Source organism: Sciurus carolinensis, chromosome 7 (genome assembly GCF_902686445.1).
Source record: "Sciurus carolinensis chromosome 7, mSciCar1.2, whole genome shotgun sequence".
NCBI classification, from domain to species: Eukaryota; Metazoa; Chordata; class Mammalia; order Rodentia; family Sciuridae; genus Sciurus; species Sciurus carolinensis.
In genome coordinates this window covers 130,273,625-130,334,572 of record NC_062219.1, presented here as the reverse complement: position 1 = coordinate 130,334,572, position 60,948 = coordinate 130,273,625, and the positions used below count along the sequence as shown (strand labels likewise).

Below are 60,948 nucleotides of genomic sequence, written 5' to 3'. Positions count from 1 at the left end.
AACTCATTGAAAAATAGAAAGAAAAAAAGAAAGGGAAGAAAGAAGAAAGGAAAGGTGAGAGGGAGGGAGGAGATCCATCAACATGGAGTGATAATGTCAAAGCAGCCCTGCTCATAGCAGATGGAGAGGACAGATGTGGGTGAATCTGGCTGCTAGGATGACTGCAGACAGGGTTATGCAGAAGCTCTAAGGCCTCCATGGCCACATCTGAGTGAAGACACCTTCCCTCCCTGCAGCCCCTCGCTATACCCATCTCCACTGGGGATTCCTACTCCATAAGCCACTCCCATCTCTACAGCACACGACACCACACCACCTGGTGAATGCTCTTCTCCTGAGCCCACTTGATAAGCATCCACACACCAGACCTGGTTCAGGCCTCCCTGAGAGGTGCCTGTGTTCACTGAGTGGGAACTCAGACCTGTCCTGGGGTCACTGCTTGGTGGTATCTCCTGGTTCTTGCCTGCCTGCAGTCCATATTGATTCATGCTGGAGGAATCTTCCTGGAGGCCTTTGTCTGATTAACCTTTGACAGCTGAGGTTCTTTGCAGTTTTGAAGCCAGAATTAAGGACAGGTAGTTAGTGTAGAAATAGGGGATCTGGTCAAATCGAGGAAATGAAGCCATGAAGCCATCTGTCTTTGGAAGTTGGAGACTGCCCCTGGAAGAATGGAATGTCAAGGATCTCGGAGCTCACCCATTACCAAATTTACCTGCCTTTATCAAGGACTGCAAGAAAGGAGCTGCTAATTAATGCCCCCTGGGCCTTTGCCTGGCTGAATCACCTTGGCCCTCCCCCTGCCATGCTTCTCACTTTATGCAAAACCAATCCTAGTCACTGTAGGCAGAAAGGAGAGATAAGGGGGGAGAGAACTGGAGAACAAAAGAGACTTTAACCTATAAAAGATGTAGGGTGTGCTCACTTCTGGGGATTCTAGAACATCAGCCATGGCTCCCTTCTCCCTCCCGGAAGAAGTCTGTATTATTACTTTTAAATAAAACCTGCTTAATATGCTGGCTTTGGCGTGCTTCTCTAGTGCTCAGATTTCAACATTAGAGGGAGCAGAACTTGTCACCGGTAAATGGCGGTATCAGTTTGATTTGATGTTGAGGTCAGGAAAGTTTCCTGAAAATTCATAAGCAGCGAAATCACAGAATCAGTTTGGGTTTTAAAGACAATTCTAAGTGCTGGCATGGTGAGCCAGCCAGGAGTCTGAATTGGGAGGATCACAGGTTCTAGGTCAGCCTCAGCAACTTAGTGTGGCCCTAAGTGACTTGGTGAGTCCCTATCATAAAATGACCTAGGGAAGTTGCTCGCCATCAAGCAACCCTGGGTTCAATCCCTGGTATGAAAAAAAAATAAATAAAAGACAATTCTGAGATAAAAAGGCACATGAATCAAAGATGAAAATTGGATACAGGACATGAATCAGGAGTAGTTTTACTAATCAAAATGATAGGTATATGGTGAATGAAAAAAGTGGTATTACAGGAGAAACAAATACTGTTAAGTATGACAGGTTTTGAGTTGACTCAAAAAATTTTGAGTGCATGCTGAATTTCGCAGAGAAAGAGAGTTAAGGATGAGTCTTTGAAATTGACAGATGGGAATATGGTAGATTAAGTAGAAAACACAGGGAAGCATTCAGGTTGGAGATTTTCAGTTTAATTCAACACAAGCTGGGATTTAAAATATATGAGATATTTAAGGGTTTGAACAAGCAGTTTAGTTTTGCTGATGTGGAAATCAGAAAAAGAAAAGTCTACTTTGCAACTTCAGACATTTGTTTCTTCTTCAACAAATGCCACGTAAGGGTAAAGAATGTCCTGCAGAGAGCACCACAGGGAAATGAACAGCATTCTTTGGACAAGCCCTGGTCCATGCATGTACTGTGACTGTCTTCCGTGCAGCAGAAATGTGCTTGACCTGAATGTATTCACAGGTTCCTATCAGTGCTCCTGATGCTTTACTCAGGAAGGATTTCAAAGAACTGAAGTTTTTCTGTCCATAAAATTACAAAAGGTTTTGAACATGATCAAGACAGCAGTGATCCTCTTTCTAACTGGATTTGGCATTGTGGGAAATATTTCTGTTTTTGTGAATTGTATGTTCATTTACATAGCAGACTCACAGAAGAAATCAGTGTACCTTATTCTCATTCATTTGGCTCTTACAAACATTCTAATGCTTTTTGCCAAAGGAATACCAAGGACAATAGCCAGCTTTGGTTTGAAAAACTTCCAAGATGATGTAGGCTGTAAAACTGTTATTTACCTGCAGAGAGTGGCCAGGGTCCTGTCCATTTGCACCACCAGTCTCCTCACAGTGGTCCAGGCCATCACCATCAGTCCCAGAGCCTCCAGGTGGGGGAGGCTGCAGCCCAGGTCTGCCTGGCACATCCTTCCCTTGTTGCTCTTCTTCTGGATTCTCCATGCCTTGATAAGCATGAACTTACCATTTTACATCAAACATGTCAGCAGCATGAACACATCAGAAACTAGCAAAAGTGAGAACTACTGTTATTTTCTGCCTGAAATCTGGGTAATCAGATGGATTTTCCTCTCTCTCATGGTCCTTTGAGATGCTGCTTTCCAGGGTGTCATGGCTACATGGGTTCCTCCTACACAAGCACCACCAGCATGTCCTCTACCTGCAGACCTCCAAGCTCCTCTACAAAACTCCCCGAGATGAAGGCTGCTCAAAGTGTTCTCCTTCTGACGCTCTGTTTTCTCTTCTTCTATTGGACAGACTGTTTTATGTCTTTATATTCTACTGTTTCCTTAGAGAATAATTCCATAATAGTAACTGTTCAAGATTTTCTCTCCCTTGGCCTTGTGATCCTCAGTTCATTTGTGCTGAATCACAGACATGGATGTCTACTTGAATGCTGCTCAGTAAGACTCTCCAGTAAGAAAACTGGAAGATTGTCAGTTTTGTTTAGCTTTGTATTTAAAAAATCAAGCAAGACTAACTTTAAAAGTAAGCAAATATTCTCGGACAAGTCTGGTGAGTGGTAGTCCTTACCTGAGGCAGAGGTTACAGGAAGCCAGGCAAAATTACTGAAGCATCGCCTGTGACTCAGGAATTCCATTTCTAGGACCTAATACTTCAATACACACGCTCATTTAAGAACTAAAGTATGAAAAATATCACAAATTATTTTTAAAGTACAACCTAAGTATCCAGCTAATGGTCCCATCTTATTAACTGTCTAAAAATATCATAAATATCTATCCTTACGACAAAATGTTATGGTACTTGTGAAAAGTGGTTAAATTCAAAATGTTTTGATATGAAATAATAGTTGAAAGATGTTTAATGAAAAGAAAATTAATGTGAAATAATTCATAATGGAATATAATAATAAAATTTGTATAACATGTCCATCATCATTCTGTAAAAATAAGAAGAAACTGGAAGAGGTGTTACTAGCTTTGACAAAAATTGGTTTTGACAGAAACTAGGTAAATGGAGGCATAGTATGTACAAAAGTTGCTTAAATCTTTCTACATTTTCTGATTTTCTAAACATGTGAATGCATCTTTTTCAACTGTATAAATAAAGTAAGAAAATAATTTATGACTTGTTTCTGTTTATCTTAGTGCTCTGGCACTGACCACAATGCTATCATACATCCCATTACTAGAGCTGCAAAGTAATCTGGTTCTGCATTAATTTCTGTGGAGTACTATATCCCCACTGGTGCAAAATACAAAACCCTCAAATGATCAGTGGTTCTAGGAGACTAAATGATTGGTGGTTTCGAGTGGTGTGAAGTGCTGATTGATGCACTGATTGGATAGGTACTCAATAAAAGAAGCTTCCGTAATAAATGAGTCAGCAGCTACAAGCTCGCCTGCTCTTACCTGGCTCCTGGTGTCTGTGTGGTTATTGACACTGCGCCCTTCACTCCCCATTACATGAGCCCCCGTGGCAAACAATAAATTTCAATAAAGATCTTAGTTTTCATGTTTTCTAACTTGGAACCAAATTACATATTTGGGTAAAATGTATAGTTCTGGCAATAAGATATCTGTTTCAGATCTGGAGGTTAATGGAAGAATCATGATTATCTGGTCTAGTGATTCAAGTCAGATCTCTATGCATCAGATATTTGCCTTGGTCCTTGGGCTCAGCAAGTAAGGCTCTGGTAGGGCTCATGCATGCTGCAGCTCTGCACACACCATGATCAACGGGCTAGGCCACAGGTCCCTGAGGATGAGACCATTCTAGTCACTGCTCATGACTGTGAACACATCCCCCTGGGTTTGGATTTGTCAGAGCTGTGGTACAAGCCACATCCTCTGTACCTCTGGATTTGCCTAAGCAGGTTTATACCATGAAGCATCTCCAGTATTCCAGTCTCCCTGAGTCTTTGGACACCTCCCTTTATATTAAGGAGATGCTCATAATTCAACTTCATTTAGAAGAGGTCACATAGATTCCACTTCCCAGTCTACAATCAACCCAGAAAACTCTTGAGCCATTCTGAACACTCAAGCCAAAATACTGAATTCACTATCTCTTCTTACTTCTTACCGCATCAATCCATTTGGCCTTATCCAACTTCACATTCCTTTTATCTTGATCCTGTATTCTCAAGGTCCTTTTACATACATACCCCTGTCCATCTTGAGTCACAAACAAGCTGGTAACTGTTTCTGAAATAGACAAAATGTTTTTTAGAGAGTTGTCTTTGCTGTAAAACCTGTCTTGCTGTAATATCTATTCTAGGACTTTTTTTTTTTTTTTTTTTTTTTTTTTTAACTCCATAGAGCATCCTGAACTATGCTAGGCATGATGGCCATATTGACTCATGTGTTTCATAAACGCCTGTGGAATCCTGACTCCTTCATGTGTGGACCTATCCAAAACCAAATTATCATGCTGACTCTACTCATACCTCTAAATCTCTGAGGTCACACAAAGTACTGTGGACCATACAGCATGCTCCGTGTCATCACAGAATGGGTGACATTCAGATGACAAGAATTCTAATGCATACATGCTCTGGTTCCTAGGGACGGGGTGAAGTGAAGTAGGGAGTAAAAACCTTGTAGACGACAAGAGATTTAGAGACATTTTAAAAAGAACACCTGTTGGACATTACTGAGGTCTTATTGTTTTTAAAGCACTTAATTTTCTTCAATAAAATAGAGAATTATTGACAACCATCCTATTTTCATTTGGACTCTTCCCCTCACTTCTTCATAGACCTCCTTCCTGCCTGATGGTAAGTGCTCACAAGATTCTCATGGACCAGCAGGTGAGGGAGGAGTAAGGGAAGGGACTCAGAGTGTGCTGCCAGAAGCACCAGGTCCAGCTCAGAGAGAAGCTGGGGGATCTGCTCAGCTCTCCCAGGATGAAGGCTGTGGCTTACCTAACCACCTGGCCACTGCTTCTCTGGGGTCCTCAGTTCCAGATGAAGAAACCTTTTCCACAGCGAGGCACTGACCTTGCATTTAAAGTCCCAGCCCAGTGTGGTGTTGGGGCCTCATGCAGACCTGAACGTGAGGTGCCATTTCTTGAGGATGCATGTTTTCACGGAGGAGGGAACCATAGGCACCACGGGGTTTGAGGGCAGCTGACAATGTCTCTCTTACCTCCATGTTCAGAGGAACCAGCGGAGATCTGTTAAACATCGGTGGTGCAAAGCAAGCAGCTGGATGGGAACAGAACTCTTTACTCCAACACCAGTACAGAGGGCAGGAGAGGCCTAGACGCCTAGTGCCTCCAGCATTATTTGGATCCACGCAGCAAACCCTGTCCAAAGTGCAGGTGAGAGCTGATTTAAATCTACTCTCCCTGGCACCAAGAACTGCATTTTCTTCTCGTACATTCCAGAAAATCATTACTTTTTACTTCTATTTATTCTTGCAAAAGCATTCCATTTTTTAGTAATAAAAGGGCTCTCTATAAGTAGTTATTTTATAACCAAAAGAGTGAACTGAATGAGGGAAACAATTATCAAATCCGGTGAAACTGAATCTACGGATTCGAAATGTGACTTAAATGTACCACTTCACGGCTTGTGAAGACCTTGGGTTCGACCCGAAATTTTGGTAAGTTTCTTAACTCTTTATGTAGAAAACGCTGATAAGCTGACCAAACATTAACTTCCTGAAGCCCTTGCAATGTCCGGGGCTTCTCTCTTACCGGCGGGATTCGGTTCCTTCTGGGAAACCTGTTTCCAAACGCAACCCCTGTTGGAGCCCGTAGTCCAGGAGACCTCAGTAAGAAGCCGACTGTGAGACGCGCAGACGTGAGGCCTCCTCCGGAGCCTGGGCTCCCAAGGCCAGCAGCCTCAGCGCTGGGCGCACCAGCCTGGCCATGTGCACCGCAGGCGGCCGAGCCCTTCCGCCCGGCCCGCCGCAGGAGAGCGTCCTGGGAACCCAGCTCAGCGGAGGGCCTGGCGTCACGCCCACCCACGGGTGGCCTGCTGGTCAGGCCACGTGGCTCCCACCTGGGGCTCGGAGGTCCCAGGTTCAAATCCCACGCGGGCCGTGCGCTCTTCCTAAGGAATCCTGGGAGGATCCCCCTCACTGTGGGGGCCCTAAGGGAGCTCTGGCCGGGAGCAGCGCCGCACAGAGCCCGGCCGGCCCCGAACGGGCGGCGGGCGGCGGGGCCCGGGGCGGGCTTGGAGCGCTGACGTGCGCCTGCGTGCCTCTGTGGGCTCGAGCTGCGTGACGTGCGCCTGCGTGCCTCCGTGGGCTAGAGCTGCGTGACGTGCGCCTGCGTGCCTCCGTGGGCTCGTGCTGCGTGACGTGCGCCTGCGTGCCTTTGTGGGCTCGTGCTCTGGGGCGTGCGCGTGCCTGTGCGCCTCGTGCGCCCTCCCGTGCGCGCTCCCGTGAGCGCGCTCCGTGGAACCGGACCACCCGGCGAGCTGTTCCGCGAGTCTGAGCCCCGCCCCTGGGCGCCGCCCACCCTCTCGGCGCCCGCGCGGTGGTCCGGGCGCGGCCGTGGCCCTCTCCTCTGCTTCCTCTGCCGCGCGGGCGGACGTAACTTACCTGTCCGCAAACGGTGACCTGTGTGCCCTCGGCGCTGCGCGGGGCAGGGATGTCCAGGGAGGGCGCCGAGCTCCGCGGACTTGCTGGCAGGTCACTGGACGTCTGTCACTCACCGGGGTCTTCCGGAGGAAGGCCGCGGTGTCGTCCAGTCTCTGCCACTTCCAGGGCTGTGTGCTCTCCACCGAACCGCACCGAGCCCTGGGGACTAGCAGGAACCCGGCGCCTTCTCCGCCCGCACCCTGACCCCGGGGCCCTGCTGGTGAGGAGCCTCTGCTCCAGACACCGAGCGCCTGCGCTCGGGAATTGGTGGGAAGGCGCCGGTGAAGGAACGCTGGTCCCGAAGGAGGACCCACAGGAGGAGGAGGGCAGGCCCGCGGTCTGCTCCTGCCGGCCGCAGTGAGGCTTTTCCAGGGGACAACCTGCTGTTGTCCTTTGGCCTGTCCCTGCTGCCTGGCCCAGGCTCGCTGCCTGCCCTGCTGTTCTGAGTGGTGTTTCCCCCTTTGCTTGTTCTGTCCCGTCTCCAGGGATGAGTGTGAAGGGGCAGGTCCTTTGTTCAGAGGGCAGGTGGACGGTTTGACTCTTCATAACGTACACGTTTTAATTTAATTCCATGATTTGGAATAAATGGCTTCACTCATTAAATTTGAAATTCCAAAAGAACTTTTTCCAACTTCTGCCCTTTAAGAACGTTCTCAGAAAGTGAGTTTTATTATGCCATGGAGGCAGGAGAGTGAGTGCACCTCCTTCAAGGATTTTTACTATTCCACAAGTTACTATTTTGTACCAGGGATTGAACCCAGGGGAATTTAACCACCAATCCACATCCCAAGCCCTTTTAATATATATATATTTTAATTGTGTGTGTTAGGGTCCTACTAAGTTGTTTAGGGCCTCCCTAAATTGCTGAGGCTGGCTTTAAACTTTCCGTCTTCCTACCTCAGCCTCCTGAACGGTTGGGATTACAGCCAGTGCCCTGCACGAGTTAAAATATTTTGTTATCTGAGTGTCTGATAGATCATTCTAAATGAAGCCCTGAGTCAGTAAACTAGATTCATAGAATCAGTTTCCATTTATTTTTAGGGTTTAATTTATAATTAAGTCCCAGCAATCAAAGATCACTGTACAAACGAAGTAAATGTGAGTGACAGAGATAAAAGTGAACTAGAAAATAGGGAATATATTAGGTAGAGGGAAGACACTCTCAGGAAAGTTATGAGATGCATTTTTAGAAAAAGAGAGATTGCTGTAAAAAAGGTAAGTTAGTAAAGAAGTTAGTTGAAATTGTAAGAGTAGAAATGAGCAATGTGGTAGAATAACTGAAATAAAATGTGGAGGACATCTTCCAGAACGTGGAATAACAGTGTAAGGGGAGACTTCATCCACTGCACTCCTTGGCATTTACCAAAACAAGCTGAAAAACAGTCTGCACAAAAACTTGTGCAGAAGTGTTTGCAGCACCTTTATTCACAATTGCTGAAGCTCATAAGCAACCAAGATGTACCTCAGCAGATGAGTGAATAACAGACTGTGGTACCATGGAATGTCATTCACCCACAAAGCACAAGAAGACGTGGAGGAAACTTACAGGCATGCTGCTGAACGGAAGAAGCCAATCCAAAGGCCGCTACAGTACAGGCGTTATAACGTTTGTGAAAACCTGGAGAAGGTACAACAGAGAGTGAATGTAAACTATGAGTTTTACTTAATGTGGATGTACCAATAGTGTTTTGCCACCTGTAACATGTATTGCTATAAAAAGAGAAGTAAATAATAAAGGAAGAATTCTTTCTCTATCCTGAAACAAATTTCAAAGTCCTGAAAGAAAATATCCCCCAGCACACAAGTATTTAAAGTCACGTCTCCAGTAAACTCTCCTGAAATGACAATGTGCTCCGCCAAAATGAAAAAGCACATGAGGAAATCTTGGGAAACCAGTGTCCACAGCAGCAGCAGTGGCCACCAGGGGAGCCGTCAGCGGATGGCAGGAGGACATCATGAGTGCTGCATAGTGAGTGTAGAAGTCTCCATCTCAGGAAAGGCTTTACGGTTACCTGTGGGTGATAATTTTAAAAACAATTACTGTGTTCAGAACAATACAGGTGAATGATACTTACCCATAATTATGTAAATGGTGAATTACAATTCAGCCAAGTTATGATACAACTCGGAAGAAAAATTAATAGGAAGAGTGTCTCATGTGCAGGTGTTTAAGGTGAGAAGAGGCTTTTTTAAAGTTTTTATAACATTGGAAATACTAAGTTTAAAAACATAAGTATCAATAAAAGTGTATATATAAGTTAAAATATGATTTTGCCTTTGTAGCAAAGACCAGGAAGAACTGTAGCTTCAAGGAGGAGGTGTGAGCATCACGGGGACTCTGGCTGTGTGGTGTGCGCCCCCTCTCTCTTCCTGGGCCAGCCTCCATCGCTGTCAACTCCTGCATTCCCTGGATGTTGCCTTTTCCCACAGGCAGATCCAGCAGGAAGAGAGAAGGACGTTTCATTCCTGGTGTATACTTCCTTATGCCTTTATTTAGAATTTGGTCAGAGCCCACCCTTGCTGTCAAGGAAGGTTGTACCTTGTCATCTACATGGGTGGCTAAGGCCTCAAGTTTTTATCTCTTGGAAGAAGAAAATAACTGACTGTCCCTGCTGTGGCACAGCATCAGGAGAGGTGCTCCTGGAAATGGAGCAGCACAAACAAAATCCAAGTGCCTGAGAATCCTGCCTCTGCCAAGGGGGACGCGATGAGGGAAGAGGGCCACGGGTTGCTTGCACGTGTTTTTGAAGCAATTGAGTTTTTAAGAAGTGTAATTAATTAACTGATCAAAAATTCATTTAAAAAGTAATCTTTAATCCTATAACCAGGGTGTGGATGGGTTCAGCCAGGCTAATGGGAGAGTGGGAGAGCCCTCTGGGAGGGAACCCGACCTATTGGAAAGGAGGGAGAGGAGGTCCTGCAGGACACAAAGCTGACCAGGCTGGGCCGGAAAACGGGGGGAGTGGGTGGACGCAGGTCAGGCTGACCGAGACCTCGCCCACTGCAGATGAGGGCTCTCCAAGGAGGAGGATCGTTCTCTTTGACTAGTTCCCAAAACTGGAGAAGGGAGGCTAGAAGGACGCGGGCCATGGTACTGACAAGGGGGCTGGACCCGCTGCCTCCCGCGCCTTGCTCACCTGGTGAGAGCCGCCCAGCTGCGGGGCTCCTGGCGACCAGTTTGCACTAAGGATGCTCCTCCATCCGCTGATGCCTCCAGCTCGCCCAGCTCACGGCGCCTGCTGTTCCTGCCAGACTTGGAAGGTGAGGTCCTTGCACCTGCTCTTCACCCGAAACTGACCTTGTGTATCCTTCCCGGGCGCCTAGAAGTCCCTCTGGTTGCTCAGAATTACCTCTGCTCATGCTGTGTTTCACTCGTCAAGACAGTCCACCAGCAGCTGGAACACTCGTTCCTCTCCTTTCCTTCCATATTCATGTCCTCCCTAGGGTTTCTTTGGTTGGTTGGTTGATTGATTTTTGCACCACAATGCTTGGAAAATGGCAAGGAAGCAGGCCACTTCTCCAGGACCCGTCCTGTGAGGCCCACAGGTTATGGGGAGAAACCAGTTTCTGCTTTCTATGCTCATCCTGCTGTTCCCAAATGGAGTACAACTTTTCATTTCTGGTTGTACATGATGTAGAGTCACACCATTCGTGTAATCGTGATGAAGGAGGCATAGACTTTGACGGTATTTTCAACCATGATGCAGGTTGTCTCTCCAGTCTGTTTTTCATTTTCTGTACAGGAGTATTTTAGTTTGATGAATGCTTTTGTCTAGTTTGGTTCTGTTTCCTCATTTTGATGTCTTGAACAAAAGTTATTTCCCTTTCTAATGCCCTAGGTTTTCCACTAGATTTTCATAGTTTCAGGTCTTACACTTAAGTCTGTAATCCCTTTTGAAAAGATTTTTGGCTGGAGAGATACAAGAATGTAACTTCTCAGCACTATTATTGAAAAGGCTTTCTTTCCTCAAATGCCTGTTCTTAGCACCTTTGTTGAAAATCAGGTGGTTGTGGATGTATGGGTGACTTCTAGGCTGTCCACTGTGTCCCACTAGTGAATGTGTTTTCTGCCAATACCATGATGTTTTTATTAACAATTTCGCAGTGTGTTGCACAGTGTGTTGCATCCTATAATTGTGTGATAGCTTCTGCTTTTTTATTTTTGCTCCAGATTGATTTGGCTGCATTTTTCGTCTATTGAGGAATCTCCATGCAGTTTTTCATAATGGCTATAGTAACTCGTATTCCCACTGACAGAGTACAAAAGATATCCAAAGTCACTTTTTCGTATCCACAGATCATTATTCCCGTTCCCCCCACAACACTTATTATCTCTTTTCTCCTGAATAACAGTCTAACAGGTGTGAGGTGGTGCCTCCCTGTGGTTGTGATTTGCATTACTCATGCTGGGTGCCTGCTCACATGCATGTTGAGCATTTGTTTATCTTCTTTGGAAAAACATTTTTTTTTTTTTCAGGCCCTTTTTCCATTTTTAACCAGGTTTTTTGTACAAGTTCCTTAAGTATTTTGAACATTAAACCTTTACCAGTGATAGGGTTTGCAAATATTTTTCTTATTCCATGGGCAGTCTTCTCACTGTGATAAGTGATTTCATTCTGTGAAAAAGTCAGTGAGTTTGATGGAATCCCACTTGTAATTTTTTTTTACAGTTCCTCAACTTTTGGCGTCACATTAAAAAAACTCACTAGCAGGTCCAAAGTCAAGTGCTTTCCATGTATTTTGATTGGGTGTTTTGTGATTTCAGTTTCTGCCTACATTTTTATTCTACTTTAAAATGAGTTTTTGTGTAGTGTAAATAAAAATTCAAGTTCATATTTTACAATTTTATTCACATGCTTCTCTCTTTTTACTTATTTTCTGCTGACACAAGATGAATTTAAATATTCTCAACTCAATTCTGACTTTCGGGAGGAAGACAGAATAACACTTACTTAGGGAAAATAAGCTCCAGGCATGCCGTGGCTAATTTTGCCAACAATTACAAAATATCCCTTTATTCATTGACTACTTTGTCATCTGTTCTTCATGACTCCACTCCTACACTCCATTCCTGAGTTCACTTCCAGGATTTGCACTCCTTCCTGTTGAATCCATAGCCTATTGGGGCAAGACCCACTTTGTCTTGTTCTCTATGCTAGATGTTAGGAGGAGGCTATCAGAGGAGAACCGTGGAACTCAGATAGATAGCACAGTTCACATCTTCCAGCAAGTCACAGACACATGAAGAAGATGAGTTCATAAACATATTAGAGTATGACATAATAGAGTCACGAAGTTACTTAAAGTCTGCATGGAAAGGTACCAGCAAACCAGAAACAAATGTGCATTCACTGCCATTTTCTTGAGAAGTAAAACACCCAGATATATCAAGGGCCCCAAGAGAGACAGGGAGGAAACATCCTTCCCAACAGAGGGCAGGCCCTCTGTGTTAGCTCTAATATTTTGCACAATGAATATGTGCAATAAGGAAGATATTTCTTTCTCTGGTTGAGAACCAGCACATTTTGTAGATCTCTAGAGACAGGGTTACTGACCAGATCAGGCAACTAAAGACTCTAACAGCTGCTGTTTTGAAATAAGCCAGGATTTGGTTTCAACATTAATTTTTCACTCATTTGTTAAAAAATGCATTCAAGTGGTTAGCAAATCAGAAAACACAGAAAGAAAAAAGAAATTCTCCATACTATGCTTCCATTAACTTATCTTCTCTCAAAAGAGGTAACTAATCTTCAGTTTCATTTGTTTTCTTACAATATTTATATATAGATAACTTTCAACTATATATTATATCTAAATGCTATTACTCTTCATAACTTTAGAAATTAATTAAAGTAAAGTTGTTAAATATAAATACACCTTAGATATCATTACATCCCACCATTTGAACTCATTTTTTTCATAAGTTCTGTAAAATCTGTTGAATGGATGAATATTTATGAATATAGTTAAACAACAAGCAAAATGGACCCTTCATTAGATATTGAGGTTTTTAAAAAAATAGCACTGCAATCTAAGATAGTCATCATGTTGTTTTTCCTACCTGAACACCTTCAAGATCAGGTCCCGAATTGCACTTCTTGGGTCAAGAGATGAATACACAAGAAATCTTGATATAATTTTCTAAATTATACTTCTGTAAAAGTGGTGGCATGAAAGAACCTCTTACACCCATGAGAACATCAGATGCTTCCTGAAGAGTGGCAGGAAGGAGAATGGGAAGGTGGCTGTGTCCCTCTAGCTCCCGATGACCTCTGTCGGCTCAGAACTGTCACCCACTCTGGTGTGAGACTGCACCTCTGTGTGACTCACCTACTCTTACTGAGTCTTGCATCACATGCAGTAACACGAAACCAACAGTGTTTTCAAACTTCCTGAAAGGATCACTGAAATGGATAATTTCTCCATGTCTTTCCCTGTCAGTGAGCATGACAGCATGCAGCTAGATGTCCATCTCTGTGAATCAGCACAAAGGGGCTAAGGATTGCATAGCCAAGGGTCAGAAACTCTTGAACATCTAATGCTATGGAGTCATTCTCTAGGGAGACAGTTGAATACACGGTCATAAAACAATCTGTCCAATAGAAGAAGAGAAAACAGAGCATCAGAAGGAGAACACTTTGAGCAGCCTTCATCTCAGGGGGAGTTCTGTAGAGCAGCTTGGAGGTCTGCAGGTAGAGGACATGCTGGTGGTGCTTGTGCAGGAGGAACATCATATAGCCACTGGACCAGCCCATGACACCCTGGAATGTAGCATCTCGAAGGACCATGAGAGCAAGAAAAATCCACCTGATTATAAAGTTTTTTGGTACAAAATAACAGTAAGTGTACCTGTTACTAACTTCTGATGTGTTCAGGCTGCTGATATGTTTGATATAAAATGGTAAGTTCATGCTTATGATGGCATTGAGAATCCAGAAGAAGAGCAACAAGGGAAGGGTGTTCTGTGCAGACCTGGGCTGCAGCCTCCTCCACCTGGAGGCTCTGGGACTGATGGTGACGGCCTGGACCACCGTGAGGAGACTGGTGGTGCTGATGGACAGGCCACGGGTCACCCTCTCCAGGTAAACCAGAATCTTACAGCTTACATCACCTAGGAGGTTTTGCAAACCAGAGCTGGCTATTGTCCTTGGTGTTCCTTTGGTAAAAAGCATTAGGATATTTGTAAAAGCCAAATGGATGAGAATAAGGGGTATAGATTTCTTCTCAATACGTCTGAAAAAGCAAATATAGTTCATAAGAACAAAGATGTTCCCAGCACTGCCAAGTCCTGTTAGAAACATGAAGGTCGTTCCCTTGAGCAGGTTCAGAACCATCTGAGGCAGAGAAGCTTGGATGCAGCAGATACCTTTGTGAAGAGAGCCTCAGCCATGGTTAGGTGCATCTGCTAAAAGATTTGCATATCAGCAATTTCTAAAGTGCAAGGACAGTCAGGATATGTGTAATAGTTCAGATTTCTGTCCAAGTTACTCTTCCTTTCTCTGTGGCACTCTTTATTTGTCATTCTATGTAGCATCCAACACCATCTTGAGAACTAGTATTCACATCAAGCTTTCCACCCCAAATTTCTTCAAAGTCTCATAAAATAAATACCCATCTACCTGTTCAAATCATTAATATCCCACCTATGTGAAACCTCAGCATAGTTCATGAAACCCACAGTCCCCCAGGCAGAATCTCTTTGTCTTTTTTGTTTCACTCCATCATATTCAATTCAAGAAACTCACTCATGCTGTCCTGTCTACCCCTCCTCCCCCACACTAATGAAAGCCCACCTTCAACACATTTAACATCTTGTAAATTTAGTGTGTTTAAATTTCCCCAGTGTCTGTCATTTCATTGCATATTCCTTTCTATCCCTCGTGTTGGTTAGCATGACAATGTCTCAGTTTGCTCTTCAAGTATTGTGTCTTTGATGATAACATTCATATTTCTGTACTTCTTAACCCAAAAATTATTCCGTGACTTTACTGCTTACAAATGTTCAGTTTTTTTTTCTTTTTCACAGTACTCAACATGAAACTGAATTGCATAATTTCTCCAGGTTGGATCCAATAGTTAAATCTGAATCAGCCAAAGACAACTAAGAGCAAGTCTCTTCCCTGAGAAAACCAGATAAACAACAGACGCACTCAGGAAGGTTGCCCCAGAGGAGCCATGGAATGCTCTTTAGAGATCTTCAGCAGGGGTCTGAGTCCCCACAGATGACCAAAAGGGCCTCTAAGGGAAGGCTGGGGCAGTCTGACCTATAGTGGTGTTTACCAAAGGGTTAGGGTGTGAGGAATGACCGTCCATTGCATGCTGTCAGGAGATGATGGCCCTGTGTGAGTCAGGAATCCCAGTAAAACCTCTTGTAGGAAAGTAGGTTGGGAGACACTGGGCCTGAAAGACATCACTGGAGTAGGATCCAAAGGGTCAAGAGGGTTTTTCACAGCTGCTGCAGAACCCTGGGAAGCCCTAGCTGTGTGTCTTCCTGATGTGGTCAACAATGGGCTGCTTTGTCTTCATCTATCCCAGTCCACCTCATGGAAGCCTGGACAGGATGTGACCTTTTCCAATCTCAGTCTCCCCTAAGAACTATGGTTGATTTATCCAGAACAGTAGAAACCAGGATGTTAGAAGTAAACCCAGGATTTGTATATGTTCTATATGCTTCAAGTGTAATTCTGCAAGCCTGCTCCTCCTCCCCTGCAAATCATCACAGGGTTGCTTTTCACTTCTCTATGCTGAAGGTCTCTGGCAGCATGAAGTGCAGGAATGCAGGTTGAATGCAGGATTGGTACCAGGCAACCCCTGAGTTCAGGAATATCAGTTCCTGCCTTTCCACCTGTGTTTCCTCCCCTGATGATGGGGAGGCTGAAGACTGAGCCAGTGCAGGAGAGATGGCTCTCGCAGTCCTAAATGTCACAGGCCCGATGCCTCAGGCTGCAGGCATTAGTGACAGGCACAGCCATTGTGGTAACTCTGTGGTACAAATGGATTGATTGCTTATTCTGAGATGGGCTGTGATAAAAGTGACTGGGCTCAACTTGCCTCAGTGCCCTGAGCACTTACCAAACCTGTTCTTCTGTCTTTCACGTCTTTCTAGTGATTCTCATTTTCCCAGCAGTCCTTCACCTTCCCAGACTTCTACAACCTGAAGCAGAGGCACTGCTGAGACTCTTGATCCCTCCTCTCTCATCCAGACAGAATGAAGAATGACAGAGGAGGAGGAACATTATCCCACATTGCTTTAGTAACAGTGTGGTAAACTTTTATCAAAGACAGGCTTTGTGGTCAGGCAGATGTGCAGCGCCCCATCTGCACCTGACACCCAGCAGCTGAAGCAGGTAAGCCCCTCCACCCGGGTCCAGTTTCTCAAGTAAGATGTGAGATTAGTGCTTCCTGCTGCAAAATACCAACTAAATTTAAAGTGTGTTAGCTCTAATAATAATACCAGACTGAAAAACACCTAGTAATGATTGATTCTCAAGAGAGAAACTGTGTTTTTAAATAAAAATTATTCTTAGTAGGTCCGTCAAATAATGAAGTTGTCTTACGTGTATGGTGTAATATCATGCGTGAGGACAGAGAGTGGAAGAATGGATGCAGAAGGAACTCCTTCAAAATAAACACACTGCACTCAGGGCCCTAGCAATATGATGCAAGACAAAGGCTGCCCTCGTAACACAGAAACAAAACTTAGGTGCCGAGACCTTACGAAAGCTAAGGATGCTGGCAGTCACAATGCAGGACAACGTGAAGGCTGAGGAAAGCAGCTTTCCCTGGAGGCCAGGCAGTCCTTCTGTCTCTGGAACTTCAGAGCCCACCATGGAGCTCTCTGATGAATCTTGATCCTGAACACAGGGTCATAGGTGCTTGTAGAGAAAGATGGAGTCTTGTTTAAGAGTGCTTTCAAAAAGTGAAATCAGGGCAAGGAGTAAACCACTTGCATGAGAAACTTAGTGGTCTGGCAGTGCCCCTGTTCAAGGACTGATAAGCTCTCTGCCTGAGAATAAAACAAAAAAAACTTAAAGACAGCTGGTTTCTGCTCTCAAGGCCTGGCTCCTGGCCAAATCCAGGTCTGGAGACCAAGCGTACCGATGGCACTGAGCCCAGTGGCTCCAGACAATAACTTTATATGTTTACTCCAGTGTATTTAAGAGAGATGAGAAGAACTCAAAGGTGACAAGACTGCTTTCTTTGGTTATGTAGGCTGCGAAATGCTCATGATGTCTCTCCAGTGCTGAGTTGGTGTGCTACCTGGGATGGTTTTCCTTTTATATATTCTTTATATGTCTTAATAAATACTATCTTTTCCTGTACGGCTTGTGGTGGTACATTCAGTGGATTGGCCCATATAAATTATAAGTCTGTGCACAGCAACGGGAATATACGTTCCCAGACAGTGCTCCAGCACTTCTGCAGGGACATCGACCATCAAAGGCCCTTCCTCTTCCTGGCCAGGTGCATACCTTTGGATACCAGAAGACGATGAAGATCCTGAGGCTCAGACCCTCTCAGCAACTACTTTGTTTTCATGGAGAAAGAGTAAGATCTGTGCTTCTTAGGAAATGTCACCTGGCACCTGTGAGAAACTAGAACCCTCGGCCCACTCACCTTGTGCTGTGGACAAGCTCTGCACTGGTCCTCTAACAAGGGGCAGCTCCCAGGTCACGTGTGTGCATTCTGGGTTTGCAGTGCTCTTGGTTACCATGAACTCATACCGAGAGCTCAGTCTTTGTCCCTGATGCTGATCCAGTAACTAGGACAAGACTTTAAGAAGAAGGAAAAAGAAGCTTCATCGCTTTTCTGGTAATGGCAAAAGACCATCGACCCATGATTCCCACCACAGAGGCTGCCATTCTGACTGGCTGGGAATGAGGACTTTAGACTGGAATATAAGGACCATTCCCCAGATGTTTTCAGGTTGTCATTAGATGTCATTAAGGTTGAACTTTATTCTTGAGAGAATTGTTCTCCTTCCTTGGGTCAGGAGCTTCTTTGTTCAGGTGGGCAGTAAATGGATAGGTAACTTTCCTTAGACAGGAAGGATGTTCATCTTCTTTTCCCCACAATAAGGGAGGGGAAGAGGGGGAAAGGGAAAATAAAAACAACCATGTCAGTTTTAAAATAAGCTGCCAATGGTGGAGCAGCAAGGTCAGCATTCTAAACATAAAGTGGACCCTGTTACATGACAGGACCCCTGTTAAAACCACCACCAGGAGAGCAGTTGTCAGAGTTGACACCTGTCAGGGGAAGCAAGCCTCTGCAGGACCTCAGTCCCTGAAGGTCGACTTTTGTCTCCCTCCACAATTACTGCATTTGTTTGGCTCAGAGTTATCTCAGCCTTAATTATGTTCTAATTATTTTAACAGAAGTCTGTGCAGTGAGAAAGTGAACAATGAATCACGTTTATGTCCCAAGGGTTTCCATATTACTGGCCCTCTTCCCCTTCTCCCAGTGCTCCATGCTGGGAACCAGAATGGGGACAGCTTCTGAGGAAGAGTGAGGCACTTCCCCCCCTTTTCCAGTCCTTTCTTACACTCAGGAATAGAGTCAATGATGACCAGCACTGGGGACTCCACTTTCTGAGCAAGTCCCAACCATGGATTCGGACAGGGCAGAGTCACCTTGATCTATGCACACACGCAGCAGCTCAAGTTCTTTTTTAAATGCAGCTACTTTATTTCTTGTATATTAAACAGCAAATTGGACACAATTAAATAGGTTCATCTCCTTTTAAAAATTCAATCTTCCATAGAAAGATTTGAGGACAAACACATAACACATCTATACCCAGGAAGGTCCTAGTTTTCATTCTGTTGCTAGGGAGGACCCTCTAGTCCCTGGGGCACAGCAGTGTATATAAATGGGGCACTGGGCCGGGACAAGAGGGGTGGGCAGCAGGGCTGGCCTGGGCAGGCTCCTGTCCCTGGGCTTCCTTTAGCATCCTGTGTGACTGTGTCCTCATTACCTGGAGCTGCCTCTGGCACACAGTGGAAGTTTAATCCTTCTGCTTCGTGTAGGACACCTGACTGTCCCTGATTTGAATGAAGAAGCCAGATCACAGGGTTAATCACACACCATGCTTGTAAGGCTAAGTACAAAGTGAAATATAAATGATAAACATCCCTATCGGGGATAGGTTAGCACTTCCCTGTCACTTTTTTTGTTTAAAAACTTGAAAATTGTGTTTTCGTGAGGTTGAGATACACATAAATCTTTGGGCAAGCTGTGCTGGTGTCTTACTGGTTTTAGGACCCAGACTATGTTCTGACAGTCCTGGGGGCCTTCTGTAGAAGTGCAGTCATCAAGGAAGATAGTGCCTGGTCTTCCAGATTCTGCAGAAGGACGGAGCCTGACTACCCTGCGGATGTGCTCCAAGTCGCAAATCCTCTCCTGTTTAAAGAGGAGAGAAGATTACACTTCTTGAATAAAGACGGTTAACTAAACACCAGGAAACAAGATGAGCCGTGAATGGCAATCGCGCTCTCCAGTACTCTTAACTGAGGAAGGACTATCCGTTTTTTCCGAATCCGTGGGTGAAGTCTTGTACCTCCAGCTGTGCAGGTGGCCGCCCTGGGTCGCAGCCTCTAGTGCGTTCCCTGTGTGCACATTCTGTTGGAACGCTCTTTCAATTATAAAATCATTTACTTCCCCTTTTTGTAGCAGTTTGGAGGGTTGGCTGGAGATTTGGTTTCTGATTATCTTTCCTCAGGACACACACAACAGAAAGCCAATAATTGAACACAGAGACTCTGGCACAAAAGCATAGGCCCAATCCACACCTGGTGGCCTCCCCTGCGGCAGATCCACGTGACCCTTCTGGGTCAGTCCCTCTTGGTCTGTCTCACTGTCAAGGAAAAGTGCGTCTCTGGATCTCAGGAGGCTTCTGTTTCTCATAGAACTGAAAACTGCCCTAAACAGAGGCAAGCACGCTAAACGACGACTGGGGGAGCCAGGAACTAGGGTTCTCCCCTGAGCGGTTCCCCCGTCGCAGCCGAGCCGCAGCACCGAGTGGACGTGCAGAACCGCCTGCGCAGGCCCCGCGCTCTTCGCCCGACTCCCGACCTGCACGCCCAAGGCAGCCGCGGCCTGGGATCTGGTGCGCAGCACCAGGTGCACCTGGCGGGGCACAGGTGCCTCTGCGCAGGCGTCCAGCGCAGCAGGTGCCTTGGTGCGCTGACCCGCCGCCGGATTCCCGGCAGACTCGCTGGGCCGTTGCCCATCTGTGCGAGACTGGCTGGCCCTCCGTTTAGCAAGTCGCTCTGGCGCCTGCCTCAACTGATCTGGCGGAAGCGGCAGTAACAGCATACAGGGACGAGGTGGCCGAGTGGTTAAGGCGATGGACTGCTAATCCATTGTGCTCTGCACGCGTGGGTTCGAATCCCGCCCTCGTCGGTAGACCCCCCTCCTCCTAGCGCGCAGTGGGGGTGGTTCCATGACTCACGGTAGCTGGAGAGAAGCCAGGCCGGTGTCATTTTAGAAATCCCAAGACAAAATCAGCAGACACCAAGGCAGAAATCCAAACAGATTCTCGAGACAAGTCGACCTTGAAGAAATGTGTGGCCATCACAAGAGATGGCCCGCGTAAACGTTTACCCTTGCCATGGTAGACCCTCCGTTCTGCATCTGCCTTGGTGACAACTGCGCAGCGATAAAGGGTCGCCTGACTGAGGGTCTGTCCTAAACGCTTCCTTTTAAACTTGTTCGTTTTCGTTTTAACAGCTGCATTACAGCCCAAGGAGCAGACATGCTGTAGTCCAGTTTGACAGTCTCCACGTTTTTAAGCACCTCGTCTCTGTGGAGAATCAGTGGTTTAAGGGGTCGTTGCAGGAGTCGATCAAAGGCCCCGCATATCTCTGGCTGTGGTTAGAAGTAGCTGGGCGTCTGTCATTCCTCTTGCAGTGCATCTGTCTGGACAGAAGGGACCCAGCTCCCCCAGACACTTGCCAGAGTGGAACAGTGATGATTTATACACTTCATAGGTAGATAGTGAAAGAGACTCAAGATACTTAAAGGTATCTCCAGCCTGCCTCATGGGTAGAATGTCTGGAACCTTCCCAAATGCCATTCTCTGTGCTTTCATTTGCTATAAGCTATCAGATATATTTCTTGTTAGTTTTCAAACAATTTTCAAAATAATTTGATCATAGAAACTTTTAAAATACACCGAAATTTATATTAGTATAAAACATCCATGTAATTATTTCAGAACTTCCATTTTATAACTTTGGAAATTCCCGTTTTACAAAATAACATTATTTAATACTTCAAACTTTTTCTCAAGACATTATCCTGCATGCATAAAGCCCATGGCATTATGTCAACTTAAATGATCACAAAGTGGGCACCTGTGCTGCCATAGCCCAGGTTGTGAATGGTGCCTGGCCAGGCTAAGAAGGGCTGCTGTCCGGTCACTGTCCCTCCCCCTGCCAGCAACCACTAATGGATCTAGCTTCCATTACTCTGCACATTCTTATTATTTTAGTACCAATTTTTTATTCTTAACAACTAATCCTTTCTTATACCTAAGGTTTACATAAATAAAATCACATATATTTTCTACTTTTCGTTAATATTCCATAAGTTTCATTATTTCACATAGATGTGGTTTCTCTAGTTTTATTTCTGCATGGAATGCAGTAGAGTGAAATATACAACTTAGTGAGGGCTTTCTTCATTGTCTACTCCGTAGAGCAAGCCACCCTAAAGCGTAACTGCTTAACACATTCATCCTCTGCCCACTTCTGAGGTCAGGAGTCCAGGAGCAGAGCGGCTTAGCCCCATCCTCTGCTCAGGGTCCCTCACGATACTGCAGCAAGCCAGGGCTGGGGCTCCAGCCACCCGAGGTCGCAGTAGGCCCTGGGTGTGGCCTGCCGCTTGGGGCGCTCTCCGCTTCTGTGCTGCGCACAGGAGGGCTCTCAGCGGATCGGCTAGTTTCACCACAGCAAGCCTGCCAGAGGAGCCAGGGTGAGGCACCACACGTTACGAACTCCATAACCTCATTTTGGAAGTGCTTTCCCAAAGCATTCAAAGATCGCTTTTCAAAGCAGGTAGATGGGGCCTTTGCTCAGTGATGTGAATCTTCTCTTCCTTTCCATCTCCTATGAGCTTTGCAGCTTTCCCTTCCCTCGGGGCTGCACTATTCCAGGGAATGTGCAGAGACTAGGTGGATGGGGGCTGGCTAAGCATCCATTCATCTCCCACTCCCCTAAGCACGTTCCACACAGCAAGATCATAGAGTAAGCTGACTCTCAGTCCAAAGACCCAGACCTGATTCCTGTTAGCATCTTTCACTACTGAACTTTGGTCTAAGCACAGAGGTCCTGTCCTGCTGCACAAGAGGCACAAAGCCCTTTTCAAAGGAATGGAAGACCATGGGAAACTTGGTCTTTTGGGGTAACATAGCCTTCTATGCTGCCCTTTCCCAGCATCCATGACTGAGCTCAGGAAAGCATCCACCTACCCTGTCCAGGGATGGCTTTAAACAGCCCTGTTCCAAGTCAGGTGTGGTGGGGCTCACCTGTAATCTCAGCAACTCACAAGGCTCAGGCAGGAGAGTCCCAGGATCAAGGCCAGCCTCAGCAATTTAGCAAGACCCTGCCTCAAAATAAGATTTTTAAAGGAGGCTGGGAGTATCAGTGGTAGAACACTTGTGGGTTCAGACTCCAGTACACACACACACACACACACACACACACATACACAAACACACACACAAAGGGCTGTGCTCTGGGGGTGGGGACACCGCATCCCTCCCAGGTTCCCTGCCTGCTTGGTGACAGAGTCTGACAAAAGGCTCTTCTTCTACCTGCAGTGACTTTGGTTCTCCCAGAGGAGGAAGATCCAGGCAAACCTGGCACAATTACTCATGGAATCAACTTGAAAAATTGATTACAATCTCTTTTTTGTTGCTGTTGTTGGTACTGGTGATTGAACCCAGGGCTCTTCACCACTGAGCCAATCCCCTGAACACAGGGCTGCTCCACCACTGAGCCAATCCCCTGAACACAGGGTGCTCCACCACTAAGTCACACCCCCTGAACACAGGGCGCTTCACCACTGAGCCACATAACCTGAACTCAGGGCTCTTAACCACTGTTCCACATCCTCTGAACATGGGGTGCTCCACAACTGAGCCACATCACCTGAACATGGTTCTCCACCACTGAGCCACATCCCATGAACATAGGGTACTCTACCACTGAGCCACATCCTCTGAACAAAGGGTGCTCTAGCCCTGAGCCACATCCCGTGAACACAGGACTTCTCCACCCCTGAGCCATATCCACTGAACACAGGGTGCTCCACCACTGAGTCACATCCCCTGATCACAGGGTGCTCCACCAATGAGTGACACCCCCTGAAGACAGTCTGCTCCACCACTGAGATACACCCCTTGAACAGAAATTTCTCCATCACTGAGCCACATCCACTGAACACATGGCTGCTCCACCAATGATCCATATCTCCTGATCCTAGGTTTCTCCACCACTTGGCCACATCCCCTGATCACTGGGCTGCTCCACCACTGAACCACATTCCTGGAACCAGCATGTTCTCTACCTGCAGACCTCCAAGCTCCTCTACGCAACTCTCCCTGAGATGAAAGTGCTGAAAGTGTTCTCCTTCTGATGCTCTGATTCCTCTTCTTCTGTTGGACAGGTTGTTTCATGGTTTTATATATAACTTTCTCCTGAGAGAAGCATTTCATAGAAGTAAGTGCTCTAGAATTTGTGGACCTTGGCTATGCAATCCTGAGCCCAGGGATGGACACCTGGATGAATATTAAAGTGCTCACTAAGAGGGAAAGGCATTGAGAATGTGACTGTTTCACTGCTCTTTACAGTAGGTTTGAAATCATTCCTAGTTTTGTGTTGCTGTATGTGATGAAAAAATCAGTTAAGGGTGACTGAGTCACCTAGAGGCACATTTCCTTACCACAAAGCTGGTGACAGAAATGACAGATCTCATAGGAAAGCTGGTTAAGGGTGCTTCTTCTATCTCTTATGTGCCTGTATATATTTGACAGTCTTACTGTCTTGTAAACCTCAAACTCTTTTGATATGTTTTGATATGTAAAGTGTATTTATTCATGATTAATAGGAAATATTTTTAGAGTCATTGTACTTAAAAATAGAATGCAATAATATACATTATTGAATGTCATCTACATTATGAAATCTACAAGAATAAAAAAACAACATGAAGTTGTCTCATTTGATGGATAGATGGAGATATAATGAAAATAATTAGTTTAATTTCTGTCCTTTCTTATTTCTAACTCACAATTCAAAATCATTTTTCTCCCATAAATGAGAACATGGTGTTGATCACAATTCATGACTTCTTTCAGGGGCACACTAGTTAGAGTCTTTACCCTGCTGGGCATTGTCCCCCTTCTGCACAACTGCACATTATATTCCTATTTATAAACAAATGAACTTGATTTTCATTTTTATTTAATAGAACCAAAACATATATTCATGTAGAATGTGCAGATATGGCAGTAAGGTATTTGACTAAACTATTTAAAAATACTATTGATGCTGTTGATGTATTGATCATATTCCCTCCAAGACATCAGAGTTGAGGCAGAAGCCCTTCCCTCCATTATCATGTTGTTCTCTGTGTCTTTCTCATCACATTCTTCAGATTTGGATGTTTGAATTCTCTAGTAAGACATGGTGAAGGCCTTTCCTTAGTGGCTTGTTTTTACTACATTAACACAGATTTAAAGTAATTTATTAATGTTATCATATCATTCTCCAAAATTAAAGTTTATCTGCCTCATATAATGGTGGCATTCTTGAAGATAAAGGGTGTACTATTGTCTTAGTTCCACATTCTCCTGTGTAGTTGTCTCCTAAAATCTAACATAGAGAGCAGACAAAGTGAGCCATCCCCCAACAGGTCATCACCTAAGGACTCAAGGGCAAGGAGCAAAAATCCCCAGAAGTGCCCTTAGGAATGAATGTCATGTAAAAGTGGAATCATGAGGATTAAGTGACTGAGCATTAACAACACAAAAGTGTCTATCTGAATGAGAAGGTGGCTAATGAGTGTACAATTTGTCAAGGTTTGCGTGGATTTTATTTTTTCTACTTAAGTGTGATTCTATTTCATTGTAAAATGTGGGAATTGAATTGAGAAAATAAAAGTACATCTGAAATCATGACTAGAAAATAATTGAATGGAATAGTGCACATGATTAACATTGTTGCACACATGGAGTGGGAGAGAGGAGAGGAATGGGAAGCACTGGCCTTGGGAACACTCTGTCATGCCTGTAGCTCAGCGAGTTTATTTGGTTTCTCAAATATCTGTAGATTTTTTAAAGTATAAAATATCAACAGTGAGATAAGTCTTCATCAGTTGTTCCTTAGAAAACTTATACAATGTTTATAGTAGAGATGACTGAATATTCTCTTAATTTTTGTGAACTAAACCTCCATATAGAGAAACCCAAAAAAACTTATTGTATGGAATTGACACAGCAGTGTTTACACACAGACTACAGTTGCTAAAAATTGAAACAAAGAAATATTTTGAAAGCAATCAGAACAATACGTCTAGTAAAAGTCATCAAGGATACCTAATTGATAGTGGACTTCATACAAGAGATCTTCTGTCCCACACAGATTCATCGATCATAAACCTAGTGAGTCCCTCCTCTTATAGGTGGATGCAGGAACATGTTGGGTCTCCAGCAATCATTGTCAGTTCATGCCTAGTGTTAGTTAATGGCTGAAATGTCTGGTGGTTCCCTTGTTCCCATGATCAGTCATTACTAAGTCTACCAGGTCTGGTTGTAGAAGAAGCAGGAGGAAGAGGTCAGTGTGCTCTGGCAGGACAGCAAGGTTCCTCATGAGGAGCTCCATTCCCACCACACAGGGAGCTCTGTGTCTGCAGCCTGGCTCCAGGATGGGATTAATGGAGGAGCCATGGAACTGGTTCTTGAGGTTCAAGTTATATTTCCTCACAAGATTTGGGGTTTCAACCTTCTACAGATCCAGAAAGAACTGGGCACAACTCCTATATGTTTCATTGCTACAGAGACGGCAATCAATTGATCAATGCCAAAGATCTCTGAGTCTCACAGTTCTGATTGTTTTCCATTGTGGTAAACATGACCACTGTCTCTCAGTGAACCAGTGCCACCATATGGCACATGTGACCTTGGGATCTGATGTTCCCTTTTTGTTTAAGGATTTTATTTCATTACTGGTACTTCCCAATTTCATGTTGAACTCATGGCAATGAACCAACAAAATTTATCTTGGATGCTGAACTATCCTCATGAATTTCTTCAGCAAATGCTTTTGGTAAAATTGATACCCACAGGCAAAATATAATATTGGATTCTGATATAAACTGTACTCAAAGTTGAGCAAATATTTAAACATACAACTAAAATTTTAGGATGCAATATAGGGAAATACTCCTTGACTTTGGTCTCCTCAGAGAGTTATTGGATATGACATCCAAGGCAGAAAAATCAGAAAAAATTATCAAGAGTGACTTTATTAAACTAAATTCACTCAGCACACAAAGGAGACACTCAAATCAATGAAAAGCCATTATGGGATGAGACCTACATTTGAAAACTCTATGCAAATTATGTGAGTCACTCATATAGGAATATAGGCAAAAATCCCAAGACTAATAAGGTTATAAATGGGCAAGGGTCTTAAAAAATGTTTTCCCAAAGAAGAAATGAAAATGTCCACAAAGTATATGACCTGGCTCAGAATCACTGATCATCAGGAAACTGCAAATCAAATTCAGAAGACAGAACCTCATTCTGTTTGATGGTTTCCTTGCTAGGAGAGAAGAAAGAAAAAGTGTTAGCAAGGACCTGGAGAAAAAATTTCAATTTGGAAAAGTGACTATGGATATATATGTATACAGTTGTTGAGATTAAAGTTCCTTGTCCATTATGAGAATTGTATGGATATTCCTCAAAGAATTAAAAGCACAGTGCAATCCATCTTAGGCAAAAGAATGAAGAGGCACTACACTACTTTAGAACTCAGTATATACCACAAAACTCTAGTAGGAATCTATTTTGCATGGTATGGGCAAAAAACAGAGCTTGCACTCACTCATGGAAAAGAACAGGGAGCCTAGAATTTGCTCATGCATCTTCAGCTAAGTGGTTTTCAACAAAGGTGCCTTGAAGATTCATTAAAGAAAGAATGTTATACTCAATGAAGTGGTCCTGGGAAAACTGCACATCCACATGGAGAAGAATGTAACTAGACTCTTGTCTCCTTCAAGCCCCCAAATCTGTCAAAATTTAATAAAGACTTAAATGTAAGCCCTGAATAAAACAAAGTTTTAGAAGAAAACCAGGGGAAAGACTTAGGACATTATAATAGGCAAGAATTTCTGGACAAGTCACCAAAATGACAGAAAACACCAGAAATAGAGACAAAGGGGATTCTATTGAACTAAAAATATTTCTTCACAGGAAAAGAAAAGAATGAACAAGAGTGAAGACACTACCTACCTAGTAGTGGAGCATATTTTGAAAGTGTGTCTCATATTCAAGTAATATAAAAGAAACTTAAACACTCAACAGCAGGAACTGTTGGCATAGTTTAGTGGGAGGCTGTTTCTTAGTACAGGCAATGACATAGGATGGATCCCGAGAAATGCAAACAAACATTAACAACTAAAATCAGTAAATTTATGATTACACAAATGGTATGCCTTGACTCCATGTACAAATAGAGAAACAACATGTATCCCATTTGTATACAATAAAAAAAACCTAAAACCAGTAACAAAACACACAAAAATCTTAATAAATAACAACAAAGCCCTGTTATTTAAAAAAGGCAGTAGAACTGCGGATACATTTCCCAGAAGAAAACTTACAAAGTTCAATGTGCTTCATTACCAAGGCAATGTAAACCCAAACCTCAATGCCACTGGAATGTCCACTGTCAAAAAAGCAGTAACAAGTTCTGGTGGAGATGTGTCAGAAACCCTCCCATACTTTAGGTGGGAATGTAAATAAGTACATATGTCATGAAAACTCTGGGAGAATCCAAAAGCATTAACAATATGACTACCACATGATCCAGTGATCTCACCTTGGGTTTAAATCTAAAAGGTGTGAAATCAGCATGTCCAGGAGACACCTGCAATCCTATGTTTCACTGCAGCAAATCTAGCCCAGATATACAGCCATTGTAAGCAAGCATCGAATGAAGTACGGATAAATCATCCATCCAAAAAGTTAAGGAAACCCTGTCATTGGTGGCACCTCAACTAAACAGGAGGTGTTATGTAAATGTACTAAGTCAGGCACAAAGAGACAAGCAGCACCAGATCTCACTCACTTTATATATGTATAAATATGTGTGTGCGTGTGCCCTTATGAAAGTTATTAATTACATATGTGTACAGAAACACCTCATTGTATCCTTTAAATATGTGCAAATTAGTGAGAAGTATACAAATACCTCTTTGAAAGAAAGATGTCAAAAAATAATCAATGTAACTCATATCATTAGTTATGTCACCTATTACATTATGAGATGCTGGTATTACTTCTTTATTTGAAATGCACTAAATGTCTATGAACAGACCTCCTGAATATGCCCAATGTCATCTGAAATGGATTAAAGTTGAAGGTGAACAAGGTCACCTTGGTCTTGTCCACTGAGTCACATGTGATTCCACAGAAAGAACTCACCAGCCGTGATCACATAACTAACTCACAGGAGGAAGGACAGAAAATCAGCACCTTAATGTGAGAAACCATTTTAAGATCCCAAGGTGTGTAACAGTTGCCATGCAAATACACTCAACCTGATGACTGTCCAGAACACTGTGCCCTGCTTGATCAGCATCTGAAACTGTGAAAAGAGAAGGTTCCTTCAAACCCACATATACTTAGCAAAACTTATGATTGTTGGACACCATTAATGTTCTCACCACCAGGTGCTCTGTATGTGTGACATGGGGCTACTGGACCTGGTGATTGTCCTTCTGAGTTTTGGTCTTGCTTTGGGATGGTCCATTCTTTCTATGCCCCTTTTTTTTTGTTTGGAAAGAGAATGTTCACTTGGAATGTGTATAGGATGCATATAAAGTGCTTTTGATTTTTACAGGAACTCAAAGGCAAGAGTTCACCTTCAGTGCCACAGGAGATGTTGGAATCTGAGCAATGCTGTAATGGTTAAGACATGGAGCCCTTGAAGATGGACTGAGTGTTGGTGTGAGATTGGCCTGAGATTGGGGGTCAGGGATGGAAAGCTCTGGTGTGTGATCAGAGCTCATGTCAGGCAATGCAGGAGGGTTCAGAGGTGTGGCTGTGAAGACATGATTGGATCAGGATTGGACCATGAGGCTCTGACCTCCTCAGTGCATTAGTCCACTTGATAGATGACAAATCTGAATGTCCTGCTGGCTGGTAACTACAGGCATGTTGTGTTTGGCACCTAGAAGTAGGGTCCTGGGGGAGTGACCATGGGACTGTATCTGACCTTGGTTCCTCCTTGTCTTTATCTCCTTCCCTGCTGCCATGAGCTGAGGACATTTTCTCTGCCTCCCTGGTGTTTCTGCCTAGGAGTCAACAGACCATGGGGTACAACTCTGAAACCATGTGCTAAAATGAAACTTCCTCCCCTTGGTGCACATGCAATGCAGCATCTAGGGAGCCTGAAGCAGGAGGACTATCAGCTCATGGAAGCCCGGCAATTCAGTGAGACTCAGACTGAAGAAAAAGAAAAACAGGACTGGGGATGTGGCTCATTGGCAGAGCAAATGTGGCTTTAATTCTCACTAATGCAATAATAAATGAATAAAGAATAAATAATTGAATAGAAATAAAATAAGTGGAACATGAAGAAAAACACAAATCTTGCCCTGCATGGTGAAGCAGGCTTATAAACCCATTGGCTCAGGAGGCTGAGACAGGAAGATTGCAACTTCAAAGCCAGCCTCAGCGACCACAAGGTGCTAAGCAACTCGGCAAGACCCCATCTCTAAATAAAACACAAAATAGCCCTGGGGATGTGGCTCAGTGGTCGGGTGCCCCTGAGTTCAGTTCCTGGTACTCACCACAACTTCCCACAAAAAAATCGGTGTTCTATATTTACAAAGGTAATGGTATTAAATTTTGTGGTTAATTTTCATCACAGCAAGTTGGAAAGAATACCTGAGCCCTCCCTGAGAGAGACAAAGAGAATAGAGCATACATACACAATTACTCTGTAGGGAGAACTGACCAGGTATGCACTATCTGGTTACTTATAGTGGACAGAAGTCATCCTTACCTCTGTCCACATGAAAAGCTCAGTGTCCAAGGGTTGCTTCCCAGGCCTGCCCAGCTGCTCTCTCTTCATGTGTTGTTGATCACCTGTGCTGGCTCCAAAACTTGGCAATTGTGAATTGTGCTGCTACAAATATTGATATACTTGTATCACTGGATTATGATAATTTTAGTTTTATTGAATAAATACCAATGACTGTATAGCTTGATTATATGGTGTTTCCATTTTTAAATTTTTTGGCAATGTTCACACTACTTACCAGCTTGGTTGGAAAGATTTCTTGCCCCACCAAAAAATGCATGAATTTCCACACTTTTGTCACATCTTTGATAGAATCTACTATAATTTGTATTATTGAAGAATGTTATTCTGATGGGAGGGAGAAGAAATCTCAAAGTAATTTTATTTGCATTTCCATGTTGACAGGTTGGTATTTTGAGAGGGAGAACCTGGTTGTATCTAGCAGTTGGGTCCTACTTGTTTATTACACATGTAATGAAGAAACCACTAATAGCAATGTCCTTGAACTGCCAATGTGTATAAGTGGAGAAAAGTGACTTCTTTCTTGCCCAGGTGCTGGTTGGGGTTTGCTCTGAAGTAGAGACATCAGTGCTGGTCATTAGGCACCACATCCCTGTGTGTGGAGAAGACCTTGAATGTGAGGGGAGGTGACACTGTGTATCTCAGAAGCTGGACCCATTCTGGTTCAGTTCTGGACCTCTGGGAAGGGGAAGGGAAGGCCAAGACATGGGAAGTCAGATACAGAAACATGGCTGGTTGTTCACTTTCTCACTACACAAATATCTATTAAAATATTTAAGCCCCAATTAAGCCTGGAGTAACTTTTGAGCCCAACAAATGCAGTAATTGTGGAGGGAGAGGGAAACTCATCCTTCAGGGACTGAGATTCTACAGGCCTTTCCTTCTCCCTGACAGGTGTCAACTGTGACAACTGAATTCCTGGTGGTGGTTCCTGGTAGGCAGGAGCTCCACAAACCCAGAGGGTACAAATAGGACCTGAGAAGCTGCCCATTGTCAGGAGAACCAATGCAGAGTTTGTCTACAGCCACCAAGGTAAGTGTGCCTGAGGGTTCTGATTGACTCTGGGTGCCAGGTGACATTTCCTCAGCAGCACAGAGCTTACTCTCTGTGACTGGGCAAGGGCATTGCTGAGAGGGTCTGGGCCTTAGGACCTTCCCTCTTCTTCTGGTATCTACATGTATGTACCTGGGCCAGGAAAATGAAAGGGTCATTGCCAACAGAAGTCCGTCAGCTAAGCCAGAGATTTGACCCTCTGTGCACGGTTGGGATTCATCAGAAAGCTCTGTGGTGAAACCCAAGAACAGGAAGTTAGAAGCTTTGTCAGCTATTAGAAGAGTTTAGTGAATCCAGCCCCCACGGTGTCCTGTGATGACTCTGAGCATTCTTAGCTCACATGAGATTGCAGCACCTAGTGTTTGGTGTATTATTGGGTTTCCAAGATGCAATATTATCTTGCATTGTTTCTACATCCCTAATGCAGTGTATTTAACAACAAGGCTTTCTTTCTGCATCCATTTATTAAATGTTTGTCCTGACACATAACATTACAACACACATGTGAGTCAAGTTCATTGTTTAAAAGTCTGTTTTCAAGAGTGACTACTAAAACAACTAACATTTAAAATCATAGTTTCTCTTATTGAATTATGTTTCATTAGTTTTTTTGTTATTAAAATTTCAGAACAATTTCATAAAGTTTCATTCAGTACAATGCAGTAAAGACCACCAATCTCGTATTAATATTGGGACATTTGCGCAGGATATATGCATGTACCTATCAGCTGTTGTCTGTCATTCTAAGCTGGAGAATGATACATCTTTCTCAATGCAAAGTTTTCCTTTTAGAATCATTCGCTTATAATTGTAAAATCAATCTGGGATTTTTCCAGTCTCTCTTCTGACATTCTTCATTTCATTCTGTCAGACTGAAAAAGAAGTGAGTTATATGTCTCAGAAGTTCTTCCCAAATTTTATTTGAGGAGTGTAGTTTGGGAAGGCAAGAATGGGCTGAATATTTGAGAAAAACTAGAAATACATGAGAAATATGAAAATATTGGCTAAATCCCCACAGAAATGATGTCCCTGATTTCAGTCATTTTTATCCTTGTCTTAGCAATTGAAACCACTTAGCATAAATATAATAGCTTGTATCATAAGGCATTGAACAGCAGATATTTTGAATTTTTTGGTGTTTTCTTTATGGCATTGGTGCAGCCTTTCTTCTTCCCATTTGTTAGTGGAGAAAACAGAGTTGGAAAGGCAATCAAGGACTCCATGGTGTCAAACCTGGATACAACCAACCTGTATTCCTGCCCTTAATGCTACCAGGGACCTTCAGCAAAGGAATCCAATGAAGTCCCTTAATGAATAGCAGGAACTTGAGGGAAGGATGGTGGAATTATATTCCATATACATAGAATACTTGCAAATCATAGAATGTTTTTCCAATATCCAGGCTTCTTTTGTTCTGGAGAAACAGGCCACAATTGACAGAAGTTTTAGTCGATATTTGAGATTGAAAATCTAAGAGGAATAGGTAGCAACCTGTCCAGGATTATATAGAAATGAGTTGTGAAGTTTAAACATCACAGCAGTTCAGTTGTTGAGTAAATGGGAAAAAAAGACAACTGGAGCAGCTGCAGAGTTGACTGAAGTCATTGTTTCCAAAAGGCTCTGTGAGGACTGCAAAATGCTCTTACGACCCTAATGAGTGCCTTGTTTATGCTAAATGCCTCACAACCTATTTTTCTACAAGGAGGTTTTACTGGCAAATTCTAATTCATACACTGCCTTCCTCTGAGTATAGCCCACAGCCAGAGGTCATTCCTCCTGCCCTGCCCCTTTGAAAACACCACCCCCTGCAGAACTGACCCAGGCTTCCTTAGAAAGCCTGAGGTCATCAGTGAGAACTCAGCCCTCTGCTGAAGACACTGGCGGAGCAGCATTCAATGGCTCTCTGGCACCCTCCCTGCCTACGTGCTCTCTATATCTGATTTTCTCACAGTAAAGATTGGTTTCTTCCTGTCTTTGACTGATTTGGCTTTTCCTGATGGGTTCCATCTGTAAAAATTTAGTTCAATGTCACATTGAGGACTACAGGGACTCTCTGAGTATTAGTAAGCAGTGAAACCAGAGTCACATGGGTGAGTAGGAGAACACAGAAGGGAACCTCTCATCATCAAAGATGGAAAACTGAGCAAAATGTATACCTAGAATTCTGGTGCTGACCCAAATAAGAGCTAAAAGGTAATATTGAAAAAACAAGAGGCAATATGTAAATTGAAACATGACCGAATTTACGTTTGTTAAGGCATTGAAGTCACTGGATTCTACAAATGCTTGTGTACAGTGTATTGGGAAGATGAAAGACCAAGCATGATCCTGGACTTTCGCATTCTAATAACAAGAACATAGAATGAAACAACAAAGACAGGGAGATATCTTATTGAGGGAGTGGGGGTATAATGTATCTGTGCTGAGGTTGAACATGGAAGGGGTATTGGGATTTTGACCAAGAAGCTGGGTATTGATTTCATGGAACTTAGAACAATTCAGGGTTGATAATTTAGACTTTTGAACAATAGCCCTTAGTATAACATTTAAAATATGTAGAATGATCTCCAAACTGTTATAGAAACAGCAATATTCCTTTGGACAAAATCTGTACCATTACATATGTCCAGATTGTTCTTACACTCTAGAAATTGGTATTTTGAAATATTTCTTTGCAGATATATATCATCATTACCATTGCTTTCATCAAAAGGTGTGTGCTATATCCAATTTTTTCTGCTTATGAATAAAAAATGGTTTTGCATCTCTTAGAGGGATCAATCTTTGTATTTTTAACAGAACTTGGTGGTCTGGGGAACATCTTTGTTCTTGTGAACTATATGCACTTGTTTAGAAGCACTATGAAATCTGTACACCTTATCCTCATCCATTTGGCTTTTACCAATATCATAACACTTCTTACAAAAGTAATGCCAAGGACAATATCCAGTTTTGGGTTGAGAAGTCTGATAGATGATATAGCCTGTAAGACTGTAGTTTACCTCAATAGGGTGGCCCGAGGCCTGTCCATCAGCACCACCAGTCTTCTCATGTTGGTCCAGGCCGTCACCATCAGTCCCAGAGCCTCCAGGTGGGGGACGCTGCACCTCAGATCTGCTTGGCACATTCTTACCTTCTGGCTCTTCTTCTGGATACTCAACTCCTTGATAAGCATGAACTTACCATTTTACATAAAAAATATCAAAAGCATGAACACATCACATGTTATTAGCAGTTACAACTATTGTTATTTCCAATCACAAAATCGGATAATTCGCTGAATTTTTATTGTTCTCATGGTCCTTTGAAATGCTGTGTTTCAGGGTGTCATGGGTTGGGCCAGTGTCCACATGGTCTTCCTCCTCCACAAGCACCACCAGCATGTCCTCTACCTGCAGACTTCCAAGTTCCTCTACAAAACTCCCCCTGAGATGAAGGCTTCTCAAAGTGTTCTTTTTCTGATGCTCTGTTTTCTATTCTTCTATTGGACAGATTGTTTTATGACTCTATATGTAACTTTCTCCTTAGAGAAGCATTTCATAAAGGTAAGTGCTCTAGAATTTGTGGACCTTGGCTATGCAATCCTGAGCCCATTTGTGCTGATTCGCAGGGATGGACACATGACTGAATGTTGGCCTGCTCACTAAGAGAGAAAGATATTAAAGACTCTTATCTCATTGATCTTTTCAGCAAGTTTAAAACAATTCCTAGTTTCATGTTGCTGTATGTGATGGAAAAATCTAGTAAGGGTAGATGAATCACATAAAATTTTTTCCATACTACAAGCTGGGGACAATGCTATGACATATGTCAGACAAAGCTGATTGAATGTTCTTCCTTTCTCTTTTCTTGGCCCTGTATATATTTACAGATATTACTTCACTTTTAAACCTGAAACTCTGTTGATATGTATCTATATGTATGGTATATTTAATTATGATTAATAGAAAATATTTTTAGAATCATTTAAAAATAGAATGTAATAATATACAAAATTGGATTTCATCTACATTATTAAATATGCAAGGAGAAAGACAATAAAATTGAAATTGTGTTACCTTAAAAAGATGAATGGAGTCACAATGAAAATAGTTTTCTTTTGTGTTTTCTGTTTTGCTAATTCACAATGTGAAAGCATAGTCCTCCAATAAATGGGAAGTTTGGGTTGATCACAATTTATGACTTGTTTCAAGAGAGTCCTAGTTAGAGTCTTTACCCTTTTTGATAGTGTATCCCTGTCTTTAGAAATACACATATTCTGATTCATAATGAAGTGAACTTAGTTTTTCCTGTTTCTTAAATGGAATGAGAATGTATACTAATGTAGAATCCACCAATATGGTAATAAGGTATTTGATTAAACAAAATGGAAATATTATTGGTGCTGTTTATGTATTGATTATATTCTCTCCAATACATTGGAGTTGAGGTAGAGGCCCTTCCCCCCATAGCGAACTTGTCCTCTATATTTTTCTTTCTTTCTTTTTTTTGTGGGGGGTGGTGGTAGGGATTGAACCCAGGGCCTTGTGCAGGCTAGGCAACCACTCTACCAACTGAGCTATGTCCCCAGCCCCTCTATATCTTTCTTATGATCCTGTTGTTTGTTTATACCATATTAACACAGATTTAATGTAACTTATTAATGTTATTACATCATACTCAAAAATTAGGAGTTTATCTGCTTCATGTAATGGTGGCATCCTTGAAGATAAAGGGTATAATATTGTCTTAGTTCCACAGTTCCTTGTAAAGCTACCTCCCAAAATGTAGCATAGAGAACAGATGAAGTGAATCATCCCTGAACTGGTCATCACCTATGGACTCAAGGTCAAGGAGTGCAAATCCTGGACGTGCCACTGGGAATGAACAGCATATAAAAATGGAATCATGAGGATTAGATGACTGAGAATTAACATCACCCAAGTGTCTAGATGAGTGAGAAAGTGACTCGTGACTCTTGGAAACAATTTGTCAAGGTTTTTCTGGATTTTATTTTCCCTACATAAGTATGACTCTTCTTCACTCTAAAATGTGGAAATTGAGAAAATAAAAGTACATCAGAAATTATTATTAGAAAATAATTGAAAAGAATGATGCACATGATTAACATTTTTGCACACATGTGGAGTGGGAGAGAAGAGAGTAATGGGAAAACACTGGCCTTTGGAACACACTGCCATGACTGTAGCACATTGAGTTTCTTTGATTTCTCAAATAACTGTAGGTTTTTGAAACCATTAAAATATAAACAGTGAGAAGAATGCATCAGTTGTTGCTTAGAAAGCTTACACAATGTTTATAGTAGAGATGGCAGAAGAGTTCCCAACATTTTGTGAGATAAACTTCCACATAGAGAAACCCGAAAGACCTTGTATTATGGAATTGACACAGCAGTGTTTACACACAGACCTGTAGCTGTTAAAAATTAAAAGAAACATTTTGAAAGCAACCAGAAGAATACATCAAGTAAATGTCATCAGTGATTTCTAATTGATAGGGGATTTCATACAAGAGAACTTAGGTCCAAAAACCTTCATTTATCATAAACCTAGTGTGTCCGTCCTCTTATTGGTGGATGCAGGAACAATTTGGGTCTTCAGCAATCAGCATCAGTTTTTGCCCATTGTCAGTTAATCACTAAAATGTCAGGTGGTTCCCTTGTTCCCATGACCAGTCATCCTACTAATGCTCAAAACACTAGAAAAAATAGGGATAGTGGGAACATTCCTTAACATTGTAAAGGCCATCTATGCTAAGCCCATGGCTAATATCATTCTAAATGGTGAAAAACTGAAAGCATTCCCCCTAAAAACTGGAATAAGGCAGGAATGCCCTCTTTCACCACTTCTTTTCAATATCATCCTTGAAACTCTAGCCAGAGCAATTACACAGATCAAAGAAATTAAAGGGATACGAATAGGAAAAGAAGAACTCAAACTATCCCTATTTGCTGATGATATGATTATATACTTAGAGAAACCAGGAAATTCCACCAGAAAACTTTTAGATCTCGTAAGTGAATTCAGTAAAGTAGCGGGATATAAGATCAATGCACTTAAATCTAAGGAATTTTTATACATAAGTGATGAATCTTCAGAAAGAGAAATTAGGAAAACTACCCCATTCACAATAGCATCAAAAAAAATAAAATACTTGGGAATCAATCTCACAAAAGAGGTGAAAGAACTCTACAATGAGAACTATAGAACACTAAAGAAAGAAATTAAAGAAAACTTCAGAAGATGGAAAGATCGCCCATGTACTTGGATAGGAAGAATTAATATTGTCAAAATGGCCATACTACCAAAAGTGCTATATAGATTCAATGCAATTCCAATTAAAATCCCAATGATGTACCTTACAGAAATAGAGCAAGAAATTATGAAATTCATCTGGAAGAAAAAAAAACGCACAATAGCTAAAGCAATCCTTGGCAGAAAGAGTGAAGCAAGGGGTATCGCAATACCAGATCTTCAACTCTTACAAAGCAATAGTAACATAGTAAAGCGGCATGGTATTGGTACCAAAATAGAAAGGTGGATCAATGGTACAGAGTAGAGGACACGGACACAAACCCAAATAAATACAATTTTCTCATACTAGACAAAGGGGCCAAAAATATGCAATGGAGAAAAAATAGCCTCTTCAATAAATGGTTCTGGGAGAATTGGAAATCCATATGCAACAGAATGAAACTAAACCCATATCTCTCATCATGCACGAAACTAAACTCAAAATGGATTAAGGACCTCGGAATCAGAGCAGAGACCTTGCATCTTATAGAAGAAAAAGTAGGTCCAGAGCTTCATCATGTCGGCTTAGGACCAGACTTCCTCACCAGGACTCCCATAGCACAAGAAATAAAAGCAAGAATCGATAACTGGGATAGATTGAAACTAAAAAGCTTTCTCTCAGCAAAGGAAACTATCAGCAATGCGAAGAAAGAGCCTACAGAGTGGGAGAAAATCTTTGCCAATCATACTTCAGATAGAACCCTAATCTCCAGAATCTATAAACAACTCAAAAAACTCTGCACCAAGCATGCAAATAATCCAATCGACAAATGGGCTAAGGAAATGAATAGACACTTCACAGAAGAAGATCTACAAGCAATCAACAAACATATGGAAAAATGTTCAACATCTCTAGTAATAAGAGAAATGCAAATCAAAACCACCTTAAGATTCCATCTCACCCCTATTAGAATGGCGATTATCAAGAATACAAGGAACAACAGGTGTTGGCGAGGATGTGGGGAGAAAGGTACACTCATACATTGCTGGTGGGGCTGCAAATAAGTGCAGCCACTCTGGAAAGCAGTGTAGAGACTCCTTATAAAACTTGGAATGGAACCACCATTTGACCCAGCTATCCCACTCCTTGGCCTATACCCAAAGGACTTAAAATCTGCATATTACAGAGATAGAGCCACATCAATGTTCATAGCTGCTCAGTTCACAATAGCCAGATTGTGGAACCAACCTAGATGCCCTTCAATTGATGAATGGATAAAGAAACTGTGGTATATATATACAATGGAATATTACTCAGCCATAAAGAATGATAAAATTATGGCATTTGCAGGCAAATGGATGAAATTGGAGAATATCATGCTAAGTGAGATAAGCCAATCTCAAAAAACCAAATGACGAATGATATCGCTAATAAGTGGAATGATGATACATAATGGAGGTGGGAGGGGTTACTGTTAGGGTTAGAGTTAAGGTTAGGTAGGGGGGCAAGAATGGAGGAAGGAAGGACTCTATAGAGGAAAAAGAGGGGTGGGAGGGGTTGGGGGGAAGGGAAAAAATAACAGAATGAATCAAACAGCATTACCCTATGTAAATTTATGATTATACAAATGGTATGCCTTTACGCCATGTACACACAGAGAAACAACATGTATCCCATTTGTTTACAATAACAAAAAAAAGAACCAGAATACTTTGTGTATCTTTAAAATTAGGAAAGATCAAAAGCACTGGTCAATGTAAACTCAGTAAGAAGCTATGTATTTAAAGAATCCCAAGATTGGTTTCAACAGTACTGTTTTCATTTATTCAAAAATGCATTATAAATATTAGAAAATGAGAATATATTGAAGGAAAGAATAAATTTTTGATTCACCTCCATTAGGTTTCTTTTTTCCCAATGACACAACTACACTTTAGGTTTCTTTAGTGATATGCAACTGTTCATACTTAGACAAAATCAAATTAAACATTTTGGATTTCCTTCTAAAGCACTGTTGGTGTGCATGCTTTTTAATTATAATGCACCTTACATCCTGGTACATATAAACCCAGTTTGAACCCACCCATTTTTTAACAAGTTCAATGATATTCAACTTGAAGGATGAAAATATATAATTTTCCTTAACAATGATGGCCAACTTATTGAATATTTGTTTGTTTATAAAATAGAACTGCAGTCTAAAATATTTTTCATTCTGTATATCTTTGTGAGCAAGTATATCTGTAAGATCAGGCCCTAGAACTGAATTTCTTGGGTCAAGAGGTGAACACATAAGTAATTTTGATATAATTTCCAAATCTTTCTTCTGCATTTATTAGCAGCTGTGTTGTGAAAGAGTCATCTCACATGCATGAGAACATCAGTCACTTTCTGAAAGTGGACAGGAAGGAAATGGGAATGGTTCTGGGTCCTCCCAGCTCCCAAACGCCTCTGTGATCTCAGAACTGTCAGCAGCTTGAGGTGTGAGAATGCACCTCTGTGTGACTCATCTACTCTTACTGGATTTTGCATCACATCCAGCATCACAAAACTAACAGGAGTTCAAATATGTTGAAATAATCAATGAAAGGGATAATTTCTCAATGTCTTTCTTTCTTACTGAACATGACAACATTCAACCAGATGTCCATCTCTGTGAATGAGCACAAATGGGTTAAAATCACAAAATCAAGAGTCTGACATTCTTGAGCACTTAAAGATATGGAATCCTTCAATAGGGACAAAAATGAGTGTAAAGAAATAAAACAATCTCCCCAATAGAAGAAGAGAAAACAGCATCAGAAGGAGAACACTTTGAGCAGCCTTCACCTGAGGGGGAGTTGTGTAGAGGAGCTTGGAGGTCTGCAGGTAGAGGACATGCTGGTGGTGCTTGTGTAGGAGGAACCCATGTAGCCACTGTCCCCACCCATGACACCCTGGAAAGCAGCATCTCTAACGACCATGAGAGAAAGAAAAATCCATCTGATTATCCAGTTTTCTGGTTGAAAATAATAATAGTAGTCCTTTTAATAAGTTCTTATGTGTTCATGTTGTTGCTATTTTTGATGTAAAATGGTAAGTTCATGCTCATCAAGGAATTGAGAATCCAGAAGAAGAGCAACAAGGGAAGGATGTTCCATGCAGACCTGGGCTGCAGCCTCCACCTGGAGGCTCTGGTACTGATGGTGATGGCCTGGACCACCGTGAGGAGACCTGAGGTGCTGATGGACAGGCCCCTGGCCACCCTCTCCAGGTAAACCACAACCTTACAGCCTACATCACCTAGAAGTCTTTGTAAACCATTCTGTCTATTTTCCCTGGTGTTCCTTTGGGAAAAAGCATTAGATATTTGTAAAAACCTAGTGGATGAGAATAAGGTGCATAGATTTTTCTTAATATCTCTAAATAAGTAAATATAGTTCCCAAGAACCAAGATGTTCTCAGCAATGTGAAGTCCTGTTAGGAACATGAAGGTTGTACCCTTGACCAGCTTCAGAACCATTTCTTACCTCATATGTAGAAACAGTTGGATGCAGTACATATTACTTAGGCATAAAAATCAGAAATTATTATCTTTATCTTCAGAAAGAATTTCATACCACCCATTTTCTAGAGGGAAAGGATCAGTATACACATAATGGTGATCATTTTATCTAAAGAACTGTATTATTCCTTTTTCTGTCAGTTGTTTTAATCAGCTTTTGCTCTGCTGTAACCAGAGGTCTGACAAGAAGAGTTTTAGATGAGGACAGGTGTATTTGGGGGCTCGTGGTGTCAGGCTGTCAGTCTGCAGATGACCAACTCCACCCTCAGTTCCAAGGGGTGACAGAAGACCATGGCAGATGAGTGTGGTGCAGGAAAGTAGCTGAGGACATCACACAGGAAGCAAGAGAGAGAGAGAGAGAGAGAGAGAGAGAGAGAGAGAGAGAGAGAGAGAGAGAGAGAGAGAGAGCTCCCCTTGACAAGGACAAGGCAGCCCCCACCTCCATGGTCAGCCACAGCCCCTGCCTGCAGTCACCACCCAGCAACTTCTGATCAGGGATTCAGGTACTGACTGGCTGGAGGCTTCCACAGCCCAGCCACTTCAGCTCTGATCTTTCTTGCCTCACCACACATGTGAGCTATGGTGGGACATCTCACATCTATACCATAACTGCACCCTTTATGTGTTTTTTAAATAATAAACATTTTTGAAAAAATGCCATCTTAAGGACTAGTGTTCAAAGTTCTAACTTTTGAACACAGCTTTTGTTCAAGGTCCACACAAGCACAACCAATCTGCTTTCAAATCCTGACACCACACCTGTGATCCACCTCAGCATGGTTACCTGCAACCCCCAGCTGCCCAAACTTGGATTTTTGCCCTGTTTCCTTTTCATTTTGTCTGTTCTCATTGTCCAGGTCCAAAGTCCTGGGCTTGTGCTCATTCTTCCAGCTCACAGCACAGCCACATGCACACTCCTAGGAATTCCACTTGATCAGGGTCTTTAATGTCTGCAACCGTTGCCCCATTCAGAGTGCCTACTCTTCTGCTCTGTTCTCCTTTCTGTTGCATATTTTGGTGAGGATGAGGCTCTCCAGATGTGCCTCTTGCATATCCTTGATGCCTGAACCTGAATGTTTCTGAACTCTAAGTCCCAATTGACTTTGTGGTGTTCCTGCTACAAGTCTGCAGTGGTCTTTGTGGTACTCAGTATCAGGTCAATAGGCCCAGCTTGTCCAGATAGAACACTGATGTTAGCTATGCATCAGACAAAGACATCCAGCATCAAGTGTCTTGTCTTAAAAAATCAGATCAGCAGCAGGTACAGCCAGGCAGGTGCCCCAGAGGAGCCAGTGTGACCCCAAGGAAGGTCTTTGTGAATCTGAGTTCCCATCGAGTGACCTCAAGAGCTACTGGGGGAACTAGAATCAGTTCTAGATGTGTGGACACTTATCAAACTTGATTAGGAGAGAGGGAATAACTAGGATTGAGACATGTGGTAGGTGAGGCTTCCTCTAATAATCACGCTTAGCACAGAAGTTTGGGGGAACACTGTGTTGAACAGAACACACTCACACAGGGTCACAGTAGTGCTTTACCACTGCTGCAGGACCTCGGGGGAAACTGACTTCTGTCAGATTTTATTCTGCTCTGCCTCTGTGGTTCCCTGCAACCTGGTTCAAAAGGGGCTCCTTTGGTTTTATCAATCCATGTTGATTCCAATGGTGGATAGAATGTGCTCCTTCCACAGATGTTCTCAGTCCCATTTCTCACCTAGGGATTTCTTTCAAACTGTGGTCAACTTCTCCAGAGAAAATGAAACAAAGATGTTTGCTTCAACACATGAAAATTGCCTATGTTGTTTATATTAGCAAAACCTATTTGCAAGTCTTCCCCCCTCTTCTTCCTACAAAATGTTAGAGGGTTGCTTTAGATCCCTTATCATAAAGGTCTCTGTAAACATAAAGTGCACAAAATCCCAATGACATACCTCATAGAAAGGAAAAGCAATTATGAAATTCACTTGAAAGAATAAGAGACTCAGAATAGTCAAAGCAAAACTTAGCAAGAAGAGTGAAGCAGGAGGCATTACAGAACCAGAACTTAAATTATACTATAGAACCAGAGTAACAAAAGCAACATGGTATTGGCACCAAAATAGACAGGTAGATCAATGGTACATAATAGACGACACAGAGACAAACCCTACTAAATATAGTTATCACATTCTAGAGGAAGGTGCCAAAAGCATTCACTGGATAAAATATAGCCCCTTCAACAAATGGTGTGGGGAAACTGGAAATCTATATGCAGCAAAATGACTTGAAATCCCTATTTCTCACCCTGAACAAAATTCAAATTAAAATGGATCAACAACCTAGGAATTAGACCAGAGATCCTGCATCTAACAGAAGAAAAGGTAGACCCAAATCTTCATCATGTCAACTTCATGACTTTCTTAACCTGACACCCCAAGGGCAAGAAATAAAAGCAAGAATCAATAAATGGCATGAATTTAAACTAAACAGCTTTTTTCTCAGTTAAGGAATTAATCAATATTATAAAGAGAGAGTCTAAAGAGTGGGAGAAAAGTTTTACAACAACCACTTTGCATAGGACAGTAATCTCCAGAATTTATAAATAACACAACTGACACCAAAAAACAAATAACCCAATTAATAAGTGTGTAAGAATCTGAGTAGACACTTCACAGAAGATACATAATCAATCAACATACAGATTAAAAAAATGTTCACATTTCTAATAATTAGAGAAATTCAAAGTAAAAATATCCTAAGATTTCATTTCACTGCAATTAGAATGGCAATTTTCAAGAATACAAGCAATAAGAAGTGTTGGCAAGGATGTGGGGAAAAAGGCACACTCATACATTTCTGGTCAGACTACAAATTGGTGCAGTCATTCTTGAAAGCAATATGAAGATTCCTCAGAAAACTTGGATTAAAACCACCATTTGACCCAGCTATCCCACTCCTTGGTTTATACCCAAAGGACTATAAATCAACATACTACAGAGATGCAGCCACCTCAATGTTTATAGCAGCTCAATTCACCATAGCTAGATTGTAGAACCAACCTAGATGTCCTTCAATAGATGAATGGATAAACCATGGTATATATGTGCAATGGAATTTTATTCAGTCATAAAGAAGAAGAAAATTATGGCATTTGCAGATAAATTGATGGAGTTGGAGAATGCCATGCTAAATGAAATAAGTCAATCCCAAAATCCAAAGGCTGAATGTTTTCTCTGACAAGTGGATGATGATACATAATGGGACCAGGGGCGGGGGTAAGGGAAGAATGGAGAAATGATGGATCGTGTAGTGGGAAATGAGGGGTGGGGAAGGGGTAGGGGAAGGAAAGATGGTGGAATGAGACAGACATCATTACCCTACATGTATGATTACACCAATGGTGTGATTCTACATCATATACAACCAGAGAAATGAAAAGTTGTACCCCATTTGTGTACAATGAATCAAAACAGTTTGCTGTCATGTCTAACTAAATAGAACAAGGAATTTAAAAATTGCAAGAAAAAATAAATAAGGAAGTTAGGAGTTGAATGTTGCCATTCATATGTGGAAACAGGAGGAAAATTAGGAGGAATAGGTTGGGTGGATCCCACAAAAGTAGAAAATGTGTCCTTGAGCCAAGTAGTGGGTGGTGAGATGGATGAGACAAGGAGAAACTTTGGCATGAACTTGGGGTAATTATGCTATGTGCTTGTGTGAATGTACCAGAGTGGATTTCATGTTTGTGTGTACTTATAAGCCATGAATTAATAGAACATTTAATAAAGAGAAGGAAGGTGGGAAAAGGAGAGGAAAGGAAACAGGGGGAAGAAGAAAAGGATGGAAAGAGGAAACAGTGGGTCTGCAGGGAGCACAAGACACTCCATGCATGTGTGATCATGTCAGATGAGCCCCCTGGTAGTGGAAATAAAATGTACTAATAAAATTGTTTAAAAACCCGAACATCCTCTGCTAATCAGAAAACACATTTAGGTGATTCATCTACACCCCAGATGATCCCCATATCAATTAGGTGTCCTACCTCCTGGAGGACTGTCCTCATCCTGTTGCAATGGAAGGTAAATAAATGTGGGCACAGGGCTGAGATGAGAGGGGAGAGCAGCAACATTTCTTCAGAGGAGAGAGCAGCCTGGGCTGCCCTGGGGGTCACTCGTGGACACTGGACTTCCTTCTGTGTCTGGGCTTTCTTGTGTCCTGTGTGACTCATCAGCTAGCGATACATGCCACACAGATTACAGAATGAAAACCTCGTCCTACGGATGGAAGACTCACCTGAGTTACATTGCCTTGGGAAATGTGAAACTCAGTTGAATGGATTGGGTAGTCACTCATGATGCTTGTAAGCTTAAAAAACTGAAAAATAACCATGAACAGCACTCCCTGGTACACTAGGAGCACAAACCCTGTGATGTTCTCTAGAGAATTTGTTCATAATCCTGGAATTTTTGCATGAGCTTGAGATGTATATGAATACTTATAAGGGGCATAGCATGATCTCAATGGATTGAAAAGGCAGGATTATTTTCCTGAAGGCTGTTCTAAGAGAAATATTTATAGCACTGAAATCAACATAAAAAATAGAAATATTCCAAATAAATGAATATTATATCTGAAGACTCTACAAAAAGAGCACACCAACATCAAACTTAGTAAAATAGAGAAAATAATTCAAATCAGAGCAAAAATCATTGAAATTCAGAATAAAAATCATCTATAACAGAAAACTTACACAGAAAGTAAAGTTTTTAAAAGTCTAAACAAGATTGATAAAACCTTTACCAAACTAACCAAATGAAAGAGGAAAAAACCCAAATTAATAAAATTCAAGATGAAAAGAGCTTATCACCATTGACAGTACTGAAGTCCAGAGGATCTTAAGAAACTATGTTGAAAATTTATATTTCAAAAGGCTACAAAATCTGAAAGATTTTTACAAATTTCTACAAATATCTTCCCCAATCTGAACCATGAGGATGCAAAGCACTTAAACAGATCAACACTAAGTAATGAAATTGAAGCAGCTATCAATAGACTTTCAGATGGGAAAGTCCAGCACTGGATGGACACTGAGCCAAGTTCTACGCAACCTTCAAAGAACAAGTACCCATCTTCCTCAAATTATTCCCTGAAACAGAAAAGGAAGAAACAATTTCCAACTCATCCTGCCAGCCCAGTGTCACCATAGCAAAGACAAACAAGGACACACAAAGGAAATAAAACTTCAGTCCATTATCCTTGATGAATTTAAATGCAAATATTCTTAATAAAATACTGGCAAATCACATACAAAAACACATTGGAAACACAGTACACTATTATCAAATGCATTTCATCCCACTGATGCAAGGTCGATTCAACATTAAAAATCTAGAAATGTAATCCACAACAAACATAGACTGAAAGAATGACATGATTATCTTAACAGATGCAGAAAAAGCTCTGAACAGAGTACATGACCTATTCATGTGTAAAACACCGGAAAATAAGGATAGAAAGAACTCACCTCAACATTGTGTAGGACATATGTGAAAATCACAGGCCAAAATCATACTGAATGGAGAAAAACTGAAAGAATTTCCTGGGAAACCAGGAGCAACACAAGGCTTCCCACCTCCAGAACTGCCACCCAATATCATCTAGAGACCCTGGCCAGACAGCAGGCAAGAGAAGGGAACTAAAAGGATACAAAGAGGAAAACAAAGAGCTCAAATCATCTATTTGTTAAAGACATGAAATACAGAAGACCCAGAAAATCTCCACTAGATTTCTGGAGTTCATACAAAATTTTAGTCAATAGCAGAAGCAAAAGTGAATGAACATCAATTAGTCAGTTTTCCATACTCCAATAAGAAATATCCAAAAGGAAATGTTGAAATATGTTTAACTCATAATAATCTACAAACAAAATCCTTGGGATTTAATCTAATAAAGGATGTAAAGGACATCTAAAATGAAAAGTATAGAAAATTGAAAAAATTAATTGAAGAATTCAGAAGGTGGAAAGATCTCACATCTTCCTGGATAAGCAAAATGAATATTATAAAAATAGGAATATTATCAAAAGCATTATATAGATTTCTGAAATCCTTATGAAAATATCAATGCCATCCTTCAGAGAATGAGCAAAAATACTTCTAAAGTTTATTTGGACAAATAAGATACCCAGAGGAGAAAAAGCAATCCTGAACCATAAGAGCCACCTGCAGTCACCAGGACTCCGGATCTCACACTGCAGTGCAGAGCCACAGGGACACAGCAGCATGGTACTGTCCCCAAAGCCCCATGAAGACCCAGGGAGCAGAGCAGAAGGCACACAGGCCACCTTCACAGACACTGTCACCTGGTATCAGGCAGAGGGTAAGACCGCGTTTCTAGAAAATGGTGCTGGGAAACTGGAGCCCACGTGTGGAGAAGCAAGCCTGCCCCCGTCTCTCACCCAGCACAAATGTCAGCCCAACCAGGAACACAGACCTGGGGACAGACCAGAAACTGCAGCTGCTATAGGAAAATGCAGGCCCAGCACTACAGTATGTCACCTCAGGATCTGACTCCTTAACAAGCCTCCTGAAGCTCCAGAAGTAAAACCAAAAGTCAGTAAGTGGGATGGCAGGACATTAAAAACAACAACAACAAAAACCTTCTGCACAGCAACGAAAACAATATACAGTTGTTCAACAAATACATGTAAAAATATTCAACCTCTCTAGAAATTAAGGAAATTAAAATTAAAACTACAGTGATACTTAATCTCTCTCTAGGCAGAATGGCAGTTATCAAGAACACAAATAACATTAAGTGTTGGCAAGGATGTGAGGGAAGTACACTCCTACAATTTTGGTGCAAATTGTTACAAATACTTCAGAAAGCAGTGTGGAGATTTCTCAGAGAACTAGGAATGGAACCACCATATGAAGCAGCTATATTTCCTCAGTATATTTCCAAAGAATTTTAAATCAGCTTACTCCAGTGATGCAGCCACATCAATATTTACAGCAGCTCAATTCAGAAGAGTCAAGCTATGGAACAGAACTGGGTGCCCTTCAACAGATGAATGGCTAGAGAATATGTCGTGTATGCATCCAATAGAATATTACTCAATCATAATTAAGAATGGCATTATGCATCTGTTGGTCAATGGATGGACCTGGGGACTATCTTGTAAATTAAATGTCAGATCTAAAAAGTTAAACATTAAATAGATTCTCTGATATGTGGAAACTAGTCCATAATGAGGAGGGAGGGAGGGAAGGAGGGAAAGGCAGAGAGAAAGAAACAGTGAGAGAAAGGAAGGTAGGATGGAAGGAAGGAAGGAAGGAATGGAGGGAGGAAGGAAGGAAGGAAGGAAGGAAGGAAGGAAGGGAGGGAGGAAGGAAGAAAGGAAGGAAGTAAGGGAGGGAGGAGGAAGGAAGAAAGGGAGAGAGGGAGGAAGGGAGGGAGGGAGGGAGGAAGGAAGAAGGGGAGGGAGGGAGGAAGGAAGGGAGGGAGGAAGGAAGGAAGAAAGGGAGGGAGGGAGGGAGGAAGAGAGGGAAGGAAGGAAGGAAGGGGAAGGAAAGGAAAAGAAAGAGAAGCTGTCAGTTAAAATAGAGGGAAAATCTGTGGCCTGGATGAAGGGAATTGAGGGTAGGGAGGATAAAATGGATCAGGGAAGAATACAGAAATGGATTTGTCCTAATTTTATGCAATGTAAAAACACCACAGTGAATCTCACCATGTGTATCCAGAAGACACTCACTGTGGGAATGATTTCATTTATTACAGTGCTTTGCAGAATAATATTCATTCCTCTCTTTTTCAATGACTGTAAGGTGATAATACATACTAGAGGGATAAATGGTGACATGATCACAGTGCCCATAACATGATTCCAACAGATTTGTTACCCCATACTTTCCCAATCCTACCCTTTCTCCTCCCCCTATTCATCTGGCTCTACTCATTTGATCTCCTATTATTTTTACATCAAAATCATACATATATGTTTATATATACATATGGACACAAATGGTTCATTATATTTTCATAATGGACATGTACATTTGGTTGATTTTTTTCCTCTCTCAATTCCATTCCTCTATTCTATTGGTTACCCTCCTGTTATCATAAGATCCCTTTTATATTCCTTTTCTTCTCTCTCTCTCTCTCTCTCTCTCTCTCCCTCTCCCTCTCTCTCTCTCTCTCTCTCTCTCTCTCTCTCTCTCTCTCTCTCTCTCTCTCTCTCTGTATCTTCCACACATGAGAGAAACATTTGATCCTTGAATTTCTGAGTCTGGCTTATGTCACCAGGCATGATGTTTTCACTTCCATTCTTGCACCCACAATTGACACCATTTCAGTTTTTATGGCAGAGCAATGCTCATGTGGGTATATACACCACATTTTCTTGATCCTATCATGTGTTGGTGAGCACCTAAATGGTTCCATAATTTGGTTTTTATGAATTGCACTTCTAAAACACTGATTTGCCTGTACTCTATATTAAGGTAATTTTAGTCTTTTTAGCATGAAAGGTGCTGTATTTTATCAAATGCTTTTTATATATCTGTTGAAATAATCATGGGATACCGAACTTAAAGCCTATTGATGTGGTGAATAACATTTACTGATTTCTGGATGTTCAACCAAACTTGCATCCTTGGGATGAAACCCACTCAATCATGGTGTTCTATCTTTTTAATGTTTTTTGTATATGACTTGTTAAAATTTTGTTAGGAAATTTTGTGTGTATGTTCATTAGGAATATTGGTCTGAAGTTTTCTTTCCTCTACGTGTCTTTGTCTGGTTTGGGTATCAGGTTGATATTTACTTCAAAGAATGAGTTTGGAAGCATCCCCTCCTCTTCTATTTCATGAAATACTTTGAGGAGTATTGGAGTAAGTTCTTCTTTGAAGGTCTTGTAGAACTGGGCTGAGAATCCATCTGGTCCCGAAATCTTCTTTGTTGACAGACATTTGATGACTTCTATTTCATTGTTTGAAATTGATCTATTTAAATTATGTACATCCTTCAGATTCAGTTTTGGTGAATCTTATGTTGCTAGAAATCTTCCAATGTCTTCAAGATTTTCTATTTTGTTGGAGTAGAGATTTTAAAAATAGTTTCTAATTATGTTTTGTATTTCAAGAATGTCTGTCACTCTTCTTCATTGTGGGTGATTGCCCAGCACCAATCACCTCTGGGTAGTGCCTACATTATAAACAATTTTGCAAGAATGTATTATTCTATGAACACTAAACTATTGTAGTGTTTCTATGTCAGATCTTAAAGAATGCCACATTGAGGGGATCCAAGATGGCAGACTAGAGGGTGACTGCATCTCCCATCGCTCCAGAACCCAGGATTCAAGAAGGGGAGGCAATGAGAGACTCAGACTAACATAGAGCCACAGGGAGAGTCTCTCCCACCAGGTGAAGCTCGCCCAGGGCGACAGGCCCAGACAGAGGCAGCTTCTCAGAGCAGGGCAGGGCAGTTAGAGTCTTCCCCAAGCAGCCCTGCTCCCTCTGGTGGCAGGCTCCTTCCACAGCCAGCTTCTTGGAGCAGGCCGCCCAGTGAGAGCCTTTCCACACAGAGCCAGCTCCAAGCCCTGGACCCAGCCTGTCCAAAAGCAGTTTACATGCATCCTATACACAGTGGCACCAACTAAACATTCCCATTACAACAGGAAATAAAAGCAGCATAGGAAGAAGGGCCATTCTCAAAGCAAGACCAGATCTGAAAAGGAAAAACGTCAAGTCCTTTATCCCCATGTCACTCATTCAGAGCACCTGGTGGTGAGAACACATATGGTTCCAACAAGCAAAAGTGTCATAAAGTAAATGTTGGTTGGAAGGAAACTTCTCTTTTCACAGTTTCAGATGCTGACCAAGCAGGGCACAGTGTTCTGGACGTTCATAATGTTGAGTGTATTTACATGGCGACTATTACACACTTTGAGATCTTATGATGGTTTCTCACATTAAGGTGTTGATTTTTCATCCTTCCTCCTGTCAGTTATGTGACCACTGCTTGCGATTACTATCTGTGGACATGCATGTGATCCGGTGGACAAGTTCAAGGTGTTAATTGTCACCTTCTACTTTAATCCATTTCAGGTGATGTTAGGCTTGTTCAGGCAGGTCTGACAATGTACCTTTAATCTATTTACAATAAAGAAGTACATGCCAGCATCTCACAAATTAATAGGTGCTATAACTAGTGATATGACTTATATTGATTACTTTGACAACTTTCTGTATAAGAGGTTATTTTTATTTAATTGACACTAATTTACACGTATTTATGGAGTACAATGAGATGGTTCTGTACACATATGCATTTAATAATATTCAAATTGGTGCAAACACACACATCCACGCACACACCCCCCCCCCCACACACACACAACCTCAAATATATCTTTATTATGCCAAAACAAAGGAATTCTCTTCCTTCAGTTTTCTGACTTTTTCCATTATCAGTTGATGCTGCTGAATCCCAGCCCACCAGAACTCCTTGCTACTGTATGCTGAACCTGTACAATTTATCCACATTCCCCAGCCCTCACCTCCCCCAGCCCTCTGGTGCTCACCATCTGCTGTCCATTTCTGTGAGATAAGAGTTTCCTATTCCAATGGCAAGGAAGATCTTCTGCTGCTTGTCTCTCTGTGCTGTTTTAGCTGTAGTGAACATAGAATTGCAGGTGTCTCCTGGAAATGCTGATTTCATGCCCTTCAGATTTAAACCATAGTGGGATCCCTGCATAATTTGATAGTCATATTGTTAATGTGTTTTGGATTCTCACACAATTCTCATGATGTCTCTATTTATTTGCCTTCCCAGCTAGAGTGTGCAAAGTTTCCTTTCTGCCACATCCCTACCAGAACTTCTTTTCTCTTTTTGACAGTGGTCATTCTAGTGATAGTGAGACTTGGTTTGCATTGCCATGATAATTACTGAGTTTGACTCTTTTAAGTTGTCTTCTGAGAAATGTGTCCCTAGGCTTTTTGCCCTTTTGAAATCAGGGCCTTTTGATTTTTTTCTGGAATGTTTTTCTGTGTTTTGTCATTGATTTTTGTTTTGCATGTTTGTTTGCATTTCTTGGGATCCAACCCAAAACACTGCCTGTACTGACAGTTTCCCACTAATCTACACCAACAGCTTCTGCTATTGAGGGTTTAAGTTTCTTTTATATATTCTGACACTAATCCCCCTATGAGATATATTTGCAAATATGTTCAACTACAAGATGGTTAGTCTCTTTACTCTTGTTCATTCTTTTATTTTCTTGTGCAGAGTATTTGTAATTCCATATACTCACCTTTGTCCCTTTTTCTTGTTTCCTGTCATTTTGGTGACTTGTACATAAAACCTTATGTATTATGATGTCCTAAGTTTTTCTCTTATTTTCTTCTACTACTTTGTTTAATTCAGGTCTAACTTTTAACTATTTAGTCCACTCTTAATACATATTATAGTTGACAAGACACAAGAATCAAGTTACATTCTCTTGCATTTGGACATGCATTTTCCAGGTACCACTTATTTCATTGAGAAATCTGTTCTTTCTCTAATAAACCTTCAGAGCATCTTTGTTGAAATTCAATTAGCTGTAGATGCATGAGCTACTTCTTGGTTCCTATTCTTTTTCATTAGTGCACCTCTCTGCTTTTATGCCAATATAATGCTGCTTGGATTCCTATAACTTTGCAGTATATTTTGAGTTCTTAAGTAGTGCAATGCCTCATATTTAATTCCTTGTGCTTACAATGGATTGGACTATGCTTTTCATTCTTGAGGAATATCTGTACACTTTTCATAATGCAAAAGGAACATTAGTCTCAACAACAGTGCACATACAATATACAGAGTTACTTTTCCAAATCCAAACAAAATTTAAGCAGGTTCTTGCAAACATTACTTAATTCTTCTTTCCTAGTTAGAGAACTAACCAAGTTCAGCAGTTAGTGAGGCTGAAGAAGGAGGTTTGTGCACACAAAGCCAGACTCAACAAAAGCAAGAGGCTTAACAATTCATTGAAATCCTTTCTCTCAATATAATATAAAAATATAGAGCTGGGGATGTGACCCAGTGGTTGAGGGTCCATGAGTTCAATTTTGGGTGACTCCCACATACACACCAAAGAATAGAGGAACCAATCTATCAGGTGAGAGATTGTCTTCTGAAATTGATTTGCACTGTACTGACGGTTAGGGATGGTGAGCACCTGCTCACATACTTTGTGTACATTTGCATGTCTTCTTTGGGAAAATAGTTTTCAAGTCCCTTGCCCATTTATAACCTGCCTAGTCTTGGGATTTTTTGTTATGCCCCTATGTGAGTGACTCTCATAATTTGGAAGGTAAAACCATACTAGTTACAGAGATTTCAAATGTGGGTCTCATCACCGTTCCTGATTTTTAAATGTGTTTAGTGTCTTCTTTGTGTGCAGAATATATTTAGTTTGGCATAGTGCCATTGGATAATTTATTCTGTTTTTTCTTCTTTGAATTTAATATCCAAAAACTCACTGAGGACACCAAAGTGAAGACTTGTTTCCCTATATTGCCTTTGAGGCATTTGAAAATTTCAGTTTTGTGTCTGAGTTGTTGCTCAAATTTGAGTACAATTTGTGTGTAGAATTGTATTTCATGTAGAAATTTTTTAAATACCATTGATTCTTATGTTCTGGAGAAATTGACCACATTTGATATAAGTTTTTAGGTGATATTTGAGATTGAAAATATAAGAGGAATAGAGAGCAATCTGTCCAGGAATGCATGGAAATGAGCTGTGAATTTTACATATCACAGCAGTCCAGTTGTTGAGTAGGTGGGAAAAAGACATCCGAGCAGCTGCAGAGTTGACTGATGTCACTGTCTGCCCAAGCTCAGCAAGGCTGTAAAACACCCTCATCACCCTACTGAGTGCCTTGTTCATGCAAATGACTCCCAACCTCCTTTACTACAAGGTGGATTTACTGGGGAGTCCTAATTCATACACTGCCTTCCTCTGGGCACAACCCACAGTAGGTGGTCATTCCTCCTGCCCTGCCCCTTTGAGATCAGCACCCCATGCAGAACTGACCCAGGCTTCCTTAGAGACCCTGAGGTCATCAGTGGGAGCTCAGGCCTCTGCTGACGACCCTGGCAGAGCAGCATTCCATGGCTCCCTGGCACCCTCCCTGCCTGTGTGCTCTCCATATCTGATTTTCTCAGGGTAAAGACTGGTTCCTTCCTGTCTTTGACTGATTTGGCTTTTCCTGTTGGATTCCATCTGTAAAGGTTGAGTTCAATGTCACCCTGAGGACTACAGGGACTCTCTGAGTATTAGTAAGCAGTGAAGCCAGAGTCACGCTGGTGTGTAGGAGAACACAGGAGGGATGCTCTTGTCATGACAGATGCAAAACTCTAAAAACAAAGAGAAACCTAGATTGCAGAAATCTCCAATACAACTTAGCTGGTTGTTCACTTTGTCCCTAGACACTGTTCTATTGAAGCAATTAACTTTGATTACGACTCAGAATACTTCTGAGCCCAAGAAATACAATCATTGTGGAGGGAGGGAAAGTGGTCCTTCAGGGACTGAGGTTCTGCAGGGCTTTGCTTCTCCCTGACAGGTGTCAACTGTGACAACTGGAGTCCTGGTGCTGGTTCATGGAAGGCAAGGGCTCCACAAAGCCAGAGGATGCAAATAGGACCTGGGAAGCTGCCCCTTGTCAGAAGGACCAGCGCAGAGGCTGTCTGCAGCCACCCAGGTGAGTGGGCCTGACCTCCTTTGCTGCAAGGTGCCCTGTGAGATTTCCTCAGAATGTGAATTCTGCTTTGTCTCTTTGGCGACACGAGAGTGTGTGACAGTCAGGACACTGGCTCATCTGGTCTGTAAACATCTGCACCCGGGTACAGAGATGAAGGCAGTGCCACAGGTGCTCTGCCAGGCTCATCTGGTTCCCCTATGTGGGACCGAGGCCTCAGAGAGCTCTGGGGTCGAGGCCTAGGTCAGCTCCCTGCCTCTCTCAGCACCTGAGCATCACAGAAGCTCTTCAGCTCTTAAACTTTACTGAAGCTGTGTTTTTACTGCATGGTGCTGCCACCATGAGTCAGCTTGCATGAGCTTCTTCACCTCTTTCTGGGTTTCACACAGGGACACCTTTGTCTTCACCATCGAGTCTCCTCCTCAGTGTGCAGGTGAGCCTGCTCTGCAGGTGCTGCCTGGAGGGCTCTCCTGCACCCCCACAGGCTCTGCTGTTCTGACCCAGCACATCACAGGTGTGAGTGGAGCCCATGCTCCACCTGCCAGTTTGATGGGGCACCACTTGAAACAGGTACGTCTAAAACTAGAACCGCTCTTCAGGAAATTCCTCGCATTTTGTCAGGTTATGATTTAGTTCAATCCGACTGGTTCACTGTTAACCGACTTAGTCTTACAGAACATCAGCACTAATCTCATTTTTAGTAGAGAAAACTGGGGCTGAGATGGCACAGCTATCTGAGTCATCAGGTTAGACCCAGGCGGGGCATCATGCATCATCTGAAGGCAGAACATGGCCTTGTGAACAGTTTCCAAATGGCATTTGGAATTCCAGAGAGGCACCCCACCCACCCAGTGGTGTTCACATTAGTCAGTCCAAAAGAAAAGGTGGTGACGTAGAAGGTGTCTGAAAGCTCCCTCACATTCATGACAGAGCTTTGGAGAGCGACAAGGTGAAGAGAGGACCAGGAAAATGGGAAGGAGACCCTAAACCTGGGTGACCACAACATGGAAGTGCTTTATAAAGACAGTGGACATCCAGGAATCCATGTTGACATTCCAACCCAGGTTATTCTCAATTCTTACCCCAAAGCCACTGTTTAGTCCATCATGGTCTTGTTTATTTACTTTGCTGAATGCACTGGTGCAGATCTCAGCCTCCTAGCTTGTCAAGGGAGTACACAGGGCTGTAAGACTGGGACTGGTATCCCTAGGCTCCCTGGAACTGAACCTATGCTTAAGCCCAGGTTCATGCAGATGGAGCCACTGGAGACCATCAAGATAGGCACACATGTAAGGCAGCCCTGGAAGATGGCAGCAGGTGTGGGGAGGAGCCCTGAGGAAAGGCATCCCAAGTACACAGGACATGTGTAGCTCTGGGGATCACTCAAACACCTGGGTTCTTCTGTTCTGTGACATTTATGAGTGGTCAGAGCTGAGTACCAGGTGAGAGGTGAGAGTGAAGAGGTTCACTTGGAAGAGTGAAATCCTATCAATCTGAAGGTAGAACTGATCTCCAGAGGCTGAGTAGGATAGGGAAGGGAGAGAGGGAGGATTGACAGCAGGTCCCTGGAAAAGCTGGAGGGAAGGACTGAGTTCCATGCTCTATAGCATAGCGAGGAGGCCATGGTCCCTGGTGACCTGCCACATATTCTTTAAAGGACCAAAGAGAGAAGTATGAGGTCTCTAAACAGAAAGAGATGAGGAGAGGGGGAATGGCAGCTACCCTATCATGACCAGTACACAGGTACACACCTGCTGGGATTTCCCTGTAGTCCATGAGTAAGTGCAACTGCTACATATTTATCAACAGGTTTAAAGAACTCTTATAACCACTGAAAAATAGAGGGAAAGAAAGAAAGAAAGAAAGAAAGAAAGGAAAGAAAGAAAGAAAGAAAAAAAGAAAGAAAGAAAGAAAGAAAGGAAGGAAGGAAGGAAGGAAGGAAGGAAGGAAGGAAGGAAGGAAGGAAGGAAGAAAGTAAAACGGAAATAAGGAAGGAAGGAAAGTAAGAAATGGAAAACGAGGAAAGAAGGAAGTAAATGTAAGAGGGAGGGAGGAGATTCATCAACATGCTGTGATAACGTCAGAGCAGCCCTGCTCATAGCAGATGGAGAGGACAGATGTTGGTGAATCTGGCTGGTAGGACGACTGCAGACAGGGCTATGCAGAAGCTCTAAGGCCACCATGACCACACCCGAGTAAAGACACCTCCCCCCCGCCGTGTCCCCAGCCCCTTGCTCCACTGTCGCAGTCTCCACTGGGGATTCCTACTCCATAAGCCACTCCCATCTCTACAGCGCATGACCACAACGCCTAGTGATTACTCTTCTCCTAATCTCCCTTGTTAAATATCAACATGCCAGACCTGTTCCAGGCCTCCCTGAGAGACCCTGTGTTCACTGAGTGGGGACGCTGACCTGTCCTGGGGTCACTGCTGGGACTGTTGCCTGCAGTCCATATTCTGATTCATGCTGCAGGTGTCTTCGTGGAGGCCTTTGTCTGATTAGCCTTTGACAGCTGAGGTGCTTATTTGTATAAGCTTGTGCTTATTTGATATTCATGTCATGAAATTCTCCTGAAAATTCATAAGGAGTGAAATCACAGAATCAGTTTGAGCTTTAAAAGACAATCCTGAGATGTTTAGGTACATGAATCAAAGATATAAACTGGACATGGGAGGTGACTCTGGAGTAGTTATTAATCAAAATTAGGCATATATAGTGAAGCAAAGAAGAGGTATTATAGGAGAAACAAATATTGCTCAATATGAGAGATGTTGAGTTGGAAACACAAGATATTGAGTGTATGCTGAATTTTGCAGAGGGAGAGAGTTAAGGATTAGTGACTTTTGGAATTGACTAATAGGAATATGGTAGATGAAGTAGAAAACAGGGGAGTTTTCATGCTGGGGACTTTCAGTTGAATTCAACATGATCTGGGATTTATACTATATGAGATATTTAAGAGTTTGAACAAGAGTTCCATTTTGCCGATGTGGAAATCAAATATAGAAAGTCTGCTTTGCATCTTCACATGTTTGTTTCTTCAACAAAAGCCACTTTATGGTATAGAATGTCTGGCAAAGACTGCCATGTTGAAATGAAGAGATTTCGTAGACAAAGGTCTTGTCCACTGCATGTACCACGACTGTCTCTCCTACAGCAGGAATGTGCATGACCTGACTGTACTTGCAGGTTTCTATCAGTGTGCTGATGTTTTACTCAAGAAGGATTTCAAAGAACTAAAATGTTTCTGACCATAAAATTACAAATGGTTTTAAACACGATCAAGATAGCAGTGTTCCTCTTTCAAACTGGATTTGTCACTGTGGGAAGTAGTTCTATCTTTGTGAATTACAAGTTCATTTACTTAGTCAGTTCTGAGAAGAAATCAGTTCACCTTACTCTCATGCACTTCTCTTTGAATGCTAAAGAGCAAAGCAGCCTTTGGTTTGAGAAACTTCCAAGATGATATAGGCTGTAAAACTGTTGGTTACCAGCAGAGGATTGCCGGCTACCAGTCTCCTCACAGTGGTCCAGGCCATCACCATCAGTCCCAGAGTCTCCGTGTGGAGGAGGCTGCAGCCTAGGAGTGCCTGGCACATTTTTCCCTGTTTGCTCTTCTTTGGATACTCAATGCCTTCATAGGCATGAACTTACCATTTTACATCAAACATATCATCAGCATGAACACATCAGAAACTAGCAAAAGTGAGAACTACTGTTATTTTCTGCCTGAAATCTGAATAATCAGATGGATTTTCCTCTCTCTCATGGTCGTTAGAGATGCTGTGCTCCAGGGTGTCATGGGCTGGGCCAGTGGCTACATGGTCTTCCTCCTCCACAAGCACCACCAGCATGTCCTCTACCTGCAGACCTCCAAGCTCCTCTACACAACTCCCCCTGAGATGAAGGCTACTCAAAGTGCTCTCCTTCTGATGCTCTGTTTTCTCTTCTTCTATTGGACAGATCATTTTGTCTTTTATTCTACTGTTTCCTTAGGGAATGATTCAATAACAGTAACTGTTAAAGATTTTCTCTCCCTTGGCCTTGCAATCCTCAGCCCATTTGTGCTGAATTACAGACATGGATGTCTACTTGAATGCTGCTCAGTAAGACATGGCAAAATGTCTTTTATCTCTCTAGTAAGAAAATTGGAAGATTTTAAGTTTTGCTAAGCTTTGTATTTAAAAAGCTCAAGCAAGACTAGATTAAAACATGAGCAAATATTCTCCAACAGCAAACCTGGTGACCAGCAGCCCTTACTTGAAGCAGAGGTCAGAGGAAGCCGGGGGTCCAGGCTGTCCTCCTCTTTCCATCCTGACACTTCAGGAAATGGTGGCGACTGTGGGTACCAGGCTCTCACCACCAGGCTTCCAGGAGTAAGGGCAGTAAGACTGTTTGGCAAAAACCTGTCAAAATTACTAAAGCATCCACCTTCGACTCAGGAATTCCATTTCTAGGACCTAATTCTTCAATACACATTCTCATTCAAGAATTAAAGTATAAAAAATATCACAACTTACTTTTTAAAAATACCTAAGTATCCAGCAAGAGGTCCTATTTAGTTAATTATTTGTAAATATCCACAAGAATCTATCCAGGGGAAGCAGGCCAAGAGAGGAGGAGGCAGGCCAAGAGAGGAGGAGGCAGGCCCAGAGAGGGGAGGCAGTTCCGGGATACCAGGCCCAGACAAGCCCAAACCCAGCCCGCAGTCTAGCACCCCTGCAGCCGTTGACCATCTCTCCACACGTGGAGGAGCCCCTGACCACTAGCAGGAATTACACCTCGCCTGGAGGTCACCATCCCTAGAGGGGCAGCATCCTTTTAGGGTCACTGTATCACCAATTTCCTTCAAGGTATCAGGCTATTGAATACTATGAGGTTTGAACAGTACTGTGTAGTTTTATTGTAGAATTTTTTTTATTAATGGTAATATTCTAAATATTCCTGTGATACCAACTATTATTCTGACATTCCTTTTCTTTTATTAATATTTTTCTCATCCTCTTTATTTTCCTCTTACCTGTCTCCTTGGAGACTCTCTCTCCCTTTTCACATGCTAACAACTAATTTCTTTTATTTCCACTTTCACTACTCCTATGACATAGTACCTCTATAGACACACTTCTTATCTCATTAACGTTGTATACTACACCCCTCCCCATCCTCGTTGTTCACCTTTAGAAATTGTGACCCTTATTCCACACCTATTGGCTAAGTGGTAGATAATAAACTCATAATCTCTGTTTATTAAAACAATATGGTTAATATCTCAACAGGTACTATTTGAGTTAATGATGCATATTGTTTGTATGGTGTGCTGCTAATATTGATCTCTCCCTTCAAGGTGAGGTATTGGAAACCTGTAGGGACACTATAAATCTATAGGGGGGAAACTGCAATACCTCAGATTTCCACTCCTAGAAAGGGAGATACATGAACAATATGAGAAAAAAAGGGAAGAAAGTGTCCCAAACAAACCTAGATACTATATCAGTAAAATCCAATGACAGCATGGTAGAAGAAATGTCAGAAAAGGGGTTCAGAATGTACAGAATTAAAATGATCAGAGAAGCAAATGATAAGATAAGAAAGCAAATGCAGGCTTTGAATGATCACACCAATCAACAGTTAAAAGAGCAAATGCAGGAAGCAAAAGATCATTTCAATATTTAGAGATAGATATTCTGAAAAAAAAAACAAACAGAAATTCTTGAAATGAAGGAAACAATAAACCAAATTAAAAACTTCATAGAAAGCATCACGAATAGGCTAGAACACCTGGAAGACAGAACCTCAGACATTGAAGACAAAATATTTAATCTTGAAAACAAAGTTGAGCAAACAGAGAATATGGTAAGAAATCATGAACGGAAACTCCCAAAATTATGGGATATCATGAAAAGACCAAATTTAAGATTTATTGGGATTGAGGAAGGCACAGGGAAACAAACCAAATGAAAGAACAATCTATTGAATAAAATAATATCAAGAAATTTTTCAAATCTGAAGAA

The 60,948-nt window shown here is 42.2% G+C and overlaps 1 protein-coding gene, 1 non-coding gene and 2 pseudogenes across 2 annotated transcripts; 3 read left to right on the top strand and 1 right to left on the bottom strand.

The window, feature by feature from the left end:
- Positions 1-1,935: 1,935 nt before the first annotated feature.
- On the top strand, positions 1,936-2,791 carry LOC124989430 (putative vomeronasal receptor-like protein 4; annotated as a pseudogene).
- A 10,692-nt stretch (positions 2,792-13,483) lies between these two features.
- On the bottom strand, positions 13,484-14,380 carry LOC124989428 (putative vomeronasal receptor-like protein 4). Its single transcript, XM_047559273.1, has one exon. The coding sequence runs from the start codon at positions 14,378-14,380 to the stop codon at positions 13,484-13,486; it is 897 nt and encodes a 298-aa protein (XP_047415229.1).
- Positions 14,381-20,365: 5,985 nt separating this feature from the next.
- Positions 20,366-20,447, top strand: Trnas-gcu (transfer RNA serine (anticodon GCU)). Its single transcript has one exon. It is a non-coding gene; the product is annotated as a tRNA-Ser (tRNA).
- Positions 20,448-34,185: 13,738 nt separating this feature from the next.
- LOC124989427 (vomeronasal type-1 receptor 3-like) lies at positions 34,186-40,883 on the top strand (annotated as a pseudogene).
- The last annotated feature ends 20,065 nt before the right edge of the window (positions 40,884-60,948 follow it).

Coding starts and splice junctions, on each gene's coding strand:
- LOC124989428 (XM_047559273.1), bottom strand. CDS start 14,380: ATGGTTCTGAACCTGCTCAAGGGAACGACCTTCATGTTTCTAACAGGA.